A 72,089-nucleotide genomic window follows, 5' to 3' on the forward strand; every position below is an offset into this window, starting at 1 on the left:
AACACCAACATGTCCCCAGACCTCGGGTATCTGCACAGCCTTCAATAGTTACAGGAGTCTCAGACATCAACACAGACCCTGGCTGCAGTAGAGACAAGGACCCAGACATGGCCCTTAGCTGCAGCTCTGGACGGATGTCATGATGTCATTGGGTAGCAGCACATGGCACTCAGATATGCATGGCCCCAGCTGCACCATAGCCCTTGGACCCCAACCTAGACTCAGGTGGCTGAATTGACCATGGGCATCCTCACATCAATCCAGATCTTGGATACTATAGGGTCATGGCCTTTGGCAGCACCCTGGGCTTGGATGGTACCATGGCCCCTGGAGGCAACACAGGCCACTCAGATCTATATGGCCTCTGCTGCAGCATGGCCTCCAGACTCCAACAAGGCCATAGGCTGTGGTCCAAATCCTGGGATTCTGTGTGGCCCCTAGTGGCAATCTGAGCCACAGACTTCAAACACACCCCAGCTGCAACTGGACTACTGACCAAGACATAGCCCCAGGCAGCAGGTTGACCCAGTCAACATCCTGGCTCCAGGCGGAAGCCCTGGCCATTCAAATCAGGATGGTTCTGGCAGCAGTATGGCCCCTAGACACCAACAGAGCCACACACGGTCCAGATCCCAGGCTCCATGTGGCCTCTGGTGACAACATGGGCCATGGACATCAACGCAGACCTCAGCTGTGATAGGAAAACAGACCCAGACATGATCCTTGACAGAAACTCTGGTCTGGTTGTCAGCATGGCCCCAAGTAATGGTGAAGGCCACTCAGATCAGCATGGCCCCAGCAGAAGTATGACCCCTGAACACCAACATGGTCTGCGGGGCGTTTACCCACCAACCCCACAGCTCCCCAGAGTTTTCTTGAGTGGGAGCAGCAGGAAATATTAGATAGAAGGATTTAGATTGTGGAGATAAACAGGTAGAAAATAAAGGATAACCTTGAGAGGGCCTGGAACCTATTCCAATGGGCCCTGACTGTCTCTGCCCCAAGGTATTTATAGAGATGCCAAGGGGTGGAGCAAAAGACCTCCCCCCAGCACAGCCAAGTGCAGACCATCTCAGACACCTGCACTCAGGCCCAGGGTCTTAATCATCCTCTCTGTGGACCTGCTGGGTAAAGTCACAAGGAACCTGAAAATGGGCTCCCACAATTGCCCCAGGTGGTGGCCCAGACCACTGGAATCAGCATGGCCCTTGTGGCAACAGGAGCCATGGATATCAACACAGACTTGGATGTCACCATGGCACCAGGTAGTAGTATATACCACTCAAATCTGCATGGCCCTAGCTGCAGCATGGTACTTGGGCACCAACATGGTCCCAGGTGGCTGACCAGACCCCAGGCAACCACATGGCCTTTGGTTGCAACAGGAGCCATGGATGTTGACTCAGATCCTGGCTGCTGTAGGACCATGACCCAGACATAGCCCTTGGTAGCAGCCTGACCTAGATATCACCAGGACTCTGGGTGGCAAGCAGGCCTCCAACATCAGCCTACTCCTCATTACCTTCTTCATTTCTTTCCACAGCACAGGGACCATTCTGTTTCTCTTTCTCTACCATTTCTTCATCACATATTTACTCATCATAATGGGACCCACCTTGCAGTTCCAGGTGGGCCCATGGATATCTCCCCACCATCGATGGCCTTGACACCAGCTGCCCTGTGGCTGGCTAGCCCCTACTTGAGCAGAACTCTAAAGACACATTTTCAGTCATGTATCAGTAATTTATTTGTGTTTATAATGCGCTAAACACCATTCATACAGACTTTTTTACATTTTTTACTCTTATTTACTACCGTATAGCTTACTTCACAAACCATACTGCTTGTCCTTAACTCTCCAATTCAAGAAAAGCAGGTACCATCTTTCATTGTGCATCATTTCCTTGGTGGAGTCATATAGTCTCTGGTTATAGTGTATGAAGAATCTTCATCCTTCACCACTATGGAAAGCAACTCCACTAGTAATTTATCATGTAGCCTAAAATAATTACAAAAGCTCATTGTGTGTTTATTCCTGAATCTCTATTTATTTCCACATTTACTTACATCAGCGTGTTCTCCAAACCTTTCACTTTTGAGATCTTTTAAGAAACCTTGGAAACATAAATAGACATGAAAGGAATAATGTTTAAGAAAATTACAGCCTGGCAGTGATGGCACACTCCTTTATTCCCAGCACTCGGGAGGCAGAGGCAGGCGGATCTTTGTGAGTTCTAGGCCAGCCTGGTCTACCGAGCAAGATCCAGGAAAGGTGCAAAGCTACACAGAGAAACCCTATCTCGAAACACCCCCACCCCAAAAGAAAATTACAAATATTATTACCCCAAGCCTTAAATAAGCAGGAAACACATCAACATGGCTTCAATTATTTCAGAAATTGTTTTCAGTTTGAAAGTCATCATCATGTATCATTCATACAGATATGTCTACCAGGGCTTACTTTCTAGCATCAACCAAAATATCACTACTATTTCACAACAGAGAGAATTATACACCAGGGAGATAATAGGTGTCACATGGGGAACAGAATAGGAAATTTTAATTGCTCTTACCCCCCACAATCACTCTACACAATTCATCCAAATGACAGGAAGTCTTGATAGAGTTTATATGATTTATTTGACACTTCCTGTACATCAAAACTACCTAAATTTTATTCCAGTAAGTGGTTTGGAAAGATAGGACATGAATCATGGCACTTGATTCATAAAGTAGGAAGTACTTAGAACTCAAAATCTGTGTCCTGATCATCTGCATGAAAGAGAGAGAGAGGTTTTGTTTTGAATTATCATCACCTACTACAGAACTATTCCATGTGAAGTTTCCTGGCTCTAAAGCAGGACCGAAGTTTCCAAGTAGAGAAAAGGTGAGCAACAGAATTTTGTTTTTCCTGGCACTATTATTACACATAGGAATGAGACAGATTTTCTGAGATCCAGTCTCTAAACACCAAAGTAAAGCAGCTGAAAATGGTCACTCATATTTTGAGAAGACATATCAGAAGCCAGGAAAAAATATGTTTAAACCTAACATTTTCCAGGTATGATTCATGGTTAAATTGGTTTTTATGTTAGCACAAAGTGTATCCAATTGGCTATACTATTTAATCGGAGGCAACAAAATAATGCAATCTCCCTTTATGCTACTCATCAGGTAGATACTAGGTATAACTAAATTTAATATAAATATTCAATTTGCCTTGATAATTTGTACAATCAAAACTTAAGTGGGCAGGTCTCAAATTAAGCATTTTAAATGCACAGAAACAATAACAATACAAAAGGAATATTTGGGATATGTCACTTATATTTACCACCTTGATTATTGCAGTGTCATGAGGGTTTCAATATAATGCTCTATCTAAAATAAACTACCAAATTAGCACAAGGCACCAAGGAACTCTGTATCTTATATTCCTATCTCTTCTCTTATATACACACCTTATTTGCATCATTCAAACATTTAAATTCTTCATTTGTTTTGATGACTTTTATAGAATTATATATTTTGAACATGAAAATAATTTTAACACTTGACTTTGAATATCAGACAACCAGGTAATCTCCCTCTGTCTCCCCTTCTAGACTGTAGTAGTCTGAGGAGCAGGGAGGGGCTCTGTGTTATGCTTTTCTCTATACCCCACACTGGAAACATCATCTCTGTTTATTGCTTTTGAATGGTCTTTATTGTAAGTTCACACTCATATCCTAACAATATCTTCTTGAAGCAGCAGCATCCTGCAAGTATTCATTTTTATCTTCTATAAATTTTTATAATACTTTGCATGTGGTTATCATCTAACTTCTAAATAAAATGTTTTTTTTTTATTCAAGACAAGCTTCCAACTCTAGATAAATTTTAGATGTTCCCTGGGTCAAATAGAACTGTGATATATTTTCCTCTGTTTTCAAACACAATGCATAACTATGTAGTGCAGATAGGATGATTATAAAGATTTAGCACAGATTTTGTCAAGGTAATGCAGAACTATTTAAACAAGTTTTTTTCTAGATGAACCTGTTAAAATATAACAAAATTTTAAAGTCCAGATATAAGATATAGTTTGGTGACTTCATTGTTGTTATGTAACATTATTTGATACTTTTAAAATAAAACAACTTCGTTTTATTCTCCAAAAGAAATATTACTGTCAGAATGAACATGGATAAACTTGGAAGATACTATAAAACTGAACGAAGCCAGGCATAAAAGGAAAAGCACTGAATCATTCTTCTTAAATACAGTAAGCATTACAGTAAAATCCATTTTTTTATAAAAAGCATAGAAAAGTTGCCATAGGATTGATGACAAGAAAATTGATCAATATAAAAATCTTATTAAAGTTGTAACAGTGAATTATAAATATTTTGTGTGCAATGCATTGCCTGTGATTTACAACTAGGCATTTGTACAATCAAAACTTAAGTGGGCCGGTCTCAAATTAAGCATTCTAAATGCACAGAAACAATGACAGTACACAAAGAATATTTGGGATATGTCACTTATATTTACCACCTTGATTATTGCGGTGTCATGAGGGTTTCAATATGCACAATCTGAACAAATTAAATACTTAAAGTGTGTTGGATGTTATTTCTGAAAACTGGTGATGCACTCACTGCTAAGATGTATCAGATAAAGTGAGGCTAAGATAACTGATATAGGGGACAGTATTTGTGATTCTCCACAAGGTCAAAGGTATGCAAACATAAAGGTAGTGTTAGAGGGGCAGGAAGCAGTAGAATTTATGAGAACAGGTTAGACTTCAGGGCAACTAGTCAGTTTGGGAAGAGCCAGACACACATGACTAGTGTCAAGTCTACAGTGATGCATTAAGACATAACGGAGTTTGTGTGAAAAGAACCTTTGTCTTCCAGCACATTCTTGCTAGAGGCAGAGAACAGAGGAATACTGGTCAGAATGCCAGTGAAAACAGTCTCAGAAACATTTTAGTACATGTCTTAACATACTTTATGCTGCAATGAATGCCACATTGTGTAATGGTTAGTATACAGCGACTAGAAGCTTATCTGGCTCAAATCTGTTCCTTGAATGTAATATTTGAATTTTTCCATACTGTGTGTCATTTTATGTATTATAATTCTCAATTTACTACTTTTAAATGATGTCCTCTGATTTTGGCTCTTATCTAAGAAAGATTACTAATTATAAATTTGTAAAAATGTGTTTGTGCACTGGAAGAAATGGGAATGGGGGGAGGGGCTGGGGGAAGGCAGGGGCAGGGGTTGGAGGGTGGAGGACAGGTGAACCCATGGCTGATATGTAGAGTTAAAACACAAATATCCGTATAAAAATAAAATTTGAAATATAATTTAAAAAATGTGTTTGTGCTTTCCATCAATATTGATATGGCTTCATCTGTTATATTTAGCTTTCAATAGCCCATTTTGAATTGATTTGATTGAATGACACGTGGAAGAGTTACATATTAATAACAAGTACCTATCTAATTATCCCAGCACCATATGATAAAAAATTTTCCAATTGGTTTATCATAAACTCTTATATACACAGATTACAGACATAAGCTTGTTCTGGGATGTCAAACTTGTTCCATTGATTGGCACTTCATACTTAGTACTACACTAAACAGACTATTACAATATTGCCATGATATTCAAAAAGTGGGAGATAGGTTTTCATTCTCCTCTTTAAAGTTACTTCTGATTTTCTTTGGTCACATAATTTTCATGGGTGAGATAATGATTCCTGTGTAAGTAAATTAAATATAAAAAAAACAGAAAGTTGATAGGTATATAACTGAGTTTCAAGTCTGATCTAGAAAGTGTATCCATTGTCACAAAGTTATTTTCATTGACTCCTGAGGATGGATGTCTCTCTTTTTCTGTATGTCTTTAAATTCCTTTCCACACAGCTTTGAGAGTCTAAGTGCAATATTTTATATTTCTTTCATTTAATGTATATTTAAGTAAATTATAATTCTTATTAAATTTCTAATGAGTTTAATGGTTGTTTCCTTTTGATCTTCTGTTCTGATGTTTGCTGACAATATAAACATTCCTTCAAATTTCTTCGTATATTAACTAGGATTTCTATACAGAACTTTAAGTTATTAACCAGTAGAGATCATCTCCTTTCTTCCTTTATGATTAGAGGTGCTTAATATTCAGTGTCTGGTTTAACTTACTTTAACTGGAATCAATGTTAAAATATTAAATAAATATATGATGATTGCTTCCATGTATTAACTTATGGTGAAAGTATTTCAGAGGTATTATTTGAGAGTTTTCCTGGATGATGCTGATATTTTAATATAAGACAATATTCATGAGATAGACATGAGAAATTGTTAGACAATTCCATAGACTTTGTTATGTCTGTTCTTTGGGTGTTCATGGAATACAGAGAGACATGGACATACTAGATACCTATTTGCATCTCTCATGTTAGTCCTTAAATAGTATCATTAATGAAAAGCTATTAGAAACAGGAGACAGAAGAACAAAAAGACTTGAATTAAATGTCATAATCAAGCACAGAGAGTGATAAACAACCTCTGTCTCACTTTCTACAGAGAACTTCCAGGTGGAAATGCCCAAAGGCAATCACTCTAGATTGACTGAGTTCATCCTCTCTGGGTTAACAGACAACCCAGAGCTGCAGCTGCCCCTGTTCCTCCTCTTCCTTGGAATCTACCTGTTTACAGTGCTGGGGAACCTGGGCATGATCATCCTGATCCTGCTCAGCTCCCACCTGCACACCCCCATGTACTTCTTCCTCAGCAGTCTGTTCTTCATTGACCTCTGTTATTCCACCGTTGTTATCCCAAAAATGCTGGTGAACTTTGTGACAATAAAGAATGTCATTTCCTACCCTGAATGCATGACTCAGCTCTATTTCTTTGTAGTCTTTGTTATATCTGAGTGTCACATGTTGTCTGCAATGGCATATTATTGCTATGTTGCCATCTGTAACCCCTTGATGTATAATGTCACTATGTCTTACCAAGTCTCTTCCTGGATGGTAGGTGCGGTGTATGGTATGGGCTTCATTGAAGCCACAGTTCACACTGTTTGCATGTTAAGAGTGCTTTTCTGCAAGGCTAATGTAGTAAACCATTTCCTCTGTGATCTTCTACCATTGCTACAACTTTCCTGCTCCAGTATATTTGTCAATGAGGTAGTGATTCTGTGTCTCAGTTCTTTTAGTTTCTGTGTTCCAAACCTGCCTGACCATCTTGAGCTCTTATAGTTTTATCATTGCCAGTATCATCCACATAAAGTCCACTGAGAACAGATTCAAAGCCTTAAGCACCTGCAGCTCCCATATCTTTGCAGTGGCTGTCTTCTTTGGTTCTCTGGGATTCATGAACTTTCAGCCATCATCTGTCAGCTCCAAAGATCAAGGGAAAGTGTCCTCTGTTTTTTATAGTACTGTGGTGCCCATGCTGAACCCACTAATTTACAGCCTGAGGAACAAGGATGTCAAACTTGCTCTAAATAAGTTGCTTCTAAAGAAGACATTTCAGATGTAAAATAATATTTTACGTTAGCAAAAGTCCTTATATCTGTAGTTTTGATAAGAAAAATACCTTGAAACAACAATGTATGTCAAATTTGGATTAGTATGTGGTTATTTACAAAAAAAAAATTGTTAGGATTGATTGGACCCAAAACTTTTAGATATGTGGAAAAAAGCAATTCTGAGATTCCCTGGAGCCTATTAACATGAAATTAACTACCACATCTCATATTTTTCAAAACACTTCCAAAATCTTCTTATAGTTTATTATGCTTTTTGTGTGTGGAACCTGACTATTTTTGGATGATATTTAGTTGTCTCATTTAAAGGAATAAATATATATGGTAGAAAGATATCTATTATCTGGTTTTTGTGTATCTGACCCTTGTCAATTAAGTGTATTACCAACTATATCTGAAAGAGTGATATCTAAAATAAGTGAACTTAGCAAAAATGAATAGACCTAAGCTATCACTTCTAAATCTTCCTAAGCATGTAGAACTGTATTGTGGAATATAAAATATATTAGAAATAATATTGTTACTACCTTCAGAGAAATAATACTGAAAACATTTAACAAGAGCATAAACATGTTCATATACTCTTGACATAGTTATTGATCCAGATCATGGACTTTACCAACATCTTTATTTTTTCTGAAAATTTTATACTACTTTTTCCTATTTAAAATAACTACTACTGCACTTTCTTAAGACCACATTATAGAATCTCAGTTTCAGAAGTGGTATTCTCTGACAAATGCATTGTTGTGCTATTTTTCATATAGAAAAATTAAAATTAGAAACTTGTTGTCTGTCTAATGACATGTAGTATTCACACCCCTCAAATAACTATCCTCTCTGGGTTCATGACATGCATGGAAGAGACTTACATCCAATAAATTTTATTTTCTAACCTCATCCAATTAAGCTCTAAATAAGAAATAACATCATCCAAGTCAGAAAGTCTGAGTATCTCCTGGTAGCATCCACCTTTCACATCTTCTCTTGGAGACGTCAGCAGCAGAAGCATAGCTTTTCTGGTCTCATGCCTACAATAGATTCCCCTAGAATAAGGCACTTCTTCATTGTTTTAGAAACTTCTATACTTCATGATTATTGTGAGTGAGCTCCAAAGCCTGTAAACCTGTTGCATTATGGAGACAAGCATGGAAATTTCCAAATAGCACATGGTACTAATCTGTGTCCAGAAGCACCAAAGGGAGCCTTTATTCCTCTTCCTAGCTTTGACTTTTAAACTTTATTATCTCACATCTGATTTCAGCTGAATCCTGTAGTAGGCACTGAACATTGGTAGCTTTGTCTTGTTTTCAAATATGTGACAAGACACTTTCCATCACATCTCTTCTACCTCATCCTGTAGCACTAAAACTAGAAACAACAAGCCAACATTTCTTTTAGAAAATCAAAATAAAGGCCCTTGTTTTTCTATAACCCTGACTTCCCTTCATCTTATCTTTTCTATTATCCCACAAAACTCTATGTATGTACATCCATTGCGGTTGTTTGTTTATATTGCATGATATGTGGCTCACTTACCACATACTAGTACAAAATAATACATATAATCAAAAGTTTTGAGAATTGAAAAGAACGTAAGTGGGACATAAATTTCCAAGTTGAAAAATATAAGTGACTGAATTCCATTTCTCCTGGCACCATTCCACCTAAGTACGTGTCAGACCATGATGAACTCTAGTCTCTAGAAATTATAAAAATATACTCACAGTAGCTGAAAATAATCACTAATATTCTACCATGATACATCAGAAAACAGGAAATTATCTTTTTTTTTCTTTTTCAAGCCATTTCCAGGCTTTCTTAATGATACTCTTATTCTGATGTTAACACAAAAGTTAATCTCATTAACTGTGTCTATCTCCTCCCTTGTAGTATAGGAAAAATCATACTTGATTTGCACTGTAGTCATGTAGATATTATGTGTAAGTGACCTTAATGTAAAAATTCAATTTTCATGGATAATTTTTGTTCGTAAACCTCTGTCATAGGATACACCCTCAAAGTAACACAATTCACCAGGTGTTATTTATCTTATTTTCCTGCTGTTTGTCTCATTTTACAAATCCTGTTTGTTTCAATAAATCATTTAAACTTATTTGTTATGTTTTGGTGATTTTTGTAGATCAATGTATTTTTAAGATGAAATGAACCTAAACTTTGAATATTGTGCAGACTTGTTTGTACTTCTCATAACAGACTTAGAAATCTTCCTTGACCATCCTCAGTTAGCTCCATAACATCTGTGCTCTTATGGACCTGTCAATCATGACATTTATCCCATGGTCTACCTTGCCATCTCCTTCTAGACTGTACCATTCTTAGGAGCATGGATGCTATATCATGTATCAATCTATCCTGAATATGCACAAGGTACTTCTGCTTGCCACTAAGAAATATTTTAGTGCCAATTCACATCCGCATCTAAACAATTTCTTAAAGCATTATCATCATGCAAGTATTAGTTTTTATTTTCTATAAATTTTTATAATTTTCTGTATATCTGTCAAGCTATTGATGACATGTTTTGTCAAGACTACATGAAATGGAATGTCTCACACCAATATTTATAATTCTAGAACTAATTTTAGTTGTTACCTGGGTCCCTAGAGCTAATAGACATTTTTCTGCATTTTAGCCACAAAGAAACTATGTACTGTATATATGGTGACTGTAGAGATTTAGTAAATTTCCCATAAGCTAAGACAGCAGTATCCCAATATTTTACTATATTAACCTAGTAAAATAATAAGGAAATGAAAATCTACATAAGCTTCAGAAATCCTATCATTGTTATGAGTCATTAATAAATTCTTTTGAAAGAATACAATTTTGTTTGAAACAACCTGGAGGAACATGAAGGTCACTGTGCAAGATGAAATGTAAATCAATGAAAGGAGAAACACGGAATGATCCTTACTTACACAGAGTAACTAAAACAGGCAGACTTATGCAAGCAGAGAACAAAACAATGTTTACCATATGATGAGAGGTTAGAGACAGGAAGTAGTTTTCCACTCAGTAGAACTATGTCATAGTGTTGAGTGATTAACTTATAAAGATGCTCTTTGTAGTATAATTCTTGTAGTTAAAAAAAAAAAACTGTTGTTTCTAGGACGAGAAGCAACATGTGTTTAAACTGCATTTATGAAAGGGAATTCAACTCCTCTTACAAAACGTTCTCTTACAAAAAATACACTTTGTTCTTGAGAAAGAAGCACTCTTCTCCTTACTGTGTTCCCAATGTGACTAGAAAAGCTACTTTTTCCTCAAAATTTAAAGAGATAGTTCCTATATTAAACATTCAGAACACAGAAATTAAGGCATGTAAACAAAAAGCATGAAGTGACACGGAAAAGTTTTGGGATGTGATAGCTACATTAATTATTTTCATTGTTATCATGATGTCATGATTTGAATGTACACAAACTGATCACATTGTAGATAATGAATGTTTGCCACCCACTTCATAGCATTTCTAATTTAATACCATATTAAGAGATCAACAAAGAAAACTTTGTTCCATGAAATTATTTGGCATTTTGCTGATGAAAAAATCCATTTCTAAGCTGTGTCAGTGATTAAGATATAAGAGGAGATTTTTGAAATTCCCTACCATGTCAAAGGCACACAAACACACAGGCAGTTAGCAGAAAACAGGAAGCATCTGCCTTTAGAGAATGTGGTTTAGAAGAAGTTGGTCACCTAGTTTGGTCAGAACACCACATGAAAAGACTCCAAAGGAGAATGGAGCTTCTGTGGTGAGATCAGTTTTCTGAGTCTTGTAAGAAGCAATAAAAACAGAAAGAAAAAAAAAAGTCAACTGACCATTACAAACACTCAAAACTACAGAAAGGTGTTTGTCTTTGTCTCTTTTATGCAACTGGAACAGTGTATTATATTCTAGGTAAAGTACAATGATCAGGAACCTCTTTGGAGGGATGCCCAGGGTCATCTAGGATGTACCCTCTTTCTGCATCAGTCTGTGGAGGAAGCTTAGTGAACAGTGGAGACTCCAGAGATGTCTAGCATCATCCTTATTTTAGGAATTCACATATGTGGCAACATTAAATCAGTAACCTCATAATATATTCTTCCTAGAAGACCCCCAACCTGTACACTACTATATTAGAGAGTAAGTTTCTAACGTAGACTTTGAAAGACACATCCCAAATATAACTCTGTGCAATCTCAGCTTCTACAATAGAAGGAAAACTAAAAAATATATTAAACTTAATAATGGAGGTTTTAGTAAAAAAAAACAAAAACAAAAACAAAAAACAAAAAAAACCTAGGGACAGCAAAGGACACTACATTATGAATTAATAATTTTAACATCTAGGTAGTCTTTCTATATCTCTAATGAGATAGAATTGGCTCAGATTCTGAGATGGTTGTTCTAGGCAGGAAATGGTCAGTTAGATTTAGGACAACACAGACTGTAAGTTTTGAGGTTTGAGATTTTTTTTTGACAATTTCTTCAACCACCTAACAGTTTCAGTCATTTAAATTATTTACATATTTGTAATTTATACTTTATTCTCTCATAATACACATAAAGAAGTATTTTAAGTCACATATCTGTACTGAGTCTGGTACTCAACAGTTAAGGTTGAATAGCCTATGGTTACATTTTTAGATGTTGCAGATTTAAAAATAACTATGGTGATATTTGCCTATGAATTAATATAGCAGTTTCACTTGTTCATGGCATAGAGGAATGTCATAATGTTAAGAAAACTATAATATGTGTATTTGGCATGGATTAAGAGCTACCTGCTAAATATTCCTTAGATGGGAAAGACTTTGAGAAGGGGGTGGGGAATGGTAGGTTGTGATGGACTGCTTTGTGTGGTTCACATGATGCTAGTATTCTTTTGGTGCACCTGTAAATTTCAAACATTTAATTTGTTATTATCATGTGTTTTTGTATGTATGTGTATGCTTATGAATGTACACACACGTGTGTGTGTGTGTGTGTGTGTGTGTGTGTGTGAGTGTGCATGTGGAGGTCAAGGGACAAGTGTGTAGAGTTGGCTTTCTCCTTCATCTTTTAAGTAGGCTACATGAATTAAACTAAAGTCACCATGCCTGTTGGGTGGGTGCCTTTACAGAATGAACCATCTCATTGGCCAATGTTTTTATGTTTATAACATATATACTAAAGTAAATGATATATTTTAACATTCACATTTTCAATGTACAGGTAGGAGTTTTGTATATTCATGAATTGTGCAAATTTCACCATGTTTTACTATAGACTATTGTCCACATATCAACTAAAGCCTCTAACCACATATGATCAAGTGAGCACCTCCCTTCCTTCACAGCAGAAAGACACTAAGCTGATTTGCATCTATATGAACCTGTTCCTGACATTTCCTACACATGGTGCCATACAATGTGTGACTCTCTCTGATTCCTTTCTCCTGGCATGCTTCAGGCCATTTGAAGATGCAATCTATCTCAGAACCGCAGGGCTCTTTATTGCAGAACAATGCTCTATCCCATGGTTGAGATGCACTTGTCCTGTCTATGCATCACAGCATGGACACTTGGATGATTTTCAACTTTCAAATAAAAGCACTTCTACATTAACCATGCACAGGTTTTCTTGATGTGCACATTTTCAGTCTGGGGTTGTTTGGTAGTACTAGAATTCCCAGGTCATATGGTAAGTTGAACATTTTTATTTTTAAGCATTGCCAAACTGCATTACCCTCATATACTGATAAGCTTTGTGGCAGAAACGGATGTCAGCTCCTTCTCTGATCCCATGACTCTGCTCTCTTCCTTCCTAATTTTTGCTACAATATTATATGTTGGCTACAATGGCATATGATTGCTATGTTGATATCTAAAACTTCTTGATGATATCACCAGTCTTAGGAAGTCTGTTTGTGGGTGATAAGTGGAGCACATGCCTTGGGCTTCTCTGAGGCTACAATTCGTACTCTGTGAATGCTTAAAGTGCTTTTATACAAGGCTAAGGCAATAAACCATAGCTTCTGTGATCTCCTTCCATTGCTGCAGCTAGCCTGTTCCAGTACTTTTGTCAATAAAATGGCACTTCCGTGCCGCAGCCATTCTTATGTCTGTGTTCCAACCCAGACCATCCTGGCCACTTAGGTCATCGTTGTCAGCATCCACTGAGGTCAGGTTCAGAGCCTTCAGCAGCTGCCCTTCCCACTCCTCTGCTGTTGCTGTCTTCTTTGTTTCCCTGCTTTCACATATTTTCAGCCTGCATTAGTTTGTTCCAAAAGGAAGGGAAAGCATCATCTGTATTTTATTCAACTGTTGTATCCATGCTGAACTCCCTGATCTACAGCCTGAGAAATAATGATATCAAATTTATTCTAAATAAGATGTCTCATAAACAGGAATTGCATGTATAAAGAATAATTTGCATTAGCAAATCTGTACCATATTTAGAGTTTTGATAAGAACACAGTCCAGAGTCAATGTATGTCTGATCATGACATTATCACTAGTAGGTGATTATTAGATTTTGAAAAATAATGATATAAGCAGTTATTGGATTCAAGGGTCATGATATATTAGGAAGCAATTCTGGGATGCCACTGTGTTCATCCACCAAGAGTTAAGTGAGATACTTCTAGATGGTTTAAACCCTTTAAAGCCTTCTTTATGTGTCTAGAGCATGACAATTTTCAGGTGAAATATATTAATCTTACTTAAGGGAATATTTTTTGATTTGTATGATTTGATACTCTCACTATTTTGTGTGCTTAGCCTTTTAAAATTAGGTCCATATTAACTATTTCTGAGTGTGATATCTAAAATAAGTTATTTTAGTAAAAATGAATATACCTGAGCTATAGTCCCTGATTCTTACTAATACACAGATCTTTATTGGGAAATGGAAATGTGAGGAACATACAGCTCCCTACAACAAACTGACACTATGTGAGACTTCCACAGCTCAGTGCAACCCCATGCATTTCCCACAATCCCACACTGTGCACTGTTCCTCCATCCGGTTTCGGTGTTTGTTTTGCTAGCTGTTCTGCACCACTCTTCCCTGTTTCATAGAATGAATACATTATTAGAAAACCAGATTTTAGAATATCATATTTGGAAGTTGCCTTTTTAGCACAATTCTTTTGAAACAGGGTCCCACTATGCAGCCCTGGTTGCCCTATAATGTAGTGTGTAGACCAGGCTGTCCTGGAACTCACAGTGATCTCCTGGAGCCTCTGCATCCAGAGTGCTAGGGTTAAAGGTGTGCAGCACCACATCTAGCTTCTTTGTTGTGTTTTGTTTTGTTTATGCTCTTGCTTTTTCTGCAGTATTTTACAAATGTGTTCATGTGGACCATTTACTCATACTGAGACTTTAAATCTGCAACAATTTTCTCACCAAAGAAAAGTAGCCCTCATCTACTAAACTTATTGGCCATTCTGCAAAACAAAGAGGGAAAAGACCTCCAATAAAGCTTTTCCTTTTCTAATACTCAAGACACTAAACTCATATTGGGGGTCTTGAAAACATCAACAATAAAAGTTTAGGTTTCCTGGAATGTCATCTTCTCCAAAGGGACCCTACCACCTCTTTGACATCCCTCTTGTGCTCACCCCACATGCCTTCTCCTCCTGGAGGTAGCAGCACCTTCATGACTTTTCTTACCTCTCCCATAAAGAGCTTCTTGAACTCAATCATTATTAAATCTTATTAAGGTAATTTTTTTCCTTTTTTAAATTTCATATGTTTATATAATGCATCTTGTTTGTACAGGAAGGTCTATATATCTGTATTATATCAGAACCACATTCAAATGATAGATGATGTTCCCGCTGATTGCTATGAGCTTCAAAGCCTTCACAGTGCAGCAAGACGAAGAGAGGGGGCATCTCCAAGAAGCACCATGCTTCTGCGCTCCCTTGTGTTACACTGTGTCCACAACACAGCACTGGCCTCCTTTTCCCTCTTTACCCAGAATCACCCTGTTTACCCTGGAACTCGAACATCTATTATGTCTCTTAACAGGTATAGAGCAGTGTTTGGCTTTCATTTAGCTTGCTTCATGTGTTGGAGACCTTCTCTCCAGCCCCCGCCAAGCCCTGTTAGACAACCCACTCATAAAATAAATACACAGACATTTATATTATTTAAACTGCTTGGCCATTAACTCAGGCCTGCCATTGTCTAGCTCTTACTCTTATATTTAGCACATTTCTATTAATCTATATTTTGCCATGTGGCTCGTGGCTTACCAGTACCTTACATCTCGCTTGTCATGGCGGCTGGTAGTGTCTCTCCCTCAGCCTATACTTCCCAGAATTCTCCTCCTCCTTGTCCTGCCTGCCCTATCCTTCCTGCCTGGCTACTGGCCAATCAGCACTTTATTTATTTTACCCAATCAGAGCAACACATTTGACATACAGAACATCTTTCTGGACAGTGAGACATGTCTGTTCCTGGCAGCACCAATTTACTTCAGAGAGGAGGATGGGCACTGAAGAAGGAGGAGGAGAATTAACTTTAAAAAGGAACATTAGGTGACTATCCAGGCTGTCAGCTGTCTCTGTCTACCCTACAAGACTCCCGAAAGTTGTTTGCATCCTTCTCCCAGTTCTCAGGTAATGTTATATCCTTCTGAGGTCTTTAATGTGGTTGAAGACTAGGTAGTTATAATTTCCTCAATTATGATAAAAGATAAGTTAGATACAAAACCTTAGACTCACAAATATAAGATAGATAGGATACCTTCTTTAATATTATAACTGTAATTCTTGCTTGATAATTGCTTTGTTGTCTGTAATCTTACTATATAAAAGTTAAAACCTTGCTTTTTGAAAAAAAAAAGGGGGGGAAGTGCTGTGGGGTGTTCTGTATGTCAAATGTGTTGCTCTGATTGGGTAAAATAAATAAAGTGATTGGCCAGTAGCCAGGCAGGAAGGATAAGGTAGGTGAGACAAAGAGGAGGAGAATTCTGGGAAGTAAAGGCTGAGGGAGAGACATTGCCAGCCACCGCCATGACAAGCGAGATGTAATGTACTGGTAATCCATGAGCCACATGGTAAAGTATAGATTAATAGAAATGGGCTAAATGTAAGAGTAAGAGCTAGACAATGGCAGGCCTGAGCTAATGGCCAAGCAGTTTAAATAATATAAGCGTCTCTGTGTTCATTTTATAAGTGGGCTATCAGACTGCTGGGGCTTAGTGGAACCTGGAGAAAAGCTCTCTAGCTACAGCTGCAAATATGTGATGAGGGCATGTTATGTTACCTTTGTTTCCCTGTACACCATCAAAAATGGTAATGACAGAGAATAGTTTATTCCCCTACATGAACACCGGAAGAAATATCCTTCTTTATTTTCTGTGCACAAATGAGTTCTTCCTATCATAACCTCCAGCTATGCCCCATCTTGCAAAGTAGAACCTCAAAAATAAGCAGAGTCTGGGGACAAGCTTTCAGGACATTAGCTGTAGGAGAATTTTAGAACAAAATCATAATATATAATAAAGATTGTACCTGTATTGATTGTACCTTTTATATACACTGGGAAGAAATATGGATACCACTTAGCAAGGTGATCTAAAACAGCAAGCTCTACATAAAAATAACATGTTCTGTGAACAATAAAGTGCTCCCCACCTTGTCTTCTCAGTTACAACCATGTTTAGGACCTAAAAAGTAGGGGTGATTTTCAAATACTGCTGAGCTACAGAAATCTTGGGATCAGTAGGCAGAAAACTGTATATATTTCTATTCACAAATCACTAGAGTCTGAATTTTCTTGGTAGATAGATTATAGAAATGTATATTTTCACAACAGTTTTTAAGACAATGCCATGATCTCTTGCTATGCATCCTTTTAACTAATTCTATAACCCAGACTGTTTCCATGTGCACAATCCTCATTATTCATCCTTCTGATGGGGCTGATTAGAGACATGTGTCACCATGACTACTCGAAATTTCATTTTCGGTAAAACATTGAATTTTCAGAAGCATGGGTTAGACTTCTCAGTGGATAAGAGGAATTGATGCATAGACATGTAGATCTGAATTCATCACCCAAGTCAAAAAAAAAAGGTGAATGTGGCAGTGCACCTATAATTCTGGTGCAGGGAGAGGGAGAGAGAGGAGGTCCACCAGGACTATGTAGCCAGACAACCTAGCCAAAATCTTGTAAAATCCCAAGCTCCAGCTTCAGTAAGAGACCCTGACTTAAGGAAATAAGAAAGAGATCAATAGTAGCCACTGGTGTCTTATGACCTCTGCATGAGCATATATGGGTGTGTGTACATGTCCATACATATGTACACATATGCATACAACATGCACATTCATAAAGGAAACTGAAAAGAAATGTATATTTTTGGACATCCAGATACAGTGCAGGAGGCTATGGGAAAATACAGCAGTGTGTGGTGATATATTGTGTCCCCAATTAATTGTGTACCCTAATAAACTTATCTGAGGGTCAAAGAACAGAACAGCCATTAGATTAGACATAGAGGCCAGAAAATGGTGGCACACATGCCTTAAATCCTATCACTTGAGAGGCAGAGATCCATCTGGATCTCTGTGAGTTCAAGACCACAATGAAAACAGCCAGGCATGGTGGCACACACCTTTTATCTCAGTACTTGAGATTTCTTGTCATGCTTGGAAAAGACACATGCCTTTAATCCCAGGAAGTGATGGCAGGAAGCAGAAAGGTATATAAGGCATAAGAACCAGGAACTAGAGGCTTTTAAGCTTTTGGACTTTTAGCAACATTCAGCTGAGATCCAAGCTTTCAGTCTGAAGAAGAAGGAGGAGGAGGAGGAGGAGGAGGAGGAGGAGGAGGAGGAGAAGAAGGAGAAGAAGAAGAAGAAGAAGAAGAAGAAGAAGAAGAAGAAGAAGAAGAAGAAGAAGCAGCAAGAGAGAAGTGTGAGGGAGTAAGTAGGTGAAATGATGAGTGAGTAAAGAGTGAGTGAATAATGTAAAAGAAAGATGTGTGAACTAAAAAAAAAGATGTGTTATATGATACATATACAGTAATTTATCAAATACAATTACAAAATTACTCATATAACCAAAATGTTAATAATTTAAGAAAATTTCACAGAGTAAATACATTGTGTCACTAAGTACTATGATGAAGGTGGGTAAATGTTCAGGGTATTTCATTTCTCTGATACAACTGTATATTGTTTTCTACAAGAAAATGTTTCTTCATATGAAATTAACATTTTCAAGGACCATTAGTTGTCACTAGAAGGAACATTAGACACCAAAATTTTGACACACATACATATACTTAAAACCCATATCACATTCAGTCAAAAGGTTGCCCAAGGTACTAGAATAGTTACCCAGAGACATTAGTTTCTTTTCATTGTGTATCTACTGTGTTATAAGGAGCTCTCATTTTTGGTCTTACATAATGGTTCATCTGCATTGCATGACAGTAAGACAGAAATCTATGGAAGGAAAAAGGGGTGCCTCATACCTTGATGAGTATGACACAGGAATCACAGAGCTCCCCTACATCCCTTTGGGAAGAACTTGGTCATATAAGCAAACTTAGTTGCAAGAGATATTGAGAGATGCCATGTTGATCTAGACAGTAAGCAGGTGAACACACATGGTATATATGCAACCAAAAACTCATATACACAAAAAAGTAAATCTTTAAAAGATACTAAAAAATGCTTTGGATACAACTACATCATCTATAAAAATGAAAAATTTGCAATATGAGGAAGAAACTGTTAGATATTTATTCCTGATATTTATTCTATTTTCTACTACAATGAACATTCTGAGTCTTAGTTTGACATGCTACTATCTAGGGTGCACTGGATCCCATCCCTGGCTAGGAGCTATTGTAATTGGTAGCTGCAAGAGAGGGACAGTTCTCTTTAATGTCAGCCATCCTTCTGTGGATGGTCCACAGACAAGAGTGAGTATATGAATAGCACAAAATTGAGAGGAGATGAGAGAGGGGAATTAGTATTATACAAAGACAATGTATAAAATTATCAAATAATTAACAAAATATCTTTAAAAACCCTAACAGCCAATCTTAACCTTACTGTTTATTATTGCTGTTTATACCCTATGCTTTATTTAGCTTCTCTTAATTTTTTCTCATAGACATTTTTGTTCTTGAGAATTCCATCCTAGTTATCTAATCAAAGTTAGTTTCCACAGCATCTTGGCCTCCTGTCTACTGTCTAGTTTTCAGTTATTTATAGTAGTTGTAGAAATTTCAACTTGTATCCTTATGAAAACAACCTTTCAACTATTCTGTAAACTAACGTGATTATTGTGAACCTTATTGTATCTTTTATCCTGCAGTTGATACTCGTTTCCAACTTTACTTACATCAGCATGTTCATTTCTGACCCTTTCACTCTAGTTATACCTTAAAGTGTCACAAAACACTAAGAAGTTAAATGAGTAACAACTTTTTGTAGTTCTGTGCCTCTGTGTGCATGTGTACTAACGTATGGGTGCCCGAGGAGGCCAGAAGAGGGCATGAGATTTTCTGGAGCTATAGTGGCAGGCACTTGTGAGATACCTGACAAGTGAACGCAGGTCCTCTGCAAGAGCAGTAATGTGGTCTGAACTGCTGAGCCATTGGTCCAGTTCTTAGGTAGCAACACTTAATAATAATTACAAGTCATTACCTTTTTCTCCAAGTCTTAATAAACCTTGAAAAAAGACTAAACCAATATTTTCTAGTACTTCAGAAACTATTGTTGAATTGGAAACTGTTGTAAAAACCTCCTACAACCACATCTCCAGGCCTTGGGTTCTAACCCCTAACTTGATCGTTGTTACAACTTCAATGAAAAAGAAAGAATTGTACTTATGGGAATTAATAAGAGTGTTATAAAAAGGATAATAAAGGAAACTTTAATTGTTCTTGTCTCACAGCAGCTCATCCCTTGTGGAAAGAAACCTTGAGAGAATTTCCTTTTATATATATTTTTAATGAAAACTCACTATGAAATACTATGTGACAATAACATCATTCAGGTAAGTGCCGTGGGAAGCCATGAGGGCAATCAGGACAAAGGATTTGTATGAGCGTGTGAAATACTCAGAACAGAATACAAGGCTGCAGGACAGGACTCTGAGATTTTGTCATAAACAGACTCCAGTTAGATTAGTTAACTGCTGTGAGTCAGGACCCCTGACTGCTGTCAAAGCCACAAAGACTTTGCAGGAGATAATGCAGATCTTGTGATGAGGACTAGTGTTTCCTGAGATAGCTTGTGAGGACAGGGTGGCAGAAAAAGCACTCGTTGGCTGTAGAAACACTCAGACTTGATATGTGTTGTATGCTGATTAACACAGTGCCATAATGATATGTGTTGATCTGTTGTATGCTGATTGGCATAGTACCACATTCAAAAATAGACCTTAGATAATGATCTGGAATTCATTTGTCTCCAGTCCCTGGATGCTTGGAAGTCCAATGTCAGAGGATACCTCGTGTTATGGCAAAAAAGAAAGGACAAAGTATATACACACTAGAACACTAGAGTCCAAGCTCATTCTTATGTTAGGCACTTATACATGTGACAACTAGCTTACTTTCATCTTACTTTCCCACAGCACTTGGCAGACAGCTCTTTCTGTCTGTATGAACTGGTCTATTCTTGACACTACAGATTGGATCCTATAATATGTAATCAGTTATACCTGGTTCACTTCACTTAGAATGCTTCAGACTCACAATGTGACAACTCTCATGACCTCAGACATCTTTACTGAGTACCTCATTTTATGGTTAAAGTACACCATACCTGTACATTCATCATTGAATGGACACTTGAATGACTTTCAACCGTTGGCTATCATAAGCATTTTTCTATCTACTCATATAAAAATTTTATGTTAGAATATTTTCAGTTCTTGAGAGTATGTATCTATCACTGAAATTATTAGGTACATGTTAACCTAACAGTTTTTATTTTTAAAGCAATACTGCTTTCTAAATACTGTACATCATTTTAAAATTCCAGAAGAAATGTGTGAGAATGATATTTTTTTTCACTCCCTTAACAATACTTACTGTCTTTTTACTGTAACTTTTCTAGTTGGTGTGAAATGATTTTTCCATTATGGTTTTGGTTTAAAGTTCCTTAACCAGCAATAGCAGAGATTTTCAGGAATGACTATTCACATTCTTCTGACCATTATAAATAGCATTCCTTTCATTTAATGGTTATGTTGTGTGAGTTCTTTATGTACACTACCTATAATTTTTTTTGGGGGGGGAGGGGTTGAGACAGGGTTTCTCGCCATAGCTTTGCGCCTTTCTTGGATCTCGCTCAGTAGACCAGGCTGGCCTTGAACTCACAAAGATCCACCTGCCTCTGCCTCCTGAGTGCTGGGATTAAAGGCATGTGCCACCACCACCAGGCTCAACTACCTATATTTTTTTCAAATATATTCCTTGAACTTTTTTCTCATTCTATGTATCACCTTTTCAAGTTATACTTTGTCTTTTAAAGCACCTTTTAATTTTTAATAATGCTCAGCTTACTAACTTGGTATGATGGTCTTTGTTTTAGCATCTTACATAAGAACTATTACCAATTCCAAGCTTGCAAGGATTTAGTCTTGTTGTTATTATTGTTGTTGTTATATCTTTGGCTCTTATGTTTATTCCAGTACTCATTTTAAATTAATTTTATTGATTCAAAGGAGTTATCTAATTATTCCAGTACTATATGTTGAAAAATTACTATCCCTACTCAAATGTCATAAAATCATTACACTTAATGATTTTTTCATAGATGTTTATTTTTAGAATATTAATTTCATTTCATAGTGTACCTACTATTAAGTCAATATGATACCATCTTGTTATTGTAACACTAAAACAATTTTCAAGTAGGAAAAAGTAAGATCTCCCACATTATTCCTGTCTTTCAAATCATTTACTCTGATTTTCCTGGGCTCCATACATTCTCTAGGCAGTCTATTGCCATGTGTCAATATCTACAATAACAGAGTAGTCATTTCACAGCTATTGCACTGAGTTTATATGACATTTTAGAATTGTATTTTCCACTTTTACAATGCTGAATCTTTTAATTCCATTTACATAGCTCTTTAATTCCTCTCAATTTCTTATGGTTCTAAGTATAATGTCTTACATTTCTGTCACTTATTCTTAGGAATTTCACAAGATTACATATTTTAAATAAGTTTTATGATTCTTGAGTTCTCTTATCAATCTTGTCTTCCACAGCCTCACTGACTTTATACACGAGTATAATAGGTATATGATTGGGTTAAATTTTTCTGTATAGAACATTGTTATTCATAAGACACAACTTCACATTTGCTTGCCAATATAAGATTCTTCTTTTTATTTCAATGATTAACTGACAAAAATAAAACCTCTCATTAAAACCAGGTGGTGGTGGCACATGCCCTTCTTTCCCAATGCTCGGGAGGCAGAGAGAAGTGGATCTCTGTGAGTTCAAGGCCAGCCTGGGCTACAGAACGAGTTCCAAGACAGCCAGGACTGTTACACACAGAAACCCTGTCTTGAAAAAAAAAAAAAAAAACCTCTGATTCAATACTGAACGAAAGTGCAAGGAATTTTTATTTTACTTGTATTTACTTAATTAAGTTAGCATAGAAGACTTACAGTACTGTTGGTTGGAGTCTCTTATGGGTGATATACATATTTTAATATGAAATTTTCATATAGAGAGTAGATGAGCATATTATAAGTAAGGTATGTAGAGTCCTGAGGAAGCAAAACCAAAGTACTCATACCTATTCTTCAGGTATTTGGTGCCAAGTACAAGCACACTGTTGTGCAATAGAACACAGATGAATGTACATGGCTTAGGTCTACCTGTTATTTGTTAGCATGTTCCATATTTTAGGGGATCACAATTTTTTGCCAGCTAACATACACAAGTTATTGTTAGAGAATTGGAAATACCCATCCTGAAAAATTTAAATTCTATATTACACTTCACTGTATGGAAAGACCATAAATATCTAACTCCTATTTCTTTTCACTTCTTAAATAGAACTCTCAGGAAGAAATGGCAGAAGGCAATCAGTCCACAGTGACTGAGTTCATCCTTGCTGGATTAACAGACAAACCAGAGCTGCAGCTGCCTCTGTTCCTCCTTTTCCTTGGAATCTACCTGTTTACAGTGCTGGGGAACCTGGGCATGATCATCCTGATCCTGCTCAGCTCCCACCTGCACACCCCCATGTACTTCTTCCTCAGCAGTCTATCCTTCATTGACCTCTGTTACTCCACTATCATCACTCCCAAAATGCTGGTGAACTTCGTGGCAAAGAAGAATGTCATCTCCTATGAGGAATGTATGACTCAGCTCTATTTCTTCATTGCTTTTGTTATATCTGAGTGTCACATGTTGGCTGCCATGGCATATGACCGCTATGTTGCCATTTGTAATCCCTTGCTCTACAATGTCACTATGTCTTACCAAGTCTGTTCCTGGATGGTAGGTGGGGTGTATGGCATGGGCTTCATCGGTGCAGCAGTTCATACTCTCTGCATGCTAAGAGTGGTTTTCTGTAAGGCTACTATAATAAACCATTACTTCTGTGATCTTTTCCCATTGATGGAGATTGCCTGCTCCAGCACCCTTGTCAATGAAGTAGTACTTCTATGCCTCAGTGCTTTCAACATCTTTATTCCAACCCTGACCATCTTGGGTTCTTACATCTTCATCATTGCCAGCATCCTCCGTATCAAATCCACTGAGGGCAGATTCAAAGCCTTCAGCACCTGCAGCTCCCACTTTTCTGCCGTTGCTGTCTTCTTTGGTTCCCTGGCATTCATGTACCTGCAGCCCTTCTCAGTCAGCTCCAAAGACAAAGGCAAGGTGTCCTCTGTGTTTTACACTACTGTGGTGCCCATGCTGAATCCCATGATCTACAGCCTGAGGAACAGGGATGTCAAACTTGCTCTAAATAAGTTATTCCAAAAAAAGAAGTTCCATTTGTAAAGAAATATTCATCATAGCAAAAATATACCATATCTAGGAAATACGTATAGGAAAAATTTGTTTAGGAAAAATTCCAGAGACAACAATATGTGTCCATCCATAAGAGTACTGTTAGTATGTGATTGTTTTGGTGGAAAAAGGGGATATTCAGGGAGGAATGGATTTATAACTATTTCACATAGAGAAAACAAATCTTGAATGTTCCATAGTTCACCTATAGGGAGTAGCCTATAAAACCTACAAATATATTTTTAATCCATCAAAGGATTTTATGATTCATTTTGCTTTATATGTATAAAATATGTTCTTTTACCTAAGATTACTTAATTTATTTGGTGAACAAATACATTTGGTCATGTCTTTTTATATTCTCAGTATCTTGACTATCTGGAATTTTTCAATGAAGTGTCTGATCTCTGAAATAAATAATTTTAACAAAACCAAAAGCTTGATATTTAAGTCTTATTAACTGTGCAGATCTATATTAGAGAATATGGGGAAATAAAGGTAAGTAAATTTTTATTGAGAATTAATTAATGTGATAGTGAGACAGATTCACATTACAAACATAGCTACATCAATTGACACATACTTGTCCAGGTTCCTGAATACAGGTTTTGTGCTTTGGTAAGTAAATGGCCAACACAAAACAAACTCAACGGTGGTTTTGGAGCCCTTTGTCTCATATTGCTTTGTTCAGGCTTTTTTTTTTTTTTTTAACCTTACTGGTCTTTTGCTTGTATGTTATGGTTTCCTATTTTTAGTTTTATTTTTATTTTATTTCTTTTTTTTTTTTTTTTTTTTTTGTTTTTTCGAGACAGGGTTTCTCTGTGTAGCTTTGTGCCTTTCCTGGATCTCGCTCTGTAGACCAGGCTGGCCTCGAACACACAAAGATCCACCTGCCTCTGCCTCCTGAGTGCTGGAATTACAGGCGTGCACTGCCGCCACCACCACCACCCCCTATTTTGTTTTTATAGGGGGTTTTGTGTATATATATATGTGTGTGTGCACAAAATGTTTCTCCTGCTATGCTTTTTTTCCTTTTTTGTTTGTTTGTTTTGTTTTGTTCTGGTTTGTTTGTTTAATTTGACTGTTGGTTCCCTAAACATGAAGAGAAAGAAGCATGGGGAGGTGATAAGGAAGAGCAAACCCTGATCAGAATATATGGTATGAAACAAATTATTTTTCAACAAAAATCCTCTGCTTTTCTGATAATTTAATACTAATTTCCCTATGACAAAGAGATAGTTATTTTTAAACCTACATTATAAAATCTTATATTCGTGCAGAACATCCTCTTTCAAATGGAAACTTTGGGTTATTAATGAATAAAAATAAGTTAGAACATTGCTTTCTGACTAGTGACAAGTAGTGCTAAAACTCCAGAACTGTCTAAGAAAACAAACAAAATTTTCTTATATAAAGTCTCCTCTCTCTCTCTCTCTCTCTCTCTCTCTCTCTCTCTCTCTCTCACACACACACACACACACACACACACACACACACACTAGTTCTTTGAGAATTTCGTACAACTTGTGCATCATACCCCCATACTCTTGCCAGATCCACTTCCTTCCCTACACACCCAACTCATATCCTTTCATTTGTTTTAAAATGCGTCAAAGGTAAATTGTGTTGCTTGACTATTTACTTGGAGCATGGGCCACTCACCAGGGCCTGCTTCTTAGAGATAACTGACTCTCTGCAGGAAGCTATCAATTTCCAATAGCTCCTCGGATAGGGCTGGAACTTCACCCCCAATCCCCCTGTCTGTGGTGGCGTTTGCTCTGGCCTGGCCTTGCATGGGTTTTATGCATGTTGTTACAACCACAACTGCCCTGCTATATCCAGAAGATAAAGTTTGTAGTCATTCACCACCTCTGGCTCTTACACTTTTTATTTCCCCTCTTCTGCAAGGATTTCTGAGCCTTGAGAAAGGGGTGGAGTGTGTTTTATACATTCCACTAAGGGCTGAGCAGTCTCTTATTCTCACACCTTCGACAGTTGTGGGTCTCTGCTTTAATCAGTATCTACTACATAGAGAAGATTCTCTGTTGAGAGTTGAAAGCTGATTCAAACTTTTGGTGTAATGATAACTCAATTAGAGTTGCTTTAATACTATGTCAATGTAGCAGAGCTCCCTCAGAGCCAAGGATCTGTCTAGTTATAGGTTCTTAGCCTGACAATGGGGCCAGGCATGAGTTTCACGTTGTGGCATGATTGTTAAATCCAACAGGAAAGTGGTTCATGCTACTCTTGCTCCAATGAATATGTCTTGACAGACCAGGCAGGAGCCACAGGATTTATAATTGGGAAAGAATGACTATTACATTTCTGCTCTAGCAGCATAATGCCTTCTAGCACTATGAAAACTATCCAGGAGAAATGAAGTTTTCAGTGGAGTATCAGCTCGATGCCTCTATTTTCTATGATTCAAATATGTGGCATATTCAGCAACAGGGACATATTATCAAGTTCTGGAAGGAAAACAAGAGAATTGTCAATCCTTGAATGTTTGAAGGTCTTTGGGAACTGACTGGGTAACAACTCCAAAAGAAGGAACCTATTCTTGGCACTGGGTTTTTTGTTTGTTAGCCTGTGATGTATAATAGAGTCATTGTGCCCCATTATAGGGTAACTCTATTTTAATTAATACATATATATGTGAAAGCTTGTACAGTAGTAGGTACATTTTTTTGTTAATAGTTAAAATTAAATTTAGTCATCTTATTTTTTATGTAAATGTGCTGCTTATATGTTCATATGTATACCACATGTATGCTTGGTGTCCATGGAAGTCAGATCCCCTCAAACTAGAGTTATGGGAGCGTGTGAACTCTGATGTGAAATCAAATCTGGTTCTTCTGCAAGAGTAACAAACATTCTAAAGCACTGAGCCATCTCTTCATCCCCAAAGTCAGTAGGTTTCTAAATGACTTTAAAGAGGTCTTTAATAGTATTTGTCTCTCCCAATACTCCATCCTCTAACCCATTCTCTCCTCTCCTACCCCTATTTAACACTAACAGTTCCTTTATTCCCCTTCAGTTTTAAACAACTATATATGTACTTCTATATCCCCTCTATGGCCCCTTAGAAATTCTCTGATCTCTATGGGCATTCTAAATGAAGCACATACATCTGAAGATTCAAAGCTAATATCCACAAATGAGAAAAAAAGTAAAGACATTTGCCTTTCTGGATGTGGGTTATTGCATTCAGAATTTTACCTAAGAATTTTATAATTTAGTTTTTCTTTACAACTGAATAGTATTTCATTGTGTAAATATACTTCATTTAAATCTTACATTGCCATTGGTTTTTCTACATCTCAGGCTCCTCTAGAGCCTATTTGTGTTGCTTGTGAAGGTTTTGAGATTTGTGAGATCACTAGTAAGGTATTTTGTAGAGTGTTGAAGAAGATTGGGCTGAAGTGTTTTTGTTTAGATGGAGAATAATTGTGTGTGTGTGTGTGTGTGTGTGTGTGTGTGTGTGTGTGTGTGTGTAGAGGAAGACCACAGGAAAAAAGTTCAGTTCTTGTGGCACTGTATCCAGAGTCATTATTGTTCACTTTTAGGAAGACATGTGTTACTATTGGCATCAGCATGGTGGGCATGTGATGCTAAAACTAAACCCTAAGAAGCAAAGTAATGTACCATTTTTTAAGGGAAGAGGAGGTCTCACACAACTTATTTAGGCTTCTTAAGGTGTGGCTTGATTTACCTGGCAGTTATCACTCTTCCCCTTAATAGGTAAGTGAGACTCAATGAAAAGTTGTCAAATATGATTAACTGATGAGAATGCTGTTACTGTGTCAGATGTGTAATGTATGATCAGGAGTAGACCGATGATGACTTGTAGGGCTAGGGAAATATGTAAGAGGGAACCAAAGTTTTTATCATGTTGAAATATTAGATGGAATTGGAAGATCTTTAAAAGAGTGATTGATAACTTTGAGTAATGGCTATTTTTTTCAGATATTTGTTATTAGTGTTTTTATATTTATATTACAACAATGATTTTTCATATCTTTATTCATAGTTAAATGCCGTGTGGAAATAAGGACTAATTATATTTTATTTTAAGTTTACTGTTTTAATGGGACACAGCATTTACATTAAAGCCTTCACCTACTTTGGGGGGATTAAGTTTAATTATTAGCAAGTATATGGATTGATTGGTTGTCATAGGTTTTGGGGGTTCATTTTTTGGCTTAATAGTTTTTTTTAATTTTTTGGGGTGGTATCCTAGCTGTGTTTGATTATACAACTGCTATGGCTATGGAGGAGTCCCTGAAACTTGAGGTTCTAATTGAATTATTTTAGATATTCTGATTTTAGGAGTTTTATGAAGCAGAGGGCTGTCTATGTATGTAATAAGTTGTTATGATGGGGTGGAGGTGCAGTGGAACTTAACAATATAGGTGACTGGGTTGTTTATGGGAATGATGATGTTGGGTAAGTAGAGGAAGGAGAAGTTGGGATAACAGCTACATATAATTGTGAAACTTGGTTGAAAATGGTGGCTGAGTGATGAGTGACCTGTGAATAAATATGATGAGTAAATAAACATATAACACACAGAATGTGACAGTAGCCAGGGTGACCAGAAAGATAACAGTAAACTAGATTTGTCCTTGTCAGCCCTCTCTGCTCAGAGTCTAGTTACCTAAAAGTCCTATTTCCCAATGAGACTTGATGATTACGTACAAACAGTTCTTATAGAATAGGTGATTGTGTGTCACTCATTTGAGAGGATCAAACTTAAATAAATTGTGTATAATTCTTTTGTGCTGTTTGTCACTGAATACCATTAGTTTTTATTTAATTCTTTTTAAAATCAATATACTTGCATGGATATTATTTCTATTTTAATTTATATTCCATTACTAGTGCATTTGTTTTATTGCTGATCATGCTTCCTCTTTGGATATGGGAAACATCTGTCTGTTATGCCTGGGCTCCTTTGAAATCCTCCATCCATTTTGTTTTAACATTCTGTCCCTTTCTGGTGTTAAAGATGTTCTAAAAACCCTTCTAATTTCTATATCCAGAATTACTATTGCCCATTACTACATTATTCTTCAGGTTCCTCTGGAAGTTTGTTGGGGAACAGTATTGCACACCTGGTTCACCCATGAGAACTGGATGTGCTCCTTGCTCCTTTGGTGACATTGTTTTAACTGTCTAAACTAGGAGATATATATATATATATATATATATATATATATATATATATATATATATATATATATATATATATATACAAACTCTCACATGAAGACATGTTTACATTATCTGTGTCTGCATGTATATTTGTCTGTATAATCAGATGAACATTGTTCATACAACCGTTTCCTACTCTCTTTAATGCCATATGGATCACTTTTGAAATTATCATTGCTAATTTAGTAATTTCATAGCTTTTCACTTCAAGAAACATGGTTGCCACTATCCACTGCCCTGTTACTTATTAACTGAATCCATGTCTTTGGCAGTCGTATTTTCAGAATATCCCACCCACACCCTTAAAAGAAGCCATTCCATGAACATTTTGATTGACTGAAATGATTGCAAAGTTCTTTTCATAGTTAATTCTTCAATCTCTACTACTTCGAAAGTTACTTAAGATATGTTCATCTTCAGCTCCTTTGTTGAAATTACGTATCAAGTTGTTTTTAAAATGATAATGGAACATAAACATAACAAACTATAATAACAATTACAAATTATTGTTTACACAAGCCTTAAATAAATAGGAACATATTGACACTATGGCCTCAAATATCTTAGATGGTTTTCAGCTGAGAAGGACTGTCATAAAGATCTCTTATACACCAGAGAGATCGCTCGGTGGTTAAAAGTGCCTACTGTTGAGGCTAATAGCCAGAATTTGAGCCCAGGAACTACATGGTAGAAGCAGAAAACTGACTGCAACAAACAGTACTCTGGCCTTTATATGTGTGTTACAGCTTGCGCGCACACACACACACACACACACACACACACACACACACACACACTAAATGAGTGAGTAAACAAACAAAGCTAATAAAAAGATTCCTTTCAATGATATCTGCTGGGGCTTAATTTGTAGCCCTTAACATAATGATTTCTACAATTTCAAAATACAGAGAATTGAACCCAAGGGGTTAGAGTGACATACAAGGCATATTATAGGAAATCCTAATTGTGCTTCTCTAGCAGCTCATCCCCAAGGACAGGGAATGTAGAAGAAGATTCCTTCTACAATTTTATGACAGCTCTTATACTTTAAAATCTTTGTAAAAGATTTGTAGGTGACTTAGGAAGCTGTGAGGAGAATCATGGCAATGCATTTGCAATGTTCATAAGAACTACTCAGAATATGAGGTTTTCATTGTGATCCCATATGTAAAGAAGAGCCAGAGGATTTCACTGTGGACTTCCCCTCAAGCACAAGTTCACTGAAGGGATCCTTTTGTTAAAGCTGACCTGGTTTCCAAGCAGAGAGAAAGTGAGTACTTGAGTTCCATGTGTTCTAGCACCTTCCATGCCCAGAATGTTGAAGGAACTCTGCTCTTAAGACATTATAGGAATTTCATAAATGGCAACTGAATATGTCTCTCATGTTTTGGAGTTAGTATTTCTTATAGGTATGTTTAGTGGTGAGAGATTTTGATGTTACCACAAAATGTATATCAAAGGCTATAGTACTTTTCTCAATGATAACATGATAAATACAATTTTGATTTTTTACTAGTTACATACATACTAAGTGTAAGCTACTTTCAACTATTCCTCAATTATAGTGCATAATTATAATTTATAAACTCTATCATAAAATATACTCTGAAACTAAACACAATTCACCAGGTGCTAATCATCATATGTTCCTACCACTTTGGTGCTGGTCATGGCTTCTGTCTTACAGTCAGTCCTTAAATCAAATCCACCATTCTCATAATGTCTCTGTCACCATTGCACCAATGAGCATATCTTGCCAGGCTGTGGTGATTCCTTGCAGAGTTTACAGCAGGCAGGGAAAAACCATCGATGAGAAGATAAGAATGAAACTCAGCTCAGACCGAAGTTATTATAACTGGTGCTGGACCAAGATGTCTAGAGTCTGGCCCAGATCATTTTATGGTGGTCATACTCAATCACAGCACTATTTTGGGGAAAAAAGTATTCAGATAACAATTAACTCAGTCCTACGTGTACAACAATTTAAGGCATGTTTACATTGAGATTCCTTATGAAGTATATCTGGCTTCTTTTGCAAGAATGGGTCCTGTTGACTCAGAGATAGTGTCCAATATTTAGGTCCAGGAAGCTTGACTGAGATACACATAAAACCTGTGGGTGTCGGGATTGGCCTGGCCCTCAGATGACACAGAAGTCACTTAGGCTGTTGTAACAAGTGACCTCACTCCTAAGAGTGGGTTTTATGGTCTAAAAGCAGTGCTCAAGATTTAGGAGGAAAGGTCTTGGATAAGTAAAATAAATTCTGGGAGATCTGGGCAGAGCCTGTCTCATCAGACAGCAAAGGATCATCAGGTTGTAAAACTACATCATTCCTGGAATTCCGGAAAGAGCAGCTGTGCACCTCATTCCTTTGAAAAGATAGGCTGTGTGTTGAACTTCCCTGGCTTCTCCAGTGCTTATCTGTGTGCACAAGGCCTTCTTGCCATCTACACCAGGCCAATTGTTGCTGTAGCTTGCAGGGATCACAACTGAGTAAGATTGGTGATTACTCTCCTCCAGAAAGGTCCGTAGAACTTTCTAGCACTATGAAAGTTAACTAGTAGGAACAAATCTTCAAGGCCAGTACTTGCTGCTTTCCATTATATGGTAGCTCCACTTAAATTATTCTTATGTATATATATGTATACATTTTAGAAGGCTTCTGCAGTAGTAGGTTTCCATATGACTTTTTAAAAAGTCTTTACTCTTAGTCATTCATTTCTCCTCATATTTCTTCCTCTATCCTGCAATCCCAGTCCCACCCCACTTAATCCTTCTTGCTCCATTAACCATTTCCTCTTTATACCACCTGTGTTTTCATTTTTGTATTGTTGTTGTTGCTTTACTGACTATTGGGGATAATACTGCAATGAAGAGATGAGCAAATATTTCTATGGTAGAATATACAGTCAGTTGGGACTATGTCTCAAAATCACGTATTTTGGATTATATAGGCGATCTACTTGTAGCTTTAATGTTTTACTTTACTATAGAAAAACTTAGAAATAAAAATATCAAACATCAAAATTGACCAGATTCAAGGACTATACGATTTAATGAACTTACATACAGTTAGAACTGGAATTAAAAATGAAAGCTGTGTTGTTCCACATTCTACTTAGGCATTTATTGACCACCAAAACCAAAAGATCCATGACAGAATAAGGCAAACATTTATCTTTACATCTATAAACCCTGGATAATGTCTAGATTTTTAAGGGCTCTCCACAGTGATTTCCAGAGCGGCTGCACTCCAAGCACCAGTGACTAAGTCTTGCCCTTTCCTACATCTGTGCCAGCTTTTGTTTGATTTTTTTTTGTCTACTGGTTTGTTTGTTTGTTGTGATCTTAGCCATTTTGGCTGAGTAAAATGAAATCTCAAAGTACTTTTAATGTGTATTTACCCGATGGTGAAGAAGGATTACAAAAATTAAATATTTCTCAGGCATCTGTATTTCTTTTTGAGAATTATGTTTGGTTCTATGCCCTAATTCTATTCCCTAATTTTTAATTGGGTTGTTTGTTAATAGTTAACAATAATTCACGTATTTCAGGTATAGGTTATTAATCTGTTTCTCTCCAGTAAAAGGATCACTACTCAATCATATGACCATTTCTAGTTGGATTATTTATTATTAAGGTATGAGACTTTGTTTTGTCTACTAACAATTTTTCCTGAGAGATAGTGCTTTAAAATATGTTTTCCAATCTGGGTACTATCTTCTCAAATTATAGATAGTGTCTTTTAAAACACAATTTCTTTTCAATTGTCATCTAGTCTGATTTACTTTTTTCTATTATAGTTTCTGGTTCTGGCATCTTTATTCAAGAAACCATCACCAATGCCATGCTCACAAAGATCTAGTCTTACATTTTTGTCCAATGTTGTTACTTTGACCTCTTACATTTGGTGATAGGGCCTATTTTTTAATTAATTTTTATATATGGTGTGAGAGAGAAATAATTGCATATTAATGTTTTCATATGTTTTAACATAATTGTCAATTTGTTAAAAATTCCTTCTGTACTGAATTGTTTTAAAATATTTAAAATTCTTTAATTATGAGCATTTACTTTTTCCTGATTGCCAACTTTTTTCAATATATCTGTTTATCTATGTTATGACAGTTCTGAAACATCATAGTAAGTTTTCAAGTGACAAAACTCAAAATCTCCCATTTTGACCAGATGTGATGACATGCCCTTAATCCCAGAGACAGAGACAGGTGGATCTCTTAAATTGGAATGCCAGCCTCATCTACATAGTGAGTTCCAGGTTAGCAAGGGCTACATAATAAGGCCCTGTCTCAGAAAAGAATCCTTCAATTTTATTTGTCTTGTTCAAGTTTCTTCTGATTATTCGATTTCCTTTATATACTTGTAGGGATCATCACATGTCAGGAAAAAAAAGCCTAAGAGTTTTATAAGAATTAAGCTGAACTTGCGCATCAGTTAAGGAAGCAATTCTGTTTTCACAGCATTGAATCTTTTGATTCATGAACATGGGATGTCCTTGCATGTTCTTTCATTTATGTAAACTTTATTTTTCAACCATGCTTGTACCTGCAAGTGAAATAATTTTTACTTTTTTCACTTAATTTTTCCCTGCATTTTATCATTTTTTTTTACAACATTGCAGATATGTTTCTATGATTGCTTAGTTTTCCATTGATCTTAGGTCTCACTTTCTGGAAAACCTTGCATTAATTCCAATAATTCTTTATCAGAGACATTTTAATTTTGCATAAAAAAGATCAATTCATTTGAATGTAAAGGTGGTTTTATTCCTTACTGATCATCCAATAAGGTGACTTTTTCTTTCATTTACTTGCCTGGCTGCCATAAATTGATTCTCTATTACAATGTAAAATAAGTGTGCATAGTGAACAGGTTATGTTGCTTACTACTTGTGGGAAATCTTCTAGCCATTGGTATTAAGTATATAACTGATTATGTTTGTGTGTGTGTGTATGTGTGTGTGTATGTGTGTGTGTGTGTGTTACGGTGATTGTAACATAAGAAAGCATTTTCGCTGTACATAGATAGGGAAAATTACAAATTGGGTTTGAATAGTTCTTAGAAAACTCCATTAAAACCATCAGCTCTCTCTTTGGTTGTTCATGGGATAAGTATAAATGTGTTCTCCTAATGTAGATCATGAATATTGATAGGTGTATCCTATATGTATCTACTTCCAAGTATTATAATTTTGAATTTCTAATGACCAGACTGATAAGGTATAGGAGTAGCTGTTGAAGTTGGAGATACATGAGTGAAGGAGCTTGAACTTGGTTTCTCACCTCATTATGTGATAAGACATGAATTACCTATGGTAACTTTTATTTCCTCTCCTACAGAGAATTCCCAGAGGAAATGATAGCCCGAAACCACTCCACAGTAACTGAGTTCATCCTTGCTGGATTAACAGACGCACCAGAACTACAACTGTTTCTCTTTTTCCTCTTCCTGGGAATCTATGCAGTGACAATGGTGGGGAACCTGGGCATGATCGCTCTGATCCTGCTCAGCTCCCACCTTCACACCCCCATGTACTTCTTCCTCAGCAGTCTGTCCTTCATTGACCTCTGCCATTCTACTGTCATTACCCCCAAAATGCTGGTGAACTTTGTGGCAGTGAAGAACATCATTTCCTACCCTGAATGCATGACTCAGCTCTATTTCTTCCTGGTTTTTGTTATAGCAGAGTGTCATATGTTGGCAGCAATGGCATATGACCGCTATGTTGCCATCTGTAACCCATTGCTTTACAATGCTATGATGTCCTATCAAATCTGCTCCTGGATGATATTTGGGGTATATAGCATGGGTTTGATTGGTGCCACAGCTCACACACTCTGCATGTTAAGAGTGCATTTCTGTAAGGCTGATGTAATAAACCATTACTTCTGTGACCTTTTCCCGTTACTGGAGCTCTCTTGCTCCAGCACTTTTGTCAATGAAGTAGTAGTTCTATGTTTTAGTGCTTTCAATATCCTTTTCCCTACACTAAGTATCCTGAGCTCTTACATCTTCATCATTGCCAGCATCCTCCGGATTAAATCCACTGAGGGCAGGTCCAAAGCCTTCAGCACCTGCAGCTCACACATATCAGCTGTTGCTGTCTTCTTTGGGTCTGCTGCATTTATGTACCTGCAGCCATCATCAGTCAGCTCCATGAACCAAGGGAAAGTGTCTTCTGTCTTTTATACTATTGTCGTTCCCATGCTGAACCCTGTGATCTACAGCCTGAGAAATAAGGATGTCAAACTTGCCCTAAGAAAGTTGTATGAAAAAAGTTTCTCATGAAATTTTTTTTCTTTCTCAAAGGGTGGTGTTTTTCACCTTTCTAGGATGTCTTCTCAATTCTTGTAAGCCAGGTATTTCCTTTTTATTTTGTGTTCTATTTTAGCTGACAGGACATTGCTGCTTACTTTCTGATTTCTCTGGGATTTAAATCCTGGAAACAACCTGTGTTAAGAAAACAAGCATATGTATATATGCTTATATTTTAGCCATCTTCTGCAGTAGAAGTTTTTCAAATGATTTTGTTTAGAAAGTATGTCTAACATGTTCCTGTGGAATGGCCACACACCTAAAACCATACAGGCAGTACAAATGGGACTTGGTGTTTTGCTTTGTTTTTAATGAAGACACAAAATTGGGTGAGGAAGGGAAGGGGAGAAAGATCTTGGGGAAGAGGAGGTAAGAAGATGAAGGTGATCAAAACACATTGTTTAAAGTTTCAAATAATTAATAAAAATACTTTAAGAAAAAGAAACAAACAAGCAAGCCCAGACATCTCTAACTAACATAATATGTTATCTGTCCCACCTCTTATACTGTGCCCAGAGTCATAGCAATGGATTTTCCCATCATGAGCATTTGAACCTGATTATACCGCATCTAAAACATCATGTGTCTGATCACAGGTGCAAAACATGGCAGACTTTGTGATCAGCTTAAAACCCAGAACACAGGAATGTCAATGCCATGTCAGTTTGTCTCATCCTGTGAAACCAAACCTTCAGAAGTTGGAGACTTTTTCCTGTACTAATCATGTCTTATCTTCACAACTGATTTTCTTGCTATACAAACTTACCCAAATATATTTATCTACCATATATGCACATATGTGTTATGTGATACATATATATATATATGCTGATGTAAAGCCTGTATAAATATGAATGTTTCATTTTATTGCTTGGATCTGCTTGCAAGGTCTATGTATATGTAATTAGTATATCTAAAAATTTCTTGCTATAGGCACAAAATAGCATCCAGACTTTTTTCATAGTCATGGGTACTAGATAGGATAAAACTATGCATTTTGTTACCAAGTATTTATTTACTCATTGAATATATAAATAGTATAAGAAAATCCATGTTTGAACTATCCTTTGTAATTCTGAGAATGGATAGGCAATGGAATATTTAAATATTAGAATTCTACCAGAAACAGGAGATACTAAATACCCTCAAGGAGAACTCCTGCAAGGAGAGAAAAAAATGCATCAAGAATATAGGCAGAAGTGTGGTCTATCATTTGCAGGCAATGCTTCTCAACTCAGGGACTACCTCTGTCTCTTTCTGTTTATTTATGGCTAATAGCTATGTAATTCAAATGAATGATGCATCTTGAGCCTCTGTTTCAGAACAGAACAAAAAGTGTTAATGAAATTCATGTCTAACCTGTCCCATACAGATTTAAAAGTACAATGTACTTTCACCCTCCTAACTATGTTCTAAAGCATATTCTTATAGCCACAGATAAGATAGCTTCCATCTCTCACCCAAGAAGCTTCTCTTTGCAACAGACAAAGGTTGTTAGAAAACCGCCACTGCTCACAACCCAGAGAACAATTACTCCTGTTCTTGAAGATGAGGACAGTTAAGGAAACTAATTGAATTGGATATTGTGTGTAGTGTCACTGTAGACCAGATAGTTATGTTTAACCATGTGTTTTGAGTGAGGTTGTATGTTTGTTTTCTTTCTGTTGGAGAAAGGCCACAGAAGCAAGGTACAGTTCTCATGATATCATATCAAAAGGCATCATGTGCAATCCATTCTTAAGGAATGAGAGATTGTGCTCCACGTATCTGAAAGGAGAGCTCCTAATTCATTTTCTTGGAATTCTTGCATACTATAAATGTCTTTTAACTCCACTTATTTGTTTAATCACTTATTTAAATCACTGTGGACTCACAGACATTAATTTCTATTTTCATTTATATTCAACTGTAAACTGCTATAATTATTTTTTGCTTAACTCATTTCAGATGTGGGAATTGCAAATCCTCTTCTATTATGCCTGTATCTCTTTCATATACTCCCAGAAATTTAACTTTACATTGTTTTCTGGCATTAAAAATTTTCTAATTTTCTTTCCCAGAAATAAAAGTAACCATTTCTCCTACCAGTTCTGGATATATTTATTGAATAACAGTATTATAAACACAGTACACCCATGGAAGCTGGGTGTGCTCATAGCTACTTTGAAGCCATTGAGTCTAATTCTCTGAACACACTAGTATAAACACAAGTGGTCATGTGTTTATACTAAGCCCTTATAGAGATAAATATATAATTACCTAACTACAATACACCCATATACATCTATTGTAAGCCAAAAATCATTAATATAATGCATTCTACTCTAGATTAGTACCAAATGGGTTAGTTCAGAAGTTTCCATTGCTTGTTTGTAACTTCCACATAAAATAATAAGTAGTCACTATTGTCTATAACTTTATGGTTCCATTCCTCCTCTTTGCTTATAGTGGTCCTAGAATTTTTCACCTGTAAGTTTATGAAAAATCATTCTATCAACAATTATATTAAATAAATCAATATTTATTTCATCTGTATTCCTGCAATCTCTACTCATTGCCAAAGTTTCTAAAGTCACCATGCTCATCTCCAACCACTTCCATAAAACTATGTATTGTTCTTGAAATAATAATGGAACATATAAGAAAGAACTTTTGATAATAAGTACAAGTCATTATTATTTCCCCAAACATTAATTCAACAAATAAAAAACAGTGGAAACTGCCTCATATATTTTAGAGACTATTTTCAGATGGGATTTTGTCATTGGGGCACCCTACAACTATGTCATTAAACTTCAGTTTCTAGCTCCAAATGCAGTGAATGATACTATTTCCAAACACAGAGAATTATACTCAAGAGAGGCAAAGAGAAAGTATGAACCATATCATCATACAGAAAATCTTAATTGATTTTCCCCTGAGCATCTCATCTGCAATAGAAGGAAATCCTTGATAGAGTTTCATTCTACAAACTTTTAAGGTGTCTCTTATGTATCAAAAGTCTCTGTGAAAATGATATCATTTTGGTAAGTGCCTTAGGAAGACACAATGGACTCATAACATTGGATTTATAATAGAAATATATACTACTCAGAACATAGGATATATGTTCTGATCCCACAAAGAAAAATGATCCAGATTTTATTTTGAATTACATCAATGAGGTGAAGAGATGTTTGGTCTAGAACTCATATGTTACTTGTATGGAATTCTCCAAGTAGAAAGGTGAGCAACCAAAATTCATTTGTCCTAAAATCTTTCAACCTCAGAATGTTAGACAACCACCATGAACTCTACTTTTCAGACACTGTAGAAATTTTCAAATGCTAGTCAAAAATATCACTCATGTTTTTGGAACAAAGCGTTCTCCCAGGCATCTTTCATACTTGAATGAAATTTTGTTGTTACACAATATATTTCTATGGATATAGCTCTTTCTTCTAAGATAACATACAAAAAAATTAAAATTAAAAAAAAACTCAGCAGCTCTTATTTTTATTATAAGTCATATAGACACTAGAGGTAAATTGTTTTCATACAATTCTTCAGTTTTTACAAATAACTTCAGTGTACAAACCCTGTCATAAATAATAACACCTAAAGTAAACACAATTTACCAGCATCTATTCATAAGGAGTTTCTACTACTTTCCTAATTTTTCATTATTTCTTCTAATAAATCATTTGAAAATTTTAGTATGTTCTGGTATTGGTAAATATAAAATAAAACTAATATTGTATAAACATACCTTATTTCTTCTTATTCTTCCAAACCATATTTCTCTTGAAAATCCTTCAATGGCCCCATTGTAGATTACACACCATAGCAACTGGGCTCCTGAAGAACTGCTCAGTCATTATATGCATCCCATAGACCACATTTCTCTCTTTTATATATTATAGAATTTTAATAAGCATAGACTTTATGCCTATAAAATGTTTTCTGTATATTGTTATCAAATTTTTATCAGTCCACATTCACAGCCAAACAGTATTTTTTGATCATTATCATCATGGAAGTATTTATCATAATTTTCTGCAAATTTCATAATAAATAATACATGGTATGTAAATTCGCAATAGATATTTTCATGACAATTAAAATATAAGGTCTTGGGGAATAATTAGCCAAGGTTACTCAATCTCTGAGTAGTTTTACATATTCCCTAAGTTTACATAGCTATAGATTATTGTTTTTTATTTTTATATATGAAACATAATTGTCATTTGTACAAGATAAATTCAACAGGCTTAGCAAAATCTACCAAGATAAACTAGGGACCACTCAATATGGAAGAAGAACAAAGAAAGAAGAAGTACATATTTTTAGATGCAGTGATTAAACACAGTTTTGTATGTTAACCTAAAAATTAATTATATAAACTATCAAATGATAATAATGAAATCAAAGTTCTAAATATGCTTCACCAGGTTTATAATTTTTCTAGGCTATTGCTACATTCCTTTTAGCTCTGAAAACTTTGAGTGAACCTGGAAGACACTATGTTAAGTGAAATAAGCCAATCAGAAAAGAAAAGATTCCTAAGTGGTTCTATTTATATAAGGTAAATACATTGGTCAGACACATAGAAATAGATAATATGATAATGATTGTCAGAGAACAGAAACTGAGAGAGAAGAGATAGTCTTATTCAGTGGGTATAAACCTTTAGTAATAATAGATGAATTGAGCTATAAGATGCAGTATATAGTATAGTACCTGTGTTTAACATATAGTATTATGTACTCAAAGCTTAAGGAAAAAATTGTCCTTACATTTTGATATTTTGCTTATAACATATTCATCTCTAAAATTAATAAAAAAGAGGCATATATATATATGTATACTTACATACATGAAAGGAAAAAGAGGCTACAAATTTGAATGAGAGCAAAGAGGATTCTATTGAGAGGATTTAATGGGAGGAATAAGAAGGAGGAAATAATTTAAGTATATTATAATCTCACTAAATAAAAGAAATAATTAAAAAATAAATAAATACACTGAGTTAAAAAAAAATGTTGAAAGAACTGATATGGGAGGGTCTCTTTTAGTTCATTAGGTCATACTTCAAAAACCTGATTCCCTGGATTCCCTCAGTGTCTGTTGTTAGGTCCCCTTTGAGTTTCTGGTTTTGTTGATTTGGATATTCTCTTTCTGCCACTTAGTTAGTTTGGATAAGAAGTTGTCTATCTTGGTGATTTTCTCAAAGAACCAACTCTTTGTTTCCTTGATTCTTTGTATTGTTCTCTTTGTCTTTATTTTATTGATTTTAGCCCTCAGGTTGATTATTTCCTGCCTTCTACTCCTCTTGGGTGTGTTTGCTTCTTTGTGTTCTAGATTTTTCAAGTGTGCTGTTAAGTCACTAGTATGAGATCCCTCCAAATTCTTTATGAAGGCACTTAGCACTATGAGTTTTACTATTAGGATTGCTTTCATTGTGTTCTGTAAGTTTGGGTATGTTGTGCATTTATTTTCATTGAATTCTAGGAAATCTTTAATTTCTTTATTTCTTGACCCAGTGATGATTTAGTAGAGTTGTTCCATTTCCATGAGTTTAGAGACTTTCTGTAGTTTCTGTTGTTATTGAAATCCAGCTTTAATCCATGGTGGAAATTACCAACACTTGAATTTTGGGAGACACAGAACAACTATATCAATATTGAAGCTCATTATCTTTTCTTTTACTTCTATTATTTTTGAGGTTATACTATAATTGTATCGATTTATAATTGTTATAATTACATAGTTCTATAATTATAATATATTCATATATTATAATTATATTTTATGATTATAACACATATTTCATAGTTATGTATTTTATAATTATAATTATTTTGTGTTTTAATTATATCATTTATAATTACATCACTTCATAATATAACTATATCATTATACTAATCAGTGTATTCTTCCCTGGGGAAAATAATTTCTCCCACACTCAGCTTTCCTTAGTTGCCCATAGTAATTCTTTACATAGTGTCAAAGTCTTGTGGTCTTTCCTCCATTGACATCACCATGTCTACTGCTTTCCTTGTTCAGCTCATGTTTAGGCAGACATCCTTCTCTTTAATATAGATAAAACGAGGAGGCTTGATAAAATAAATGAAACAGATTTCATAGAAACTAGTATACTGTCACTTCTGAGTTTGATTTTAAGCAACAAAACCAATCTCTAGAAATTCTTAAGATTTTATAGAAAAGTACAGAATTGATCCACAGTCAGGACGATTTCTCCCATTAGGAGAGAGCCAGCAGGAGAGGTAGAAGAAACAAATGTGGGGCAGGAAGACCTCCACCTAGCATCACCTGTTCTGCAATGCTACTCCAGACAATTTGTGTGACTTTTTCTGTCAGTATGTTTTTAATTCAGACAGAGGTATCTCAAGTACTGAAATTCCCTGGGTTGGTGGTAACTCTATGCTTTACATTTTTGAAGGATTCTCAAATGGTTTTCTGAAACTTCTGTGCCATTTTATAACCTCACCAGTAATATGAGATTGTGATTCTTCCCATTCTTGTGAGCACTTACCATTTTATCTTAACCCCTCCAATCAATGTGAAATTTTGTCTCTCTGTGGTTTTTATTAAAATGGCCTTAATGTTAATCATGGTACACATATTTTCAGCTATTTATTAGGAATTTGTCTATCTCCACTAGAAGGATCATTGTTCAGATCATCTGGCAGTGTATAACTGGATTATTTGTTCTCTTAGCCATTCAGATATAAAAAAGTTCTTTACATCTATCAATAGTTCTCCCAAAAATATATTGCTTGAGATGTGTTTCCCACTGAGTGTGCTATTTTTCATCTATGATGTCCTTTAAGACACAAATTATTTTTATTTTTAATTATGCTCAATTTATATATTTATTTGTTTGTTTATTTGTTTATTTGTGTAGCCGCTGATTGTAACATCCTATCCAAGAAACTATCACCAATTTCATGGGCATAAAGTTCTAGTATTACAGTTATATCAAATGTTACTATTTTTAGATAAAATATTTACACATACCATCCATTTTTTATTAACTCTTTCATAGTATGAAGAGTTGCATGTTAATTAACATGTAACTTCATCTAATTGCCCATGTATTGGAAATCCATTGTTCTGACACTGAATTATTATTAAACACATAACTTTAATAATTTGTAGATGTATTTTTTAACAGATTGCCAATTTCCTTATATCTCATGGCATATCTGTATTATGAACATATTATAAGGTTGAAGTATATTTTCAATTGGGGAAACTTGAAAATTACAATTTTATGCTTTTCCTTCAGGTTTGTTCTGATCATTCCCAGGTCCTTATATTTTGTGGAGAATTTATGATCAACATGTCATTATTGCTAATAAAAATATTTTGGATTTTCATTAGGATTACACTGAACTTTTAGACTAGTTTGGGAAGTATTGCCCTTTCACAATGTTAAAACTTGTAACCCATGAAGATGGGGTGTCTTTCCACGTACGTAATGGTTTATCCTTTCAACAACGTTGATAATTTCAAGTGCCATGCCTTTTATGTCTTTATTTTATCCTAAATGTTTTAACATTTTCCATGATATTTTAAATGGACTTTTATGGTTGCTGCATTTCTTGATGACCTTGGGCCCCAGGTCCATGATAACCTTTGAAATAAATTACAGTGCTTCCTTATAGATTTCTGGGAATTTTGTGTATACAAAATTAATTCATATACATGCAAAGGTAGTTTTATTATTTACTTTCCAATTCAGATGCCTTTTGATTTTATATTCTTATCTGATTGCCCTAACTTCAACTTCTACTATAATGTTGGTTAAAGAAAGAGAATATGGAATACCCAGGGGTCCCAGGGTTTAGCTACATCCAGCATTGGATATCTGAGGGAAAAAGATCTATGTACACTATGTTCTTATGTCTCTTAACTTTATTCCTCTAAGACAAAATTCTATCAATACTAGCTATAGCTCTGTCAGGCGTTTAGGGCAGAAATAACTCTAGATATACCAAGCTCTATATCCATCTACTATATTTCTCTGGGATGAAATCTTGTCTCCACAGCTTCAGTTCCATCCAGTTCCCTAGCTCATAGTCCTGCTAATGACTAAATTCCTATGCTTCCAGCCTCATTTTTTATCCTCTGTATCCTCTTTCTCCATCTTTGACACTCTCTACTCCTGGCAATGAGAAAACTCTACCCAAGATCTGCTTACCCTCTACAGGACCTGTCTTCCTCTCTTCCCTTTCACCATGCCATTCTGTGCATTTCTACAGAAATGCCTGCCTGCACTTTCTTTCTCAGGGCAAGTGGTTCTCTGACTCCTCAGGAATGTTATTCTACCTTTCACCTTGGTATGTGAAAACCTCTTTTGTTCTTAGTCAGTTGCTCTGGAGAACCACTAGGCCTCAGGTCAAGGGAATGGTCTGAAATTTCATTTGCACAAGAAACAAAGTTAGGAGTCTCTGCCAGCTTGTCTTTGCTTATGTGACCTTATTCAGGTACTGACTCAGCAGGGAAGTTACCTAGAAGTTCAGCAGGTCTGAAAATATTTGGCCACGCAAGAATTTTATAGTAGAGGACAGATGGAATATTAAAGACTGGATAACACCAAATATTTATAATAAATGGCTTGCGTCTTGACAGGACCCTTGGCCGGTCAAGGTATAGATAGCTTTAATACACAGCTGACTCTCTATAATATATTCTTGCAGCCCATAAGAAGAGTACAATTTATACTGTTTATTACCTTAAGGAGAAAGCCTTTAGGTCACCACCATTAAGTAGAGGATAGGTTGTATATGTGCCTGGTGGTCTTTTGTCTTTGTGCGGATGCTGCTCTTATTATAACATAGAAAAATGTTTTTCTCTTAATTGGGAGAACTACAAATGAGTCATGAAGAGTCCTTAGCAGACTATGCTGAATACATCAGATCTCTCCTTGGTTGTCCATGAACTGAGTACTACTATTTTCATGGCAAAAGTCACAAACAGGGACAGATGTATCCTATATTTAATTACAAGTGCCATGTGTTGGGGAGTCTAAAGTCTTAGATGGCTAATACATAAGAATAGCTGACAGAAAATTGAAGATGCTTGGCAAAATGAAAACTTGAATTCTCTTTCACATCTTAGTATGTAATAATATAATAGATACTTATCTCATTTTTCCCTTCTGTTTCTACATAGAAGTCCCAGAAGAAGATGTTACAAGGAAATCTTTCCAGAGTGACTGAGTTCATGCTCGCTGGGTTAACAGACAAACCAGAGCTCCAGCTCCCTCTCTTCTTCTTCTTTCTAGGAATCTATGTGGTCACAGTAGTGGGAAATCTGAGCATGATCACCCTGATACAATTCAGTTCTCACCTGCACACCCCCATGTACTTCTTCCTCAGCAGTCTGTCCTTCATTGACCTCTGCCATTCTACTGTCATTACCCCTAAAATGCTGGTGAACTTTGTGACAGTGAAGAACATCATCTCCTACCCTGAATGCATGACTCAGCTCTATTTCTTCCTTGTTTTTGGAATCGCAGAGTGTCATATGTTGGCTGCAATGGCATATGACCGCTATGCTGCCATCTGTAACCCCTTGCTTTATAATGTTATGATGTCCTATCAAATCTGTACCTGGATAATATTTGGGGTGTACAGTATGGCTTTGACTGGGGTCACAACTCACACACTCTGCATGTTAAGAGTGCATTTCTGTAAGGCTGATGTAATAAACCATTACTTCTGTGATCTTTTTCCACTTCTGGAGCTCTCTTGTTCTGATACTTTCATCAATGAAGTAGTAGTTCTGTGTTTCAGTGCTTTTAATATCTTTATTCCAACTCTGACTATACTGAGCTCTTATGTCTTCATCATTGCCAGCATCCTCCGGATTAAATCCACTGAGGGCAGGTCCAAAGCCTTCAGCACCTGCAGCTCACACATATCAGCTGTTGCTGTCTTCTTTGGTTCCCTCACATTCATGTACCTGCAGCCATCATCAGTCAGCTCCATGGACCAAGGGAAAGTGTCTTCTGTGTTTTATACAATTGTTGTGCCCATGATGAACCCATTGATCTACAGCCTGAGGAATAAGGATGTCAAAGTTGCTCTAAACAAGTTCCTTGAACAAAAATTTTTCTTACAAAAAGATTAATTTTTCTTTACTAAAATTCGTGTTTGTAGGATTGGCTAACAGTTCAAAGGCTTCTTTATGGCCACAGGTTGTGAGATTATTCTAGCACTGTTTATTTTTAAGTTGTCAGGGGGAGAACCAGTTTTAGCCCAATAGGACTTATGAAGGAGAACATCTCACTAGGAATGTAGAAATTCCATCTGCTCATCATAACATGTATCACATTAAGCAATTTATCAAACACTTTAAAGACTTCTTGTTAATGATTATGTTTTATGTATGTAGAACAATGCTCCTTTTATGCAAGACATATTTATCTTATGATAAAAAATAAATATATTTGGTCAACATCCTTAATCATTTCAATAATATATGTACTTGGCTTTTTAAATTAAGTATATTTTAAAAATTTCAGACATTGTGACCCTCAAAACAAATAATTTTATCAAGATATAAAATATGTAAAATATGATGCCTAATTTTTGCTAAATGTGCAGAACTATAAAGGTCATGGAATGATATTGTGAGTTATAGCATACTCATACCTCCAAAAAAAATTACAATGGATGAGACACACATCATTAAACAAGAATGTACACATTGAACACAAAGCCTCCAAAGCAGAGTAGAAATAAGAAGAAGAATTCTTATGTTGGTATATGTTTTCTAATATTTGTAAGCATGTCTGCAGCACATAATTGAACATGGCAGATTCAGAAGTGCATTAATTTAATACTGTACAACATGAAATATTTATTCATACCTGGAAAGGAAAACTTGAAAAAAAATTGTTTTCTGACTGATAAGTAGCCCTGATATTTACAAAAGGAGTATCTATTCCCAAAAGAAGGCTGAATTATGGATAGAGTATGGAAGGCCAGCTCCCACATTTTCCCATTTTTCCCAGGGTACTCTAGAGGCAAGGGATAAGAAATATTAGGTAGAAAAGGAGTGTGGAGAAGAAACAGACAGAAACACAGAATAGGTTTGGGAGGGCCTGCATTGATATCCATTGGCCCCTTCTGTCTCTTCTAAAGGAGTTTTTATGGAAATGCCAAGAGGCAGAGCAAAAGACCTCCCCCTAGCAGAGCCAAGTGAAGATCTTTCCAATGACCTGGTAACCACTCACATGGTCATGCCATCCTCTAATGCAGCCCTACTGGGTAAAGCAAGCTCAGATCTCACTAGGAAACTTCTGTGGGCCTCCACAACAGAGAAGATGTTCAAAAAAATTCCCTTTTTTCCATTTAAGCAACTGAATTCCCATTGCTTCTCTTTGAATCTATAATCAAAAAACTAATTCTATTCTTCTGGAAGGTAACTGTGTCTATCAGGCCATCTCAGTAGCTCTAAGTGGTCTCCAAAAATATATCAGGTCCCATATCACCTCCTCTTGCTCCTGGAGGTAGCAACATCTTCAGAACTTTTCTTGTCTCCTCCTAAAACATCTCCAAAGAAGGTGCTTCCTTATTATCTAGAGCTACTTCTGGGCCATAGGTGATGATTGTGTTGTTACTGATTCCTTCTGAGTGTTACTGAAATCTTAAGAGAAATTGAAGAAGTTTCATTAGGAATTGATGGGTGATGTTACTATGTATGCTGTGAATGTGTTGCTCTGATTGGTTGATAAATAAAATGTTGATTGGCCAGTAGCCAAGCAGGATGAGCAGAGAAGGGGAATTCTTGGAGAGGAAGGCTGAGACAGGAGATGCCAGCCCGCAGTCCAGGAAGCAGCATGTAATGGCACACAGGTAAAGCCACAGAAGACATTGCAACATATTGATTAGCAGAAATGGGCTGATTTTAAATGTAAGAGCTAGTCAATGGTAAGCCTGAGCAAATGGCTGAGCAGTTTTAATTAATATAAGCTTCTGAGTGATTATATTATAAGTGGATGCAGGGTCCATGGGCCTGGGCAGGACCAGAGAAAACATCAGCTATAAATGGTGCCCAACATGGGACATGAACCCACGACCCTGAGATTAAGAGTCTCATGCTCTACCAACTGAGCTAGCTGTGCACTTATAATTTTTTTAAAAAATGCCCCAGAGGCTGGCATCTCCTGTCCCAGCCTTCCTCTCCCAGAATTCTCCTTCTCTCCTTCTCTGCTTATCCTGCCTATACTTCCTGCCTGGATACTGGCCAATCCGCATTTTATTTATCAACCAATTAGAGCAACACATTCACAGCCTACAGAGCAACATCACCCATCAAGGAATGATCCTACCCAGGATCATGCAGACGGCCTTGGTTAAACTCAGTTGGTCACAAAATCAAACACAATGGCGTGATCAGAGTAAGGGAATGTGGAGGAAGCACAGGACAGTGGGACTCATACGAGTTGAAGAGAGGGAAAGAAAGTACTATGGAAGATGTCTTCTAATGCAATGGTGACACAACTGTTATGGGGGTAATTAACTACTTTCTAACTGGATTTGAGGCTTATTTCACAAGAGCAAATCCATGCCCTACAGCATAAACCCAGTTAAAACATACTGAGGAATTCTCAGACCTCAGGAGCAAACTGACTACTGTTTTAGCTAAACTGTCATGGCCCAAAGCTGCTTTCTAAGTACTTTTATTTATAATGAAAGGCAAATGCAACCCCTAGTTTCAAATAAAGAAACCTTTTTTTCGTAATGGACAACACTGAAAACAGAGACACATGACTACTCAAGGTGCTAATGCTCAGGAAGAGTTGAGCCTTCAGCCCTAAGCAACATGTTTATACCACCCCCTCTAAGGCAGCAGAAAAAGGGGGAATTAGTGTGAATGTTAAGAGCCATGAGAAAGGGAGAAGGGTGCTGTGACTATCACTCTGTAGGCTGTGAATGTGTTGCTCTGATGTGGTTGATAAATAAAACACTGACTGGCTGGTAGCCAGGCAGGAAGTATAGTATAGGTGGGATAAACAGAGAGGAGAATTCTGCGAACAGGAAGGCTGAGTCAGGAGTCACCAGCCAGACACAGAGGAAGCAAGATGTAAAGATACTGGTAAGCCACTAGCCACATGGCAAGGTATAGATTTACAGAAATGGGTTAATTTAAGATGTAAGATTTAGCTAGCAAGAATCCTGAGCCATTAGGCCATACAGTTTTAATTAACATAAGCCTCTGTGTGTTTATTTGGGTCTGAGTGGCTGCAGGCCCAGGCAGGACTGGAGAAAACTCCAGGTACAGAGGGCTACACAATGGCTTCTGGGCATGGCACAGACAATGATATCATGGTCTCACTGCCTGGATTGGACCTATCATCAGTCAATCATGAATCAGGAAACAAGGACAGGATGGAGAACATTGTATAGTCCCATCTTTCTTTACTGAAGTATTATATACTGATGGATAATAAGAGAGAACCAATCATTAAATTTAGTTATGTGCCCATTGAGGAGCCCAGCAATTTCCAATGAGTAGTTTCAAAACCATGGTCACACAGATGAACTTGGTTTAACTTAGTGAGTCCCAACACACACACACACACACACACACACACACACACACACACACACACACACACACACACACACACACACAGAGAGAGAGAGAGAGAGAGAGAGAGAGAGAGAGAGAGAGAGGAAGAGAGAGGAAGAGAGACAGACAGACACAGAGGAAAAAGAATTTTAAGCAGAAGTGGTAGTAATACTGATGGGAGGGAGATTAGAAAGGGTGGGAGCTACAGTAATAATTAGATTATACTTTGCATGGAACTGTCAAACACAAATCCAGTATAACAGAGAGTCAGGGGATAGCTAAAACAATACTAAATAATAAAAGAACTGCCAGAGGTATCACCGTCCCTGACTTCAAGTTGTACTGCAAAGCTTAAGTAATAAAAAAGCATGGTATTGGCACAAAAACATACAAGTTAATCAATGGAATTGAACTGAAGAACCAAACATAAATCCATATGGCTATAAACACCTGATTTTTGATAGAGTCCAGAAATACACACTGGAAAAAAAAGACAGCATCTTCAACAAATGCTGCTGATCAAACTAGGTGGCTGCATGTAGTAGAATCCAAATACAGCCGTACTATCGCCCTGCACAAAACTCAAAGTCCAAATGGATCAAAGACTTGAGCATAAACCAGATACACTGAACATAATAGACAAGAAAATAGGGAATATTAGCCTTGTATTCATTGGCACAGGAAAAGAATGTCTGAGCAGAACACCATGTACACAGGCACTAAGATCAAAAATTAATAAATGGGACCTCATTACAGAAGATGGAATGCTTGGGCTCCATATCCTCCATTACTAGGACTTCTTGCTAGGGTTAATCTCATAGGTTCTAGGAAGTTTCCACTGAACTAGGTTCTTTAGCTTGAGGTTTTTGTTGGATTCCTAACAATGAACTCTTTTGCCTGTTCATGGGACCTTTGTTCTCCTACTGGATTGCCTTGTCTAGTCTTGATATGAAGGTATATTCCTAGTATTATTTCATCTTGTTATGCTGTAATTGGCTTGATATCATTGGGAGGCCTGCTCTTTTCTGAAGGGGAATTGAGGAGCAGTAGATCTGCGGGAGAGGGGAGGTAAGGGGGAGTGAGAAAGGAAAGAGAGAAGAGGCTGTGGTTGAGGTGTATTATATGAGAGAAAAGTAAAGAAAGGAAAAGGAAAGGAAAGGAAAGGAAAAAAGAAAAGAAAAGAAAAGAAAAGAGCAAAGAAATGGCACCTCATGAAACTTAAAAGCTTCTGTCAGACAAAGTGTCAGCCTACAGAATGGGAAAAGATTTTTTTCCCAATAGAGGACTGATATCTGAAATGTATAAAGAACTCAAGAAACTAGGTAACAAAAAGCCAAATAATCAAATTTTAAAATGGGGTACAGATCTAAACAGAATTCTCAATAGAGGAAACTCAGATGGTTGAGAAACACTTAAAGAAATGTTCAACACCCTTAGTCTTCAAGGAAATGCAAATCAAAACTACTTTGAGATTTCATTTACACCTATCAGAATGGTTAAAATCAACAAAACAAGTGGCAGCTCATGCTGATAAGGATGTGGAGTGAGAGAAATAGTCAGTCATACATTGCTGGTGAGGGTATGAACTTATTCAGCTACTATGGAAATCAGCATGGCAGTTTAAGAAGTTGGGAATCAATTTACCTCAAGATAATCAGTCTTAGGTATAAACCCCAAGGATGCTTCATATTACCTCAGAGAAACTTGTTCAACCATGTTCATTGATACTCTGTTCATAATAGAGAGAAATTGGAAACAACCTAGATGTTACTCAACAGAAGAATGGGTAAAGAAAATGTGGTAATTTACAAATGGTCAGCTATTCAGCTGCTTTAAAAATGACATCATGAAATGTGCAGGCAAATTAATGGAACTAGAAAAAAATCATCCTGAGTAGGAAAACCTGATCCAGAAAGGTAAATACAGTATGTATTTACTTATATGTGGATATTAGTTGTAAAGTGAATGATAACCAAGTTATAATCCCTATAACCCAGGGGGTAGGTATAAAGTAAGAGACTAGAGGAAACAGATGGGATCTCATTAGTAAAGGAAATAAAATAGATAGATATAGATTGAAGTGGGGGAGCTGGAATGGGAGGATCAGGTCGGGGCGGGGAGGAAGAGAGTGTTGAAGGAAGAAATCAGGGAGAGACAGCTAAAGTTTGAAGGCATTTGAGGTGTGGTATGGGAACCTAAAACAGTAGAAATGTCCCAAATTCAGGAGTAGTTGGCCAACATATAATGGACTCCCTAGGATTTTTATTTTGGTTTTTATGTGCTTTTATTTGGTTACAGTTTGGTGTTTTGTTTTGTTTGGGGGCATAGTTTTATTTTGTTTTTTTGGTTAGGGGGCCTTGTATTATTGTGCTGAAGTTTTGTTTGTTTTTTTTAGAAAGAACTAAAAGTTGTGTGAGTAGGAGGGAGGAGACAATCTCAAAGAACTTGCAGGAGTGGAAGAATATGATTAAAATATACTTAAATTGTACCATTGTTTTGAATAATAAAAATATAATTTTCTTTGACTTTAAATTTTTCTCTCAACTATTAAAAAAATCCTACCTCCTTACTGTAATTGTTACTGAAGGGAAATATGAATAAATCCTCAAGCTTTATTTATTTGAAAAAAAGTTTCGTGAAAGAGACAAGCACGGATATCACCAAGAAACACTATTTTTTCCCTGCCCCTTTGCTGTTCTGTGTCCATAGACGAAGCACTAGACCCTTTATTCCTCTCTTTCAGGCACTGGCACTGTTTGCCTTGCAGCTTTAATACCAGCTGTCTCCTCCAGCAGGCTTGGTGCTAAGCTGCCTTTTCTTCATCTGGCCTTCAAATTCATGATGAAAACATCTCCATCATGTCCATTTTCACACTCTGTGTAGCACCAAAACTGTATAATAGACTATTCTCTTCTTTGAAAACTAGAAGAAATAGCCTTCCTGACATTCCATATACTAATGACTTCTTTACATCATATGCCTTTTATTATAGCACAAACAAACCCATACATGTCTATCAATCCACACACATAGATGTGTGTTATGTAATACATACACAGTAATTTATCAATTACAATTAAAAATTACTCATATAACCAAAATGTTAATAATTTAAGAAAATTTCACAGAGTAAAGGACATTGTGTCACTAAGTACTATGATGAAGGTGGGTAATATTTTTGTTCAGGGTATTTCATTTCTCTGATACAACTGTATATTGTTTTCTACAAGAAAATGTTTCTTCATATGAAATTAGCATTTTCAAGGACCATTAGTTGTCACTAGAAGGAACATTAGACACCAAAATTTTGACACACATACATATACATAAAACCCATATCACATTCAGTCAAAAGGTTGCCCAAGGTACTAGAATAGTTACCCAGAGACATTAGTTTCTTTTCATTGTTTATCTACTGTGCTATAAGGAGCTCTCATTTTTGGTCTTACATAATGGTTCATCTGCATTGCATGACAGTAAGACAGAAATCTATGGAAGGAAAAAGGGGTGCCTCATACCTTGATGAGTATGACACAGGAATCACAGAGCTCCCCTATATCCCTTTGGGAAGAACTTAGTCATATAAGCAAACTTAGTTGCAAGAGATATTGAGAGATGCCATGTTGATCTAGATAGTCACATGTCAAACTAAGACTCAGAATGTTTGTTGTAGAAGAAAACAGAATAAACATCAGGAATAAAAATCTAACAGTTCCTTCCTCATATTGCAAATTTTGCATTTTTATAGATGATGTAGTTGTATCCAAAGCATTTTTTAGTATCTTTTAAAGATTTACTTTTTTGTGTATATGAGTTTTTGGTTGCATATGTATCATGTGTGTGTCTAGTGTCTGAGACCAAAGGAGGGCATTATATCTCCTGTACTCAGAGTTACACAAAGTGGATTCTGGAAACCAAACTGAGGTCCTCTGCACGAAGCAAGTACAGTATACAGCTGAGGCATTTCTCTAATACTAATACTTAGAATTTAACATTTGGACTTAGCATTGCATTTAAGAAAAATAATGCTGTTAAATGTGACTAAAATAAGATATATAAAGCACTAGTAAAATATGCAGTATTTTAGTAATTTTTGAAATATTTTTAGAAAGGCCCATATCATGTTAGACTCAGTCTTTATCTTTGTGTTTATTCCTGATGCTTCCCACCCAGAAACGGCTTTTTTATTCCATCCTTTTCCAGCTGTTATAGTCCTGTCAGTGACAAGCACAAGTGGTTAATTGCCATGCATTCCCTACTACTCCAGGTTTTAACCAGACATCTCACTATACCACCCATCATATATGCTAGAGAAATGGTGTTGCATCTGAATGCTGTGGATGTCATATACTATGTCTTGCACAGTACCATTGTTGATCAACAACATCTTTCTTTTTTTCTTTTAACATCTGCTCCAAGTAACAACACCAGGAGGAAGCTCCTGCTCATGATACATCTAATACAGCTGGATCTGTGTTCCCTTCTGGCTACCTAAAACACTCCAAACCCTACCCCTACTTTCAAGAAGCACTGGGATATGGAAGAGAAGGTGCCAGCCGGTGTTAGTAAGCACAAGATCAACACAGCAGGGCCTCTGTCTTGATGTCTTTTTCTTGATTGAGTGTTTGTTATTTTTTAATTAGTTTATTTTAATTTATAAAATTCATGCAATATATTTTGGTTATCTATTTCTCCCAGATCCTCCCCACCTCCTACCACACAACACACAACTAACACACACTCTCTTTCTCTCAAAAAAATAAAAAATAAAAACACAAAAAAACAAAAATCCAAAACCAAAAACACCCCATTAAACAGTCAAACAAGAGACCAGTAAGACAAAATATATCCAAACAACAAAATGAAACAAAAAAGTCCATGCGCTTCCATTCGTTTGGCTATTTGTCCCTGTGCTTTTCCCAGTCTTGGTCTCAACAGTTCAGGCTCTTATAGTCCCTCCTCTTGGACACCTGGAGCTCCACCTGGGGCCTGGATGAGGATCTCTGCATCCACTTCCATCAGTTATTGGATGAGAGTTCCAACTCGACTGTTAGGGTGTTTGGCCATCTGATCACCAGACTAGGTCAGATCAGGCTTTCTCTGGACCATTGCCAGCAGTCTAAAGAGGATGTATCATTGTGGATTTCTGGGGACCTCTCCAGCACTCTGCCTATTCCTGTTCTCATGTGGTCTTCATGAATTATGAACCAAAGGCTGTGGAGCCCCCAGCTGGATCAGGCCCTCTGGATAAGTGAGACAATTGAATAGCTTGAACTGTTTGGGAGGCATCCAGGCTGTAGGACTGGGACCTGTCCTTAGTGCATGAGCTGGCTGTTTGGAATCTGGGGCTTACACAGGGACACATGCTCAGGAGGGGACTGGACCTGCCTGTACTGAATCTACCAGGTTTAAATGAATCCCCTGGGGGAGTCTTGGCCCTGGAGGAGATGGGAATGGAGTGGTTTTGGCTGGGGGGAAGGGGGGAGTAGGGGCAGGAGGGGGGAGGACAAGGGAACCCATGGCTGATGTGTAAAATTAAAACACAAATATAATAATAAAAAAAATTAGCTTCACTCACTCATCTCTCTGAATTGTTGCTGAATGTCATTGTACTTCTTGCATTTAAGAAATAAAACATGTCAGCCTCAAAAAAAAAAAAATGTCCATGAAAAACAAAAAAGCAAAAAACAAAATTGGGCCTATTTTGTGTCTATGGGCATGGGCCCTGTCCTGGAACGTGATTAATATACCTAGTGTTATTCCATTTTCCTTTTGCCAGCAGCCGTCAATTGCTGATAGCTTTATTTTTACTACTTATATAAAACTCGAGTGGTAGGTTTTTAACAGTTTGGAGAAATACCTGTATAAAGTACATTAAAACTCTATTCCACATCCAAAAAATTTAAAGGATTCCAAAGTAAACAAAATTTTATTGCTGCCATTATCTCAAAACTATATGTTAGTGAATAGAACATTAAGTGCAATTTTTTTCAACAAATAATTTAATATGAAAATAGAGCCTACAAAAAATATGTTCACCTTGTCCATTCATATTTTATTATTAAATTTAGAAAGAAGAAATCTTGGTCCATGTCTATTGGTCTTGTTAGGAACTCCTTGTGGGTCTTTGATAATATCTGAATATTTTGATGGGAAAGCAAAATGAGATGTGCTTGTGTTCATTCCACAATCAAAAATATTCTAACAATCACTGTTTCTGAATGTATTATATATTTAAATACAGTTAGGGTAGTAAAGTCAACAAAAGTAAATGAAAGCATATAGCTTCTCTAGTTTTCTGTTTTCCCTTTTGGAGAAACTACATGAGATAATTGTTTAAACATATGTTTTATAAGTATTCTGAAGTTTTGAAATTTCAAATGCCTTGGCTTAAGATACCTAGACTCTAACAATGAGAGAGCACTCACATTCTTGTTTTTAATTAAGAATCTAACAAGAAGAACAAATAACCTTAGATGATATTAAACACTTGACAGTCGGTGGAGGAAGGGGATTTCTAATTGTTGACTTTTTCCCTCACAGTTAATACCTATGGGACAGGATTCTTCTGAGAGGTCATTATTACTTTTGTTTTTAACGAGACTGTGGTTTTCTCTGACATATGGAAGTGTCGTATTAGCCAACCTTTGCACAAGAACAAACGACTGAAGCATCAGCTTAATCACAGGTCAAGATCAGAGACTCAAGAATCTTTGAAGCTGTCTATTCCCTTCTCACATATCAAAGACAATTTTCTGTCCAGTGAAATGGAGGCTATAAACCTCCAACACTGAATTTCCTATGAAGAAGGGGTAAGTACAAACTTTCATCCTTACCTTTTAAAACCTTATCATCTTCTGCTGCAATATCTCTCCTGGTCCACACAGACATTCATGGCAGTTTATCCATCTATACCCATGCTCATTCTAGAGACCACACTCTAAGGAGAAGTCTGTTTCCCCACATCTTCTTCAGTGTAGACTCATGTCACACATGTCATTGTTCACTCACTTTTAACTAAGTCAGTGTGAAGATGGTATTGAATTCTTCTGAATTTGTTTTAACTGAATGTTAAGTTTCTGTAGACAACTTTATTGAATGCATTTTTTTGACACTTGCTATATACAAGCCAATAAGCCAAGCATTATTCAGATCAACAATGTAGAACAGTAGAAAAACTGCTGACTAACACATGCAGAAAGAAACTCAATACATTTCAATGTAAACAGCATGGTCCTCAGTTAAGTTCATACCTTGATCCAGAACCTGTGTGCCAATTAAGTTAATTTTTACATGTCAGATATTTAAATTTCTGCTTTCTAGGTAAATTGAAGAATGGAATAAATTTTTCTGAAATCATACAGCAAATAGAATTTTGAGAAAAGATTTGAACTTAGATTGTCTAATATATGACGTTAGCATTATTAAGTCACAAAATAATAGACTTGAACAGGCCTTAAGGGTGGCTTAATTTGACTAATGCTATGTCCTTGAACAATATCAGAAAAATGGTTACATAGTAAATACTCTGACATTCCTAGATTTGAGGAAATCATAGCATATCTGACTGTTGAGATGTCCCATTTGGTTTTGAAGCAACATACTTCTGCCCATGCCTTCAGGACATTAATTTCAACTTAAGACTTTGGAGACGAATACAGTGAGGCCAATATTCATATTTTTCCTTTTTGTAATTAAATCTTGTTATTTATTTTACATACCAATCACAGTTTTCCCTCCCTCCTTTCCTCTTGTCCCCTCCCCCCACCTTCTTTTTACCTCCTCCTCAATCCACTCCTCAGAAAGGCTAAGGCCTCCCATAAGAGTCAACAAAGCATGTCTTATCAAGTTGAGGAAGGACCAAGCTCCCCCCTCACCCCAATTCACACACCCCCATCAAAACTGAGAGAGGCATCTCACCACAGGGAATAGGTTTCAAAAATCCTGCTCACATGCCAGGGACAGATCCTGGTCCCACTGCTAGAGGCCCCACAAACAGACCAAGCTACACAACTGTCATCCATATGCAGAGGGCCTAAATCAATCCCATACAGGCTCCCTAGCTGTTGGTCTTAAGACCCTGTGCTCCTTGGAACTCAACTCAGCTGTCTCTGTGGGTTTTCCCGTTATGATCTTAATCCCCCTTGTTTATATAATCTCTCCTCCTTCTCTTCAACTGGACTCCCAGAGCTCAGTCCAGTGCTTGGCTGTGGATCTCTGTACCTGCTTCCAACAGTTACTGGATGTAGGTTCTATGATGACAATTAGGGTAGTTACTAATATGATTAAGGAGAAGGTCAGTTCAGGCACAATTCCTACTATTGCTGGGAGTCTTAGCTGGGATCATCTTTGTAGATTCTTGGGAGTTTCCCTGGAATCAGATTTCTCCCTCACCCCATAATGACCCCTCTTTCAAGATACTTCTTTTGTTGCTCTCCCTCTTGCTTCCTCCTCCAACTTGCCCATCCTGATCTCTCTTGTGTTCCCATCCCTCATCCTCTCCCCTCTTCTCCACCCCCAGTTTATCCAGGAGATATTATCTATTTTCCCTTCCCAGGGCGATCCATGCATCCCTCTTAGTATCGTCCTTATTACCTAGTTTCTCTAGAGCTGTGGGTTGTAGCCTGGTTATCCTTTGCTTTACATCTACAATCCACTTAAGAGTAAGTACATAATGTGTTTGCCTTTCTGAGTCTGGGTTACCTAACTCAGGATGATTTTTTTTTTCTAGTTCCATCCATTTGCCTGAAAATTTCATGATGTCTGTTTTTTACCACTGAGTAATACTCCATTGTGTAAATGTACCACATTTTCTTTATTCACTTTTTGGTCAAGGGGCATCGAGGTTGTTTCCAGGTTCTGGCTATTATGAATAGAATAGCAAGGAATGTAGTTGAGCAAGTGTCCTTGTGGTATGATTGAGTATCCTTTGGGTATATGCCCAAGAGTGGTATAGCTGGGTCTTGCAGTAGATTGATTCCCAATTTTCTGTCAAACTACATACTGATTTCCAAAGTGGCTGTACAAGTTTGCACTCCCACCAGCAGTGGAGGGGTATTTTGCTAACTCCACAACCTCTCCAACATAAGCCTGTCATCAGTGTTTTTGATCTAAGCCATTCTGACAGGCAGCAAATACTCTTTTAAATACACCAATAAGATAAATATTATGATACATATGTCATATAATATGTGTATTTTTACTATATTATCAAATTACTCTCTATTGTATTAAACATTCCTCAACTAACAAGAATTGTTGATATTTTTCTGAAACTAACTGGTTTTCATGTCCTTTCAAAATATCCAAGTCTGGTCTGAAGATAGTAGTACAGATGTTGCTTGAAAGTGGTGGGGTTTTTTTTTTGTTTTGTTTTGTTTTATTTGTTTGTTTTTTGTTTGTTTTTTGAATCTATAATTTTACTTTTAAAATAGAAAGTAAATGTATATTGGTCATTTTGAAAAACTGCATTATATCATTAGCTTAGTGGGTTGATAAAAATTTCAAATTCCATTTTGCAAGTGCTCTGATAATCTACAAGCCACTGTCAATAAATACATTAGAGGGTACATATAAACTTCATGATCACAGAATCTAGTAGTGAAGAATGCATCTTGTGTTTGTCTTCCAAACTCTTCTCATACAAGTAGCATTTTGAGCTCCGCCAATCCAATAATGAAGTCCAGTTAGCAGAGGTCAGTCATGGCCCATTGTTTCTCTTCCACAGTGCTGAAGGACATGACTAAATGTATGCCAGGGGATTTTTCCCTGGGAACTGTCCAAGTTAGAAGAAAGCACAATCCATCTGCTGTGGAGATACACGTCCATCTGTGGGGAAATTACTCTCTGCCCTGATGGGTGGCAGGACTACATGAAGTATATGGGATACACAGTGCAGCCGTTTCAATAGGATAGCTACTGTATTGACAAGCCAGACAGTTGGTCAGCTACTTAGAGTCAGAATTACATCATGGAAAAACAGTTCTATGAATCCAGTTACAAATAGAAACGAAAGAAAACATTTATTATTCTTGTTGATTCTCAGTCTGATAAAATTTAATTACTATGCATTATAAACAGTAATATGCATGATAACACATATGACAGAATTTGAGAGAAGAAAAAAATCTTTAAAAATAAAACATAATCCTTTGTATTAAATTGAAATTTAAAGTACAGACCTTGCATTCATCCTCAAAGGTTGCGATCAGCATTAATTTTAAGGTTCTAGATGTTTTTTCCTCTTCCTCTGATCATGCAGCCATCCCTTGTCCAAAGGAAATGGAAGAAGCTTAGGAAACAATTATATGGAATGTATGCTTTGATGAGGGACCATAATCTCCACAGAATGTTTTAAGTACCTATAGTGATATTTTATTTGTATTGAAATGTGATTTTATTTGTATGTCAATAAAGTTGCCTTGAGGTCAGAGCAAGCCAGAGCAGAAGCTGAGCAGTAGTGGGGCACGCCTTTAATCCCAGCACTTGGGAGGCAGAGCTAGGCAGATCTCTGTGTGTTCAAGGACACAGCCAGCATGGCAGACACACGCCTTTAATCTCAATACCAACCATAGAAGACCTGGAGGTCTGTACAAACAGGCAGTGACGAGGGGAGGTCATGTGGCTGGGTTTACAACCAATGAGAAAACAGAACAGAAAGTCTTTAAATAGACAGGATGCACAGAAGTAGGTCTCTTGCGGAGAGGAAGAACAGCAGAAGCAGTGAAGGGTAAGGTTTTCTGCTCTTGCTCTGACCTCGTGGCAACTTTATTGACATACAAATAAAACCACATTTCAATACAAATAAAATATCACTATAAGTACCTGTCTCTCCATCTCTCTGTCCCTCTGAAACACACACACACACACACACACACACACACACACACACACACACACACACGAGGAGGGACAAAGACATACAGCAATAGAGACAGATAGAGAAAGAGCACAGCGACAGTCACAGCGGCAGAGAGATGGGGGAAGAGAGAGAATATAGATGATGCACAAAATGTTGCTCATTTTTCTGTTTTAAACTTAGAACCTTGGACAATATAATGAGAGGATAATGGGGTCTGGAAACCATTCAATGGTAACTGAGTTCATCTTGGCTGGACTCTCAAGCAAACCAGAGCTGCAACTACCCCTGTTCCTCCTCTTCCTTGGAATCTACCTGCTCACAGTGCTGGGGAACCTGGGCATGATCATCCTTATCCTAATCAGCTCCCACCTTCACACACCCATGTACTTCTTCCTCAGCAGTCTGTCCTTCATTGACCTCTGCCATTCTACTGTCATTACTCCCAAAATGCTGGTGAACTTTGTGACAAAGAAGAACATCATCTCCTACCCTGAATGCATGACTCAGCTGTACTGCTTTCTTGTTTTTGCTATTGCAGAGTGTCACATGTTAGCTGCAATGGCATATGACCGCTATGTTGCCATCTGTAATCCTTTACTTTACAATGTTGTCATGTCTCATCATCTCTGCTTATGGCTCACAGTGGGAGTTTATACTTTGGGTTTTATTGGGTCATCAATTCATACAGGCTTTATGTTAAAGTTGTTTTTTTGCAAGACCAATGTGATAAACCATTATTTTTGTGATCTTTTTCCACTCTTGGAGCTATCATGCTCCAGTATATACATCAATGAACTATTGGTTCTTTTCTTGAGTGCATTAAATATCCTGACACCTGCCTTGACCATCTTTATGTCCTACATCTTCATTATGACCAGCATCCTGCGCATCCGTTCCACTGAGGGCAGGTCCAAAGCCTTTAGTACCTGTAGCTCCCACATCTCTGCTGTTGCGATCTTCTTTGGTTCTGCTGCATTCATGTACTTACAGCCATCATCAGTAAGCTCAATGGAACAAGGGAAAGTGTCATCTGTGTTCTATACTACTGTTGTTCCCATGCTGAACCCATTGATCTACAGCCTAAGAAATAAGGATGTCAAATCAGCCATAAAGAAAATTCTTAACAGGTGAACATGATAGACTCATGAGTGGAGTTGCTGTCATAGTAGAAACAGGTATTTTGCCTGTGTATGAGATTTGTTAGCCCTAGTTGGTGTATTTTTAGAATATCAATGACGCTTTCCTATATAACCCTTCCACAATTCTCATTTATATCATCTTTGAAACTACATTGCAATGTCCAAAAAGTGTATAGAATGAAAAAAAAAAAAAAACCTCTTGAGGCTTAAAGAGCCCAAGTTCTATGTTTTAATAATAATGCCAATGATGATAGGGATGGTAATGAAGCCTATTCTGAGGATGAGGTTAATGATGATAGTTGCAGTATTCATCCTTGAGATTTTTAAAAATATAATGTACACCCAAAACTTCAAATGGATACTTTACATAATAATACCAATTACCTCTCAGAGTAAGTCTTAGTGTTATTTGCATATTTACAAATGAAAAAAAAAAATGTATGCCCAGAGTCTTGAACATAAGAAGTAATTGAGCATACAGAGTTTGGATGCTAGACCATGATACTACTCAAAATGATTTTTGGTTTGGGTAATTATAAATAGATATAAAGCCTTGTGCTCAGCTGAATTCCCTGATGTCGAGTATTTTAAAAACAGCTTCAGTGTTGCCTAAAGTGATAGAAATAATATTATTGTCAACAGAAACTTTTAATGAAAAGAAGATGATGTTGTAAACCTGTTAGTGACTATTACATTATTTGAATAATCCATTGCATATTGCTGCATATGTCAACATTGTTTTGCATTTTGGGGTTCTATTTTCAATATACTATCTTCCTATGAACTTTGATGTTATTTGCTATGTATACTATTGGGTCATCTGTATCATTGAGGGATCTACTAGAATAAATACCAAAATCACATGGGACATTTAATCTCAAATCCATTTGTCTTGCCTGTCTTTTTGCAGGCAAATGGAAGGATCTAGAAAAAAATCATCCTGAGTGAGGTAACCCAGACTCAGAAGGACAAACATGGTATGTACTCACTCATAGGAGGATACTAGATGTAAAACCAAGATGACTAGACTGCTACACAACTCCAGGGAGGCTACTTAGAAAACAGGACCCTAGGAAAGACACAGGGATCACCCAATGACAGAGAAATGGATGAGATCTACATGAACAACCTGGACGACAGTGGGAGTAATGAAGGGCAAGGTTTGAGAGAAAGAAAGCTTAGGAGAACAGGAGATCCCAGCTGGATCAAGAACAGAAAGGGAGAACAAGGAATAACAGACCATGATAAATGAAGACCACATGAGAACAGGAATAGGCAGAGTGCTAGAGAGGTCCCCTTGAATCCACAATGATACATCCTCTGTAGACAATGGTAGAGAGAAAGCCTGATCTGACCTAGTCTGGTGATCAGATGGCCAAACACCCTAACAGTCGAGCTGGAACTCTCATCCTATAACTGATGGAAGTGGATGCAGAGATCCTCTGCCAGGCCCCAGGTGGAGCTCCAGGAGTCCAATTGTCGAGAAAGACGAGGGAATGTAAGAGCGTGAATTGTTGAGATCAAGATTGGAAAAAGCACAGGGACAAATAGCCAAATGAATGGAAGCACATGAATTATGAACCAAAGGCCGTGGAGCCCCCAGCTGGATCAGGCCCTCTGGATAAGTGAGACAATTGAATAGCTTGAACTGTTTGGGAGGCCTCCAGGCTGTGGGACTGGGACCTGTCCTTAGTGCATGAGCTGGCTGTTTGGAACCTTGGGCTTACACAGGGACACTTTGCTCAGCCTGGAAGGAGGGGACTAGACCTGCCTGTACTGAATCGACCAGGTTTAAAAGAATCTCCAGAGGAGTCTTGGCCCTGGAGGAGATGGGGATGGAGGGGATGGGATGGGGGAAGATGGGGGTGTGGGTGGGTGGGTGGAGTACAGGGGAACCCATGCCTGATGTGTAAAATTAAAACACAAATATAATAATAAGAAGAAAAGAAAAAAAAAGAACATTCCCATTTTAAAAATATTTTGGGAAAAAATAAACAGAAATCTGGCCTTAGTAGAAAAAATAATAATTTGCTAACTGATATAAACTCAAGTGAATTCTCAACCATGATGATAATCCCATCATCCAAGTGGAAATACTAAACTCCTTTACTATATGCACCCAACAATAGCAAAAAATCAGAACTGGATAATAGCTTCAATTTCTACTTTGAAAATCTATATCAAATTTATATCTTACTTTGGCAACTTAATCAAAACTTTAAAATTTGAGCTACAGATATAGTTACATGCTGTGATTGTTCAAGTAAACACATCCTCTTCTTTGCCCTTTGCTTTTCCCTGTTGTATTTGTCTGTTTATTATCTATTGCACTAAAAAGTAATTGATGCATTATGACTCTGTAGATCCACATGGTTACATCAATGCCTCTAGGACCTAGAATACTTCTTGCCAGATTAAGTCCATAATTATTATTTCCACTTCTTGAAAATGGGATACTGTCTTTTAATATAAATATCTAAAAACCCTGTAACAATTAATGTATGGTTAAACTCTATAAAGTTTAACTTTCAAAAATTCCTTCAAGATAATGTGGACATTCTTACTGATTATGTACAAAAATATTAAAGGTTCAATCCAGAGTCTTTCTGTGACAATTCCCAGTAAAAATGTAACATGATTTTTTTGAGACATAGTTTCTCTGTAGCTTTGGAACCTGTCCTGAAACTTGCTCTGTAGACCAGGTTGGCCTCAAACCCACAGAGATCCTAAGTGCTGGGATTAAAGGCGTGTGTCGCCACTGCCGCCACCACCACTGCCACCACCACCATCACCACATAGTTAACATGATATTTATATTCTTTTATTAACAGCCAAGAAGACCCTGATAAAATATTCTTTTTTAATATTTTCATTCATGTGTTATGGGGATACAGAAATATAATATATAGTAAATATATTTTATTGAGGGTTGAATTTAGTAAATATGATGAGAGAATTTATTAGGTTAGCTATACAATCCAACAAATACTCCCTCTGTGCTAGAGAAGTAAAATCATAAACAAACAAACAAAAAAACAGTACTCATTGTAAGAACAGAATGTCTCAGTAGTCACAATCCAGCAGAGGGCCTAGAAGCTCCCTGGAGAGTCACTAGCACTCTGTCAAAAATCCTAATGGGCTGGAATCTGAAATGCACAGATGATAGCAGCAGCAATAGACATAATCAGAAATGAGAGCAGCTAGAAGTTTCTTGCTGCCTTCCTTTCTTCCAGCTATTTTCAACCTGATACAGCACTTTTAGATTGTGCCTCCCATTTTCAGAAGGGGTCTTTTTTCTCCCTTCTGTTACTGTCCTTCATGTAAATCATCCTTGGAAATGTACCACATATACACCTAGAGGCACGCCTAACTATTCCTAGACCTATCTTAATCCAGTCAAGTTGAAAAAACTAACCACGGTGGGTTGATATAATTACTTTGACTACTTGTCAGATAGTGCAACCTGCTTTATCTGTATGTTTTATTCACAGGCTCCTCACCATACAAACTGTAGTTTTGTCATGACTTTATTTGGAAGGAAGATGGGTGAATGGCCCATAGCTCTACAAGACTGTCCCCAGAAAGCTTTCAAATTCACATCCTTTTTTATACATACATACATGTACATATACAAAGATAGACAGATATATATCCCCAGTATATAAAGATAAGTTGTTCAGTCTGTATGTTACTTGAATGTTATGCTTCTTTTCACATTATAGTGATCACCATTATTTTTACTCTGACCCTAAATCTTATTTAAATGCATCTTGAAATCTTCCAACTCTACTGCCACTTCTCAACTATCAATTGAGAACCCATCAGCTGTCACTATCATTAATCAACTCTCAAGATGAATTTTCTTTGGGTGTTTACTCTTAAAGGTAATTAAAATAACTAATTTAATTATATTACATTCCTTTATTGGGGGGCGTGGTGGCCATATGTGTGCCGTGATGAGCATGTCTGGTACAGGTAGAGATCAGAATAGAGTGTTGCTTTCCATGTTACTGAAGCTACTGAAGGTGATGAGCTGCCATGTGCATGCTGGGGACTGAACTCAGATCCTCTGAAAGAATATAGGATACTCTTAATCACTGAGTCATTTCTCCAACCCTTCAAACAGCTATTTAACAAGTCGTTAAATGGGAATTCTTCTTTTAAATTCTCTTTTCATACAATATATCCCAATCACAGCTTCCTCTCCCCGCCCTCCTCCAACCTCTCCCACACCAACACACACTTCCCCTTACTCCAAATCCACTGCTCCTCCTCTGTTACTCTTCAGAAAAGAGCAGGCCTCCTAATGATAGCAACTGAACATGGCATAACAAGATGTAATAAGACTAGACAAGTACCTTCATATAGAGGCTGGATGAGGCAACCCAGTAGGAGGAAATAGGCCCCACTAGCAGGAAAGACTCAGAGTCATCCCTACTTCCATTATTAGGAGTCTGATAAAAATCCCAAGCTAAAGAACAATAGCATGTATGCAGAGGGCCTGGTGTAGACCATGCAGGCTCCATCATTGCTGATTCAGTCTCTGTGAGCCCCTATGACCCCTGCTTAGTTGATTCTGTGTATGTGTTGGCTCCTAAAATCCTTTCTCCCTGTCTTCCTCAAGGTTCCCAAGCTCTGCCTAATGGTTGTCTGTGAGTCTCTGCATCTGCTCCCCATCAGCTGCTGAAGGAAGCTCTCTGTTAATGGATGATAATTATTAACCTCTAAGATAATATATTCTTAGAACCATTGGAGAAGGGAGACAAAATTTAACATTAAGTTTCTGACTTCTAGCTTTTCTCTTTTTAGATATATATATTTTTTAATGAACCAACTTTTTATGTGTTCGTTTCTTGAATTCCAAGTACTTTTACATGATCTTGTTGGTCTGGGTTGTTGGGTTTTCTTCATCTGTTAGTTAGTTTGTTTATTTTCTGTAGTATTTAATCACTACACAATGTGCCCAACCACCTTGGAGGGTTTCTCTTCTCAGGTGATTTTGCAGAGGCCTACCAATTCCTTTAGTTTCTTGTTGTTATCAACCTTAACTAGGTTGAATTGGTGCTCAGCCCAAATGGCCCCCACATCTCAACATTATACATGTATATACTGTGCAATGCTTAAATAAAGTTTAATATATTTACAGCCTCAACTGTTTATCACTTATTTATGGCAAAACCTTTTAGAATATTTTCTTGTAGATTAGTCATTGTTTTCTGCAATCAGCCTAATTTACAACTGAACTCTAAAATCCTTGCTCCTAACTGTGATTCAGTAACCATTAAATAACGTCTTCCAGCCTCACCCCAGACCTTTGCCATACCATGCTAAGTTCAGTTCCTACAAAGTGAATATTTTAAGATTCCAAATGAATGACATCATGTGGTGTTCAGTTTTCACAAGAAAAATTGAAACATTTGCTGACAAAATCCAGACAAGGATTTTCACAACAGCTTTCTTTGCAGCTATGTAAAAAGGTAAATAAATATGTAAAAATCAGTGGAAGAATTAACAATATGTCGTCGTCTTCCTGCCATAAACGTTTTAGCAAGATATGAAAAGCTATTCTCTGACCTCTGTGTGAAAGCCATAACACACACACACACACACACACACACACACACACACACACACACACACACACACACGCACACACACACACACACACCACACACACACACACACACACACACACACACACACACACACACACACACACACATACATTAAATGAATAACAATTTTTAAATGTGAGAGCTACAAGGCATGGTAGATTAGAGCTGAAACTTCAGCATAGTTGCATACATACAGCCATGTTAAGAAACGTCACAGAAGTCAAGCTAAAAGTAAGATTCTAATGTCAGTCAATGAGGCTAGAGTAAGAGGTAAAACAGTTACCTACCATGTGAAAGCACCTAAACTCATTCCCGAGCATGGAAAACAAATCAGACTCCTGGAGAACAGACACAGGAAGGAACTTCTCTTGAGACAGAAATATTCTTTATTGTGACTATTCACAGACATCATATTCACCAACAAGTTATAAGTTTTGTTATATGTAAAGTTTATTTTTAAAAATGTAAAATTTCCTAAATCAGGAACTGGGGTCATGTGGGATGTGTGACTGTGTCATCAAAATGAAAAATCCAGACTACTAGCACTGGTCCTGCACAAAGCATTCTCTTTTCAATATTAGAAAATTGATTTTTTTCATTTTATTTCAGTTTCTAACCTAACCATTTTTAGTTATTAAGTCTCACAGTCTCTCTACAGGACAAGGATGAGTCATGCAGACAGAATTATAAGAGCTCCTGTAGCAGAGTTCTTCATCCAATCTATGCACTGGCCTTCCGGTTATGGACCTGTCTCCCACAGAGCTGGGCTGAGTCAGCTGATGGATACCATCTTCTAGTGTCCTAATTTTGTTGTCCTTTTGAAAAATGACATTCTGCTCCTATGAATCAGCTTAATAGGTTGGGCTACTGTCAAATCTGTTCCCAAAAGAAAAGTCCCTGTCTGTGCTCAGACAAAATGAGGATTCTATGGTGGCAGGGCAGAAGCACAGCCTACCCCTTGACTAACAAAGTCTTTACAGAGTCATTTCCAACAGCCCTCCCAGGCCTCTGTGATAAGGGCTGATCTCTTTACGGTATAGCATGAATACAAAATTATCCCCCCCCCCCCAGGGCTGGGAGGAACAAAGGCTGCACATTTTGTGGTGAAGTGGTTTCCAATGTGAGTCCTAGGTTCTTTGTTCCTGGTTTTTCACTAAGGTAATTCAACCAGGACACAAGGCTGCCATGAGGAGAGAACACCAGTGAGTCTCCCTGCAGTTTTAGATTCTTAGTTTATAGTCCACTTCCTAGACAGGTGATTTTCAGCATAAAATCACTGCATTTTCACCATTACTGCTTTTTTGTTTCTTTGTTGTTGTTGTTGTTGTTGTTGTTGTTGTTCTTGTTCTTGTTGTTGTTGGTTTGTTTAGGCAGGATCTCACTGTGTAGCCCACAATGGCTTTGAACTCAAGTCAAGGGACCTCTGCCTGTGAATACTGGAATTACAGCTCTAATGTACCATGCTTACTAACCAACACTGTGTGTGTGTGTGTGTGTGTGTGTGTGTGTGTGTGTGTGTGTGTGTGTTCGTGTGTGTGTGTGTGTGTGTGTTCGTGTGTGTGTGTGTTCGTGTGTGTGTGTGTGTGTGTGTGTGTGTGTTCGTGTGTGTGTGTGTGTGTGTGTGTGTGTGTGTGTGTGTGTGTGTGTGTGTGTGTGTCTTCTCCCATGTGGAGGCAGGATCTCTCTTGATGCTTTACTGCTGGGCTATATACTCCAGGCTAACTGTCCATGGACTTCCAGACAATTATACTCTCTCTTCTTTCCATTTCACCTCCATAGGAGTTGTAGAATTACAGGTGCATGCTGCCACATCCAGCTGTGGGACTTGAATTCAGGTCAACAAGCTTGGAAGCGTAGTACTTTTCCCCACTGAGCCATCACATTGGTAAGATAAAGTAAGTCTATAGAAACATTGCTTTAACACTTTAAGAGGAGTGAAAAGACACCCAGGACTGTCACACAACCATGCACCAATAAGAAACATTTTTCTGGCTGGCCAAACTCTAGCGTGGGAGTTAGTGGTGACTTGTGTTCTTGCATCATATGTTGAAAGTGACCACTTGTGGGCTTGGATGGGATAGAATCATGGGTCACCTTTCTGGTGTAGTGATGAGCCTTAAAAGGAATGTGCATGAGTTGAAAATAAATACGACTAGAGATGCTAAGAAGGGCGCAACTAAATTCGCATCTACATCTTTTTTCTTCTTCCCAAGGATGGACTTTCAGTCAAGTCAAAATCTATTCACATTAACAAAGCAGGAATGTGTTGAGGTTCTTAAAAGTACAAATGATCAGAATATGTTCCATATATTGGATTTTAATATGACATCCGTTTCTTAAATGAATGAATTCTTAAAGGGAAATTATCTCCATTTACTCTTTTGTTTTGCTTTTTTTAATATAATTTTATTTTTATTTTTAATTGACATAGAATTGTACCACTTCCCCTTGCCTCTCCTTCACCCAGCGCCTCCCAGCTCTCCCCTTCAAGCCACTCCCATGTCTTTCCTTTACTCTCAAGTTGATACTGTCTTTTTTCATTTAATAGAAAACAATTCTTTTCATGCAGTATATTCTGATCATGGTTTCCCCTCCCTCATCTCCTTCCAGAACTTCCCCCCACCCCACCCATTTAGCCCTATGCCTCCTTTCTCTCTCTCTTTAGAAAACTATCAGCCCCCCAAAAAAGCTACAGTACAAAGCAGACAAGAAAAATAAGAGAAGCCCATACATATACACACACACACACACACACACACACACACACACACACACATATATATGCAAACACACACACATACATACATATACATACAAACACAAACACATACATATACATGTAAACGCACACATACATATACATGCAAACACACACACATACATACGCATGCAAACACATATACACATACACACATATATATACATGCAAACACACATGCACATATATATATGGAAACACACACATACATACATATACATGCAAACACAAACACATACATATATATGTGAACACACACATATACATGCAAACACATACACATATGCACACACATATACACACATACATATGCATGTGCACACACTCACTCACACACACACACACACACACACACACACACAAGAACACAAAATCAAAAACCATAATAGATAAGCAAAAGACAAATATAGTAAAAAAAAAAAAAATCCCAAATTAAGCATCATGAGACAAAAATGCTTCCAAAAATACTGTAGAGTTCACTTTGTGTTGGCCATCTACTGTTAGGCATGGACCCTCCCTTAAGTATGGTTTGTGTGCCCAGTGAAACTTCACTGGGATAATTCATTTTCCCTTTGGGAGCATTTATCAACTATCGACAGATTATAGGTTAGGGATGGAGGGTCACATCTAGTTCCTTCCCCTGCCATATGGCTTCCACCAGTACAGACCCTGTGTTTTCTTTTGTGTGTATGTGTTCATTTTAAATTAATTTTTATACAATATATTTTGATCATGTTTTCCCTCCTTCCCCAACTCCTCCCAGAACCTTCAGGAAAGCTTCTGCAAGTCTTATCTGGAGCTGTGCACTGTCAACCATTTGAGAACTTCTTGATCATTTCCCTTTCTGGACACAGTGAAAGAATCTATGTATAGGGAGAACTAACATTTGCCAATTAGTCTGAGAGCAAGCCTCCTTATCTCCCAATTTACAAATGCTCTTTAAGCTAAAAATGGCATAGGAGACCAAACCTTCCTCCAAACCTCCAGCACAGCTCTGTGTTCTTGCTGTAGTATCCTGAGTACCACACTAGGAAGGTAAGTTACTCTGGCTGCCTATTGGCTGTTAAGATTCCTATTATCTTATACAAGATAATCTTAAGTAAGAGTTGGATATTACTATCTTTTGACTTGTTACCTGCTGCACTATTTTCTCTTCCTTTATTCATTTATGAGGGCCTATATAATTCTGAACACTGATTCCTTACATGTATATAAATTTCAATCATTCCCCAACAAATGCCTTGTCCTTTATATGTGTTGTATTTATTTTTATAGATTCTTGTATAGCTATATTTTGGTCATCTTCTTTAAAGAATATTCTTACTTGAGGTCACTGTGGTCCTCAGCATTTAATTTTTGTGTTGTAATCATTCATAATCATTATCAACAGGAAAGGTAACAGAGCTAACAGTATGAGTCAATGAGTTTGCAAAACTGTATTTACCTAAGAACTTAGCCAGACCATACATCCCAGGGTAGAAAGACAAGCTTGGCTCATGGGCCAAATTTAACTTAAAGAAAATTTTGTGTTTTATTCATGAGCAAATCTTTTTTAATATATTTTTTGCATATGGATATTTGTGTTTTAATTTTACACATAAGCCATGGGTTCCCCTGTCCTCCCCCCTCCTGCCCCCGCCCCCACCTTCCCTCCACCCCACTCCCTATTCCCATCTCCTCCAGGGCAAAGACTCCCCTGGGGATTCAGCTCAACTTGGTAGATTCAGTACAGGCAGGTCCAGTCCCCTCCTTCCAGGCTGAGCAAAGTGTCCCTGCATATGCCCCAGGTTCCAAACAGCCAGCTCATGCTCTAAGGACAGGTCTGGGTCCCACTGCCTGGATGCCTCCCAAACAGTTCAAGCTATTCAATTGTCTCACTCATCCAGAGGCCTGATCCAGTTGGGGGCTCCACAGCTTTTGGTTCATAATTCATGTGTTTCCATTAGTTTGGCTATTTGTCCCTGTGGTTTTTCTAATCTTGGTCTCAACAATTCACACTCTTACAATCCCTCCTCTTTCTTGACAAT

General features: G+C 37.1%; 5 protein-coding genes and 1 pseudogene across 5 annotated transcripts; all 6 read left to right on the plus strand.

The window, feature by feature from the left end:
* Nucleotides 1-6,594: 6,594 nt before the first annotated feature.
* On the plus strand, nucleotides 6,595-7,537 carry LOC118587515 (olfactory receptor 150-like). Its single transcript, XM_036193541.1, is given in 2 exon segments — nucleotides 6,595-7,227; nucleotides 7,229-7,537. Coding segments are annotated over 2 exon segments (942 nt in total).
* A 5,844-nt stretch (nucleotides 7,538-13,381) lies between these two features.
* Nucleotides 13,382-13,957, plus strand: LOC118587072 (annotated as a pseudogene).
* A 9,644-nt stretch (nucleotides 13,958-23,601) lies between these two features.
* Nucleotides 23,602-24,543, plus strand: LOC118587455 (olfactory receptor 150). Its single transcript, XM_036193426.1, has one exon. The coding sequence runs from the start codon at nucleotides 23,605-23,607 to the stop codon at nucleotides 24,541-24,543; it is 939 nt and encodes a 312-aa protein (XP_036049319.1). The 5' UTR covers nucleotides 23,602-23,604.
* Nucleotides 24,544-35,139: 10,596 nt separating this feature from the next.
* On the plus strand, nucleotides 35,140-36,072 carry LOC118587441 (olfactory receptor 150-like). The gene has a single exon (XM_036193402.1). It carries the CDS (start codon nucleotides 35,140-35,142, stop codon nucleotides 36,070-36,072), a length of 933 nt encoding a protein of 310 aa, XP_036049295.1.
* Nucleotides 36,073-45,291: 9,219 nt separating this feature from the next.
* LOC118587447 (olfactory receptor 150-like) lies at nucleotides 45,292-46,310 on the plus strand. Its single transcript, XM_036193410.1, has one exon. It carries the CDS (start codon nucleotides 45,295-45,297, stop codon nucleotides 46,237-46,239), a length of 945 nt encoding a protein of 314 aa, XP_036049303.1. The 5' UTR covers nucleotides 45,292-45,294; the 3' UTR covers nucleotides 46,240-46,310.
* Nucleotides 46,311-60,751: 14,441 nt separating this feature from the next.
* LOC118587443 lies at nucleotides 60,752-61,681 on the plus strand. The gene has a single exon (XM_036193404.1). The coding sequence runs from the start codon at nucleotides 60,758-60,760 to the stop codon at nucleotides 61,679-61,681; it is 924 nt and encodes a 307-aa protein (XP_036049297.1). The 5' UTR covers nucleotides 60,752-60,757.
* Nucleotides 61,682-72,089: the final 10,408 nt, after the last annotated feature.

Source organism: Onychomys torridus, chromosome 7, assembly GCF_903995425.1.
Source record: "Onychomys torridus chromosome 7, mOncTor1.1, whole genome shotgun sequence".
NCBI classification, from domain to species: Eukaryota; Metazoa; Chordata; class Mammalia; order Rodentia; family Cricetidae; genus Onychomys; species Onychomys torridus.

Coding starts and splice junctions, on each gene's coding strand:
- LOC118587455 (XM_036193426.1), top strand. CDS start 23,605: ATGGCAGAAGGCAATCAGTCCACAGTGACTGAGTTCATCCTTGCTGGA.
- LOC118587441 (XM_036193402.1), top strand. CDS start 35,140: ATGATAGCCCGAAACCACTCCACAGTAACTGAGTTCATCCTTGCTGGA.
- LOC118587447 (XM_036193410.1), top strand. CDS start 45,295: ATGTTACAAGGAAATCTTTCCAGAGTGACTGAGTTCATGCTCGCTGGG.
- LOC118587443 (XM_036193404.1), top strand. CDS start 60,758: ATGGGGTCTGGAAACCATTCAATGGTAACTGAGTTCATCTTGGCTGGA.